The 72,089-nt window shown below is 41.3% G+C and overlaps 3 protein-coding genes and 1 long non-coding RNA gene across 5 annotated transcripts in view; all 4 read right to left on the bottom strand.

The window, feature by feature from the left end:
• The window catches only part of LOC118556947 (macrophage mannose receptor 1-like), a 21,105-nt gene extending 17,673 nt beyond the window's left edge, over positions 1-3,432 (bottom strand). Inside the window, exon 1 of the mRNA XM_036125887.1 lies at positions 3,277-3,432. Coding sequence (XP_035981780.1) covers positions 3,277-3,384 — 108 coding nt within the window. The 5' untranslated portion in view covers positions 3,385-3,432. The remainder of the gene's footprint in view (positions 1-3,276) is intronic.
• A 36,137-nt stretch (positions 3,433-39,569) lies between these two features.
• Positions 39,570-49,571, bottom strand: LOC118556748 (putative C-type lectin domain family 20 member A). Its single transcript, XM_036125191.1, has 5 exons — positions 49,499-49,571; positions 48,928-49,111; positions 48,755-48,828; positions 41,033-41,133; positions 39,570-40,214 (listed from the first exon to the last, which is right to left on the bottom strand). The coding sequence occupies exons 1-5, from the start codon at positions 49,569-49,571 to the stop codon at positions 40,101-40,103; spliced, it is 546 nt and encodes a 181-aa protein (XP_035981084.1). The 3' UTR covers positions 39,570-40,100.
• LOC118564524 lies at positions 42,859-48,294 on the bottom strand. 2 transcript variants are annotated; one of them, XM_036142884.1, is made up of 4 exons: positions 47,334-48,294; positions 46,544-47,126; positions 46,316-46,459; positions 42,859-43,717 (listed from the first exon to the last, which is right to left on the bottom strand). In XM_036142884.1, the coding sequence occupies exons 1-2, from the start codon at positions 48,048-48,050 to the stop codon at positions 46,698-46,700; spliced, it is 1,146 nt and encodes a 381-aa protein (XP_035998777.1). In that variant the 5' UTR covers positions 48,051-48,294; the 3' UTR covers positions 42,859-43,717; positions 46,316-46,459; positions 46,544-46,697. The 2 variants fall into 2 exon arrangements, with proteins under 2 accessions (XP_035998777.1, XP_035998781.1); XM_036142888.1 differs by lacking the exon at positions 42,859-43,717 and adding an exon at positions 45,190-45,687.
• Positions 49,572-49,656: 85 nt separating the features above from the next.
• On the bottom strand, positions 49,657-67,872 carry LOC118563469. Its single transcript, XR_004931241.1, has 4 exons — positions 67,717-67,872; positions 63,203-63,422; positions 62,783-63,121; positions 49,657-49,715 (listed from the first exon to the last, which is right to left on the bottom strand). It is a non-coding gene; the product is annotated as an uncharacterized LOC118563469 (long non-coding RNA).
• Positions 67,873-72,089: the final 4,217 nt, after the last annotated feature.

Genomic DNA, 72,089 nt, shown 5'->3' with positions numbered 1-72,089 from the left:
TTTTTCAGCAGTGGTTTGATAATTGCTGTTTTAAGGAACTCAGGGAAAACACCTGACAGAAGGGACGTGTTTATTATCTGAGTCAAATCAGACACTATGACAGGCAGAACTTTCTTAAAGAAAACTGTGGGGAGAACATCAAGGCAGCTGGAGGAGGAACTTAGCTGCTGAATCATTTCCTCTAAGCTTTTGTTGGTTATTTGAATGAATTGGAACATTTTGTCAAGATCAGTTCTAGTTGAATACAGTTTTGGTTCTGAACTTGATATGGATGTACAGACTCATCCTTTGATCTTATGGATTTTCTCTGTAAAGAAGTTAGCAAATTCATTGCAGGCCCTGGTGGAGTGGAGTTCAGAAGTAACAGACACAGGATGGTTTGTTAACCTGTTGACTGTGGCGAATAAGACACGAGTTTTATTAATGTTTTTGTTGATAAAGAAAGATTCCCTTGCATTTTTCAGTTGTAAGTTATATCTGTAAAGTCTGTCTTTATAGATGTAAAGGTGAACCTGGAGTATAGTCTTTCTCCATCTGCGTTCAGCTTTTTGACACTCCGTTTTGTTCACTTCTAACTGGAGAACTGCTCCACAGCATTTTTTTTTACTTACGAATAATCTACGTTGTTTTTACGTTCAACCAAGTTCAACTATGGACTCTTTGATCTCAGGGCATGATCTTTTAAAAGTCCCCAAGGAGCTTTTTCCTTTCGTGCCCCGTCTCAGTGGAACAATCTCCCTTTAGACATTTGGCAGCCATGTTCTGTGGAGGTTTCTAAAGCCAAACTAAAGACCTATTGATTCACTTTATCCTATACAGCCTAATTTAATGCCTAAACCATATCGTTTTAATATTGGTGTTTTTTGTTTTTATGTTATTACAGTTTTCATTGATTGCTTTGACCTGTTTGAAGAAACTGGCATCCTCTCAGTTTTCATCATCACCATCTCAGCAGAGCATTTTCATTGGTTTGAGACATTTTCCCCGCCCTTTTGCAAAACAGTTAACGCAGATGTCATTCAAGCAATCCAAACTCCATTGCTTTAGCTGTGGTAGCATAACAAAAACCATATGTTCCAAGCTTTTTAGAAACTTCTTCATCAGTATGAAATCACTGAAGCACCTGTTTGACACTTCTTCACACAACTTTTAAATTTGCAGTCAGTCTGCAGGCCTTAAAAGGGGCTATGTTGTGTGTTGTTCTTTGCAAGAATGGATGGTCTTGAGAGGCAGAGTAAGAGGTAGATGGGTCCATATGCTAGGTAGAGGTGGAGGTTTAGCTAGAAGGGCTCAAGTTACAGACAAAATTCAGGCAACTGTGATTGACCATGTAGTAAATCATGGCCTTTCACATAGAGAGGCTGGATAAAGAGTTTAACCTGTTCTCAACAGAAACACTGTTGCATCCACTGTCAGAGTTTTCCGACTGGAGAACAGGTAATGTTGCTATACAGTATTTCATGTAATTGTTTTCCACATTTCATATATTCTTTACAGAATTGAAAGGCTACCGGCTGGTGGTGGTAGACTCAAAATTTTCAGTGTTGAGCAGAAGGCAGCCATTGTGAACATGGTTCTGGCAAATAACGCCATTAGGCTGTGTGAAACCTGGGCAGCAGTGATTGCAGATCAGGGCGTATTTAAAAATGTAAATACTGTGAGTGTGACCACAATTAACCGTGTCCTCAGAAGGAACCATATGGCAATGAAACAGCTTTACAGAGTTCCATTCCAGAGGAACTCTGATGCTGTGAAGGAGACTAGATGCCAATATGTGGAGGTAAGGAAACATTACAGCACTATACTCTTATTCCTTGGCAAATCATACAGTTACTTTATTGTCAACTGGGGTTACTTTTATGTACGTAAATGTAATTTTAAAGATTTTCTTTTTTGTTCATTAGCGAATCATGGAGCTTGAAGCTGAGGAGGAACTTCATGTTTTCCTTTATGTTGATGAAGCCGGCTTCAACCTCTGTAAACGGTTGAACGGTTGAAGAAATGACGTGGCGACGTGGGAGGAACCTCATTGGCCATAGGCCACCGTTACAGTTCCAGGGCAGAGGGGCGCCAACATAACTATGTGTGCTGCTATTTCCAATGTTGGAGTCCTTTGTCATATTCCAGCGATGGGCCCCTACAATACTGAGCGCCTCATTGCATTTCTTAACACCCTGCATGACAGGCTCATCCCACCTCAGGAGAGAAGGGTGTCGAAGCCTGGCATGCCACTCTTTGTGATAATCTGGGACAATGTGAGAGGCATGTCATGGATGGATCAGGCATGCAAGAAGATTTTTCCCCAGGTGCATCGCAAGGGAAAATATTGAATGTGATGAAGATGAGGCCATGTGGCTTATTCGTCAGGAAAGAATGGACTAATAGAAACAAACAGCCCTAGTATTTTCTGTTGGAATCTTTCATTTTTTTGAATATTTCATTTGTTTATCTGTAAAAAAAGAATGAAAAATCAATAAAATTTGCATCACATCTTATCTGCCTCTGGATCAATTTTTTGCAAGGCAAATTAGACTACAAATGATACTGTAAGCTGCGTACAGTCTTTGGCTACAATGAACCAGCATTGCTGCACTTATTCACACTGAGTGTGGTATTTTGTATTTTGTTGCCCCTTGTGTAATGAATGATTAGAATGGCGCAAACATTTGTGTGCAGGTTGTGTTGTTTGAGGGCAAAATTTGGTTTTGGTTCATATTTTAAATGTTTTTGCAGAGTTGGAGCCTTTTGCAAACAAAATGTGTAATTTTGACCATTGTTGCTACTGTTTAGGCCTCTGCGTTAACTGTTTTGAAAAAAAATGTGGGTTTTGAGTTGACTGCTGCGTCAATCTATGAAAACTGTAAATTTTATTGTTTTACTTCTTGTTTTAGTATTTTTATCATCTACTGTTCAGCACTTTGAAGAAAAGCACTTAATAAATAAAGTTATTATTATTATTATTATTATTATTATTATTATTATTATTAATTATAATACTATTAACCTGTTTTTTATATTTTCATTTATCTCTTTGCATGGTTTTCTTCTTGTATATTGAGTTTTTCAAATAGTTTGGTCACCATTATTGTGGATATGGAAAGGGCAATATAAATAAATTATAAAATTTAAATAACTTCAGCTAAAAAAACAGTACTGTAAAGTCTTTAAATGCTAATTATAATCTGAGCAGTAATGTTTCCTTGATGGAATGAACGGAAACTACCCATTGTCTGAAAGTTCAGAAACTTTGAACAAAGAGAGAAAAAAGGAAATTACATAGCGATTTGCATCCTTGAAGATTTTGTTTAGAGTTTTCACATCTTCCATGTCATGTACAGTTGCCAGGTCTGCGTATTTTTCTCTGCAGTACATCTGAGCATCCATCCAGGTTTTACTTTCATTAATAAAATGGAACTGACGTGCAGTGATGATGTGCAGCACTGGAGTAACACAAAAACAGTCATCAGAACTGAGGCAAAAAGGTCACTGACTTCTGAAATCTGTCCAGTAACTATTTAAAACATACTGTGTAAGTGGAATAATAATAATAATAAACTTTTATAACAGTACTTGCCTGACGCAGCAGCGATTATGTACGGTAAAGCCATTCTTCTTAGTTCCCTGCTCTGATCTGTCAGTTTGAGTCTGTGGATAAGCAGAAAATTGAAAAGCTATTTGCATTCTTCATAATCTGTTTTTCCTGAAAAATTATTCAAAACTGTTTTATTTACATAGGCAAGGTCACAAGTAACACATGCTTACATCTGATTGTGGACTTAAAAGAAAAAGATAAAGATAAAGAAAAAAAATTTGAAAATCAGAAACATGGGAGACCTGAGTCCTGAGGTATGGCAACGTAGAGCTTAGTCTCCTGACTAAAAGCAAGAATGTTCACCCAAAAACCAAGAAAAAAACAAATTTTGATGTGGAGAATATCAAGAAAGGGTAAGTGATGGCTTGGAGACAGATGGGTAAAAAGTCAGTGAAGGACTGAAACACGAGGATACCAATGCTAGAAGATAAGATGGATAAGGAAGGGGAACCAGTGAGTCTGATGCGTATTCTCCAGGAACTAAGAGGATTTAGGCAGGACAACAACCAGAAAGCTTGAAGGTGTTCAAGACAAAATCACAGGAATCAACCCGAGACTAGATGAAGCAGAGGCAAGAATTGTGGCAACTGAGGAGAAGTTCCAAAACACTGAACAGGTGCTAGTGGAAACGTTAACAATACAAGAGCAACTCTGGGATAAACCTACGCATCAAGAAGACCGTTTAAGGAGAGAGAATCTGAGGAGGTTATACAGGATATACAGAATCAGAATCAGACTCAGACTTACTTTAATGATCCCAGGGGGAAATTATTTTTTGTTACATGCTCCAGAATACACACATTATATATCATTCCACACAAGGTAATACCATGTAACAATAATATCACTTCCCTTGGGAATCCAAGGGAAGTGATGGTGACTTGTGCAAAGAACAGTGCAGAGAATGCATAAATGACAGTTACAGAGGGGGGGGGGGGGGAGAATAACTGAGGGAGGTGTTGTAGAGATTGATGGCCACAGGCAGGAATGATTTCCTGTGGCGCTCTGTGGTGCATCTGGGTAAGAGGAGCCTTCTGCTAAAGGAGCTCCTCTGCTGGTCCAGTGTGTCATGGAGAGGGTGTGAGACATTGTCTAAGATGGACTGTAGCCTGGACAGCATCCTCCTCTCTACCACTGCCGTCAGAGTGTCCAGCTCCTCTCCCACAACATCCCCCACCCTCCTGATCACTTTGTTCAGTCTGTTGTTGTCAGCAGCCCACAACCCACTGCCCCAGCATGTGACAGCGAAGAAGAGCGTGCCGGCCACAACAGACTCATAAAACATCCTCAGCATCGTCCCACAGATGTTAAAGGACCTCAGCCTCCTCAGGAAGAAGAGTCGGCTTTGGCCCTTTTTGTAGACCGCCTCAGTGTTCCTGGTCCAGTCCAGTTTATTGTTAAAGTACACTCCCAGGTACTTATACTCCTCCACAGTGTCTACAGGGACCCCCTGGATGGAAACAGGGGTCACAGGTGTTTTTGTCCTCCTCAGATCCACTATTAGCTCTTTAGTCTTTGTCACGTTGAGCTGCAGATGGTTCACCTCACTCCAAGTGACAAAGTTGCCCACAAAAGTCCTGTATTCACTCTCATCACCCTTTTCAATGCAGCCAACTATTGCTGAGTCATCAGAAAACGTTTGAAGGTGACAGGACTCAGTGCAATAGTTGAAGTGTGAGGTGAAAAGGGTGAAGAGGAAGGGGGAGAGGACAGTCCCCTGAGGGGCCCCAGTGTTGCTGACCACCCTATCAGACACACAGTTCTGTAGGCGTACATACTGTGGTCTGCCCGTCAGGTAATCAACCATCCAGGACACCATGGGGGCCTCCACCTGCATCACCATCATCTTCTCGCCCAGTAGAGCTGGACGGATGGTGTTGAAGGTACTGGAGAAATCAAAGAACATGATTCTCACAGTGCTCGCCAACTTGTCCAGATGAGTGTAGACTCTGTTCAGCAGGAAGATGACGCTGTCCTCAACTCCCAGGCGGGGCTGGTAGGCGAACTGTAGTGGATCAGTGAAGGGTCTGACCATGGGCCTTAGCCGCTCCAGGACTAGCCTCTCTAAGGTCTTCATGATGTGGGACGTCAGTGTTACCGGTCTGTAGTCCTGAGGGCCGCTAGGACGCGGCGTCTTTGGCACAGGAACGCTGCAGGACAACTTCCACAGCACGGGGACTCTCTGGAGGTGCATGCTCAGGCTGAAGACAGAGCTAAGTACACCACACAGCTGATCGGCACAAGCTTTGAGCACCCTGGGGAATACACCATCGGGGCCTGCAGCTTTACCGGAATGCAGTCTGGTAAGCTGTCTTCTCACCATGTCAGGTGTGAACGACGTTACAGTGGCAGCAGCAGGGGGAGGGGTGAGGGCCTTCGATCGTGAGGTACGTAAGAAGGGGGGAGGGGTGGAGTCGGTGGATGTAGATATGTGTGGTGAGGAGCAGACAGGGTGTCTGTCAGGAGGAGGAGGAGTGGGGGGTAGATCAGGCCTTGTAGGCAGATCAGCAGCGGGGTGATGTGGGGGGTGGGCTGCAGTATCAAACCTATTAAAAAATAAGTTCAGTCGCTCATCTCAGGAGGCTGAGATGAGCGACTGAGATCTCGCGAGAGCTGTGAGCTGTGCGTAAGTAAAATGGCGGCATACATGTAGTTCAAAATTAAATCCACTCAGGTAAGTAATAACCAATAACTGAAAATTAAACAAAGTAAAGTTTAAATATTAACAATTATCTAATTTTTCACGAGGGAACAAACTGGAAGAAGAGACCTTGACAAGCCTGGAGAGCTACCTGGACGAGTGTTTTGATAACATCGTGATGGGGAAAAAAATAATCCCGCAGCCAAAAACACACCTTCACTCAAACGAACTCTGTCTAGCTCTACCGGTGCATCAACTTCCACTTTGTCTCCCGACAGGAGCTACAGCGACGTCCTGGAATCCATTGACAAGAAGCTTACCAGCCTGGACGCTCGCCTCGCCTTGGTAGAGGTGCTCCACAAAGAGTTTCAGGCTCTCAGAGAAGCGGTTGAATTTAGCCAAGCCCAGCTAGCTTCTATTGCCGTGGAGAACGAGGCGTTGAGGGGGGAAGTTACGGAGCTCACCGAGTGGTTGATGCAGCTCTCCGGCGAAAATAAGAGGATGAAAGAATCCATTCTAAACATACAGTCGCAAAGTATGAGAGACAATCTCGTCTTTGCAGACATCCCAGAGCAGCAGGAGGAGGACCCCGAGTTTGCAATACGTGAATTTCTCCAGCAGAAGCTGAAAATCCCGGCGGAACAGGTAAAAATCATCACCTTTCATCGCATTCACCGGCTCGGAGGTAAGAAACCCGATAAAATCTGTCCTTGTCCAATTGTAGCTAAATTTGAGCATTATAAACAAAAAGTGTTTGTTAAAAGCTATGGCCGCGAATTGAGAGGAACGGATTTCAGTGTTAATGATCAGTTTCCTAAGGAAATCCTAGACCGTAGCCGAGTGTTATTTCCAATCAGGAAAAAATACATTAATGATGGCGTCAGAGCTAACGTTGCAGTTGACAAACTTTATATCAATGGTCAGTTGTTCAGGGATCAGAAGATCACTCCTTGGCTTTATTAGATGCACAAAGGGTGGATTTGGAAAAAAGGAAAAAAAAATGTGTATAGTTCGGAACACGATGATAAAAGAAATAAATGCACAGCTCAAGAGCACGTTGGCACGGTATGGTTGTTAGTCACAGTTGGGTACATGAGGCATGGGCGGTGTTTTTTTCTCTTTCATCTTTTCTCACTCTTTGCACTCTCTCAATTCTCTGTCTTTCTTTATATTATTCATCTGCTCCTTTCCTGCTGACCAGGAAATCACAAGCACGTCAGATGATGCTACCTGGGTCTTTGTATAACTATTCTTCTGAGGACATGCACTTTTCAACTTCTCACTTTCACCTATGATGAATGTAAAGTTTGTGACATGGAATGTGCATGGAGCTGGCACCAGGGGAAAAAAGCTAAAGATATTTAGATAAATAGTGCAAAGCAATAACAATATATAACGTTGCTCAAACTCACTTTATCAAGTTATTCCGCAAATCCCTCGAATTCTTCTTCAGTGTCCGAATTAAACAGTTGGGCGAATACGGGATCCAACGTGCCCGGCTCCGTCCCGTCGGCGTCGTCACTAATCGAGGCAGTGTCGCTGCTGTTGTCTAGCAGTTCAGTGACAATTCCTGCCTTCCTGAAAGCTCGGACCACAGTTGAGACTGATATATCATCCCAGGCATTTACGATCCACTGGCAGATAGTGGCGTATGTCGTCCGGCGCTGTCTCCCTGCCTTGGTGAACGTGTGTTTGCCTTCTGTCATCCACTGTTCCCACGCAGTTCGCAGTCTAGCTTTGAATGCCCTGTTGACACCAATATCTAGCGGCTGGAGTTCTTTTGTCAATCCACCCGGAATGACGGCGAGTGTTGAATTAGTGTGCTTCACTTGTTTTTTGACACCATCTGTGATGTGGGAGCGCATGGAGTCGTAGATCAATAGGGACGGAGCTGTGTGAAAAAAGCCACCCGGCCTCTTCACGTAAATTTCTCTCAACGACTCGCTCATCTTTTCTTCATCCATCCATCCCTTTGAGTTAGCTTTGATGACGACGCCAGCTGGAAAGTTTTTTGGCAAGGTCTTCCTCTTGAAAATAACCATGGGTGGAAGTTTATTGCCATTAGCCTGGCAAGCGAGAACCACAGTGAAAGAGGACTTCTCATTCCCTGTGGTGCGAACATTTACCGTGCATGCTCTCGTTTTATCCACAGTGCGGTTCACAGGAATATCGAAGGTGAGTGGAACCTCGTCCATGTTGGTGATGTGCTCTGGCCGGATCTTTTTTCAGTAATGTTCTTTTTGCAATATGCGTGGAAAGTGGCCAGCTTTTCTTGGTAGTCTTTAGGCAGTTGCTGTGAAACAGTAGTCCGTGTGCAGATGGAGAGATTACGTCTTTTCATGAACCGAAAGCACCAAGTTCGCTTGCTAGCGCTGTTGCCTTCATTCAAATAGTGATTGTACTGACACTTCTACTTGCTGCTCTCTGTTCAACAACCCACTGTTCGAGTTTGTCCTCCAACGGTAGCCATCTCGCCTTGTTCCCTTGGAAACTCTGTTTAGTTTTCTTTACTTGGCGCAGGTCGTCTTCTTGCTTCCTCCACTTCCGCACCATTGATTCGTTAACGTTAAATTCTCTGGCTGCTGCTCTATTCCCGTGTTCTACTGCGTGACTGATCGCCTTGAGTTTGAACTCTGCGTCGTAGGCGTGTCTCTTAGTAGGAGCCATTTTGGGATCTGTACGTAACACACACGGAATGAAACGGCGACTCGCGCAGTCATATAACCCAGCATGCACCGCGCGCTTCTTCTTCTACAGGGGAAAATTAAGTCGGCGGCTGCTTACCATATTGGTCCATATATAAGGCGCACAGGATTATACGGCGCACTGTCAGCTATTGAGAAAATTTGAGGTTTTTAGGTGCGCCTTTTAGTGCAGAAAATACGGTAGATATAGAACAGGAAATATGCAATAATATCACAACGTCAGATTTGCCGTTTATTAGCTCAAATATAAAACGGCATACATGCTTTAAAAATATTAACATCAGCTCTACTCTGACAGCATGGTGGGAGTTTCTTAAAATGACGAAGTCATCACTTTTCCCATGCAGTCATACACCCATCTGGAATAACCCTGACATCCTACAAAATAATAATATGATAAACTTTACATACTGGATGAATAAAAGTATTGAATATCTGGAACATCTACTTGACAGAACCGAGTTCATCAACTTTGCCAAACTAAATATGCAATATGGCATTAGTAAAAATAAATTCTTAGAATATGAACAATAGTAATGGGTCGATGAGGCGTCATGAAACGTTTCGACACATTGGCAAACTGTGTTGAAACTGTGCCGATACTGTGTCACTGAATACTGACACTTGCTGGACCTTAAAAATCCCTACAGGCAACCTGGTTGACAGAGTTAACTGACACTGATTTGATGACCAAGTATACACAATACAATTTAAATCATTGTATGTTGCATTGTATTATTTTATATTTTCATCTGACTTAAACATATATTAGATTTTTTTTTAGATACAGTCAATAAATAATGTGAAGGAGGATGCTTGTGGACTGGCTTTTTTATTTTTTACAAACGGTCGATCGGGCGCTGTGTTTAGTTACCTGACTGATATCATCTGTTCTGAAATCGGAAATGCTGAGTATGACAAAGGGAGGAAGAACTACTCAGAGTAGCAGCTTTCTACTCAGTGTAGATCAGCCGTTTTTTCTGAAACGACGCTCAGAACAAAGACGCACAGCGCAACCCGCCCAACCATAAAAGGCGTCTGCCCAACCTATCCATCAGTGGTGCGCTCCGATCAGCACCTTGCGCTCACAGAGCGAGACTGTGGTACAACACCATCACACCAGAGTTGCAAAATGGTTAAAAATTAACCATTATTAACCGTTATTTTGTTTACAGTTCAGCTTGGATTTTCTTTACTGCGCAGCATAGCTTTGCTGTGCGCGCTGCTATGCGCGAATGCACACGCGTGCAGCTTAGAGGGAACAGAAACAGTTTGGCGCGTCAGTCAGTTCGAAACAGGTGCTGTATTGGTCACGTGACCGAAACAGTTCCTGTATCGGTTACGTGACTTTTCCGTAGCAATACACACATCAACACGGGTTTCGCTCTATGAGACCGACACATGCGCCGACGCATCGGTGTTGCCGGACCCATCACTAATGAACAACTTAAATCTATAATTAGAAATAAATTTAAGCATATTAAAGGTGGTTTACAAATCCCAACTAATATATTAGAGTTCCTAGATTTACCCCCCCCCCCCCAAACTACTGTCTAAATCATACAGGACACTGACTAAAATAGATGATTCAATATCTCTTCCTATTATGAAATGGGAAGAGGATTTATCAGACAGCTTTGAACAAAACTTCTGGGCTCAGATATGTCTAAGAACTTTCAAATTGACTAGAAACACCAACTTACAACTAATACAATACAAAATCCTTCACAGAGAACACTACACAGGACAAAGATTATTCAAGATGGGTTTGTCACAATCTAATATCTGTCCACACTGCATAGGCAATCATCCTGATAATTATATTCATGCGTTATGGTTATGCACACCAGTCCAGAGGTTCTGGACACAGATATGTAAGGACTTATCAAAGTGCCTGAGTTGTAAAATTTCACCTTCCCCATCAGTTTGCTTGCTCGGTAATTTTGAGGAAAGCCCCCTGGGAAAAAAAATAGTTTACAGGGTTTTCACTGCATTATGTATCGTAAAGAAAACTATCCTCATGAATTGTAAAAGTAAGGAAAATCTCAGTATCAATCAGTTTAGAGATCTTTTGTTGGATCATATTAATCTTGAGACAGCCTCTGCATCCACATCTGATCGATCTCTTTGGGCTCCTTTGATCAGCACCATCACTTAGTGGAATGGGGGGCGGTGGGTTGCTTCCTGCAGGGCGCAGTGGCTGGATGGAGGGGTTCCTGGGGCTCTGGGGGGCACTCGGAGTAGGGGTGCTTGGTGGGTCTGACTCCAGGGTCTGTTGCCCCCATCTGGGAGGGGCTTGGGAGGCCTACGGGTGGCCCACAGTAGCCGCTTGCGGCGCTCTTGGGGAGCTGCATGGTGACGGACGTGGGTTACTGACCTGGTAGCTGTGCTGTCGCTGGGTTGGTCCGGGGTGGGTCTGGGGTGCCTGGGGCGAGCCGCCCTCTGGTGGGGGCCCCGGCGGAGCCTCGGGGGTTCTGGTTCCGGGGGGGGGGGGTGCCGCTTGGGGTCTGGGCCGGTGCGCACCCGGGTGTCTCCCCCTGCACGGGGCCTCTGGTGCGCTGAGGGCCTCGGGGCCTGTTGAGCTGGTAGGGGGGCATGGTCATTAACATCTCAGGGCTGATGCTCTTCCCCTTCATTGGATAGGCACTCTGCTAATGGGGGGAGGGGAAGGAGGGGGAGTAGTGACTAACCCAGCCTGGATGTCTACTGTTGTTTGTATGTTGAGTTGTTTGAATATCAGTGTTGGGGAGGGATCAAATCTACAGGGGGTGGGGGGGGGGTGGACGTTCTGGTGGGCTTGTGTCCGGCCCCCTGTTCCGGTCCTGGTCCGTTTATTCTCCCGGTGTGGGTTTCGCCTGCGGGGTGGGGTTTGCGATGGCTCGTGCAGGCTGGCTGGCCAGGGTCCCCCCTCTTATTTATTTATTGGGGGGGGGGGTAAAGCCAGCAGGCTTGGTGGGTGGGCTGGGAGGGGGGGGGTGGGTGGAGGTGTTGGTCCTGGTGGGTGGTTGGCTCGCGGGCCCCTAGGCCTCTCCCTGGCCCCCGGGCTATGGTGGTGCCGCTGGCGGGGCCCCATTCTCCGGGTGGAGCTTTCGGGGAGCGGGGGTGCCTATTGGAGTCAGTAGGGAAGCTGGCTTCCTGGGACTGCTGTAGGCTCCCCAGTCCTTTTCTCCCCATCCCAGGACTGCTCCCGCTGCCTGCTCCATCACGCTGCCACACATGTAGGACCTTGGGGAGGGGGGCGTTACTGGAGGTTGCCACTTTCTGATGACGTCCCTCACCCCAATTTTATCATGCATTTTAGACACTTTCACTCCAAACATTTTTACAACGCACATTCATGTAGGCCAAGGTATGGGGGGGTGGGGGTGATGTCGTCTGGGGGGGGCTTATGTTGTGTGAGCCTCGCTTCGGAAGGCTCCCTTCACCCCCTCTCGCATTTAGACATTGAGGGTTCTGGGCAGTTGCTTGGAGGGGGGGCGCTGGCACCAGCTTTCTTCCGGAGGGGGGGTGGGCTGTGCCGTGCACCCTCTTCAGCGCTCCCAGTTTTAAACACACTTGAGAACAACATGCAACAACAGAACATCTGAGCGGGCGTAGGGAGGATCGGGGTCTTTTGCACACCCCCGATCCCCGATTATGGCACGGAGTCTGGGGCCTGGAGGATAAGCGGGCCACCGGTGTTACTCGATTGTATCTGTTGCTTTATGTCTGTTGGTTGTGCTGTTCCTTTTACATCTCTCTTTTCAGGAGATGGAGCCCACGGAGGACGTTTTATCATTCTCTCCCTTTTATCTCTTCTTTCTTTCACCTCTTCTCTTTCTTTTTTTTCTCTTCTTGTTCTTCCTTTACTCTCCTACTTTCCCATTGTAGTGTCCATATAATTTGAAAGTTTCCCTGCAGGAATCACAATAAAACTATTTACATGCATGCTGATGGGGTGGGGCTGGGCTGCATGCTCGGCTCTGCTACCCATTTTTTTTTTTTTACAAAATGCTTGCCTATTTTGAACAAAAACAAAACAGAAGTAATAATATTTGGACCAATAGAGGAGAGATCAAAAGTTAGGTCACAGCTTCAGTCGCTTCAGCTAAAAACCACTGATCAGGCCCGAAATCTGGGAGTAGTGATGGACTCAGACCTGAACCTCCAAAAGCATCTAAAGACAATTACAAGGTCAGCTTTCTACCACCTGAAGAACATTTCTAGGATTAAAGGACTGATGTCTCAGCAGGATCTGGAAAAACTAATCCATGCGTTTATTTTTAGTAGAATTGATTACTGCAACGGTGTTTTTACAGGTCTGCCTAAAAAGTGGATCAGACAGCTGCAGCTGATCCAGAACGCTGCTGCCCGCGTCCTCACTAAGACTAAGAAAGTAGAGCACATAACACCAGTTCTAAAGTCCTTACACTGGCTCCCTGTATCTCAGAGAATAGACTTTAAAATACTTCTGTTAGTCTATAAATCCCTGAATGGCTTAGCACCTAAATACATCACAGACTTGTTATCAGCGTATAAACCCTCCAGACCACTCAGGTCTTCTGGCTCCAGCCTACTCTGCATACCTAGAACCAGAACTAAACAAGGAGAAGCAGCATTTAGTTCCTATGCTCCACTTATCTGGAACAAACTTCCAGAAAACTGTAAAAGTGCAGAAAGCCTGAGTTCCTTTAAATCGAGATTAAAAACACATTTGTTTAGAATTGCCTTTGAATGTTCAAGTTAAAATGTTTTACTGTTTTCAAATGTTCTTTTTTGTTTCTACACTATCCCTACTTGCTTTTATTCTGTTTTATTTTCCAATATTTTAATCATGTAAAGCACTTTGCATTGTCTCTGTACTGAATTGTGCTATATAAATAAATTTGCCTTGCCTTGCCTTGCCTTGCCTATTTTCTGTGAGAAAATGAACTGAGCTGTTTTAATGTCAGCTTGAAGGGTGATATCAGAACAGATGAGAGAAGGAGGGAGGGACAGTTGATCAGGTAACAGAGATAAATATATAAAGTGTCCATGTAAACATTTTTTTACTACACTCTTACTTAAGGCTGTATTTATTGAATGTGTTGTCATTTTTCCCAACCAAATCACAGTGCACCATGTAAATAAATACACCTGGAAAATCGAATAATTTTGGTATGCCATCAAAATACAGTCTACAAATACAAAATGTTTAGCTACTGTTACTGCATCTGGGTGCTTTGCTGGAAACAGTTCTATCCATTTAGAAAAGGCATCTATTATCACTAGACAATACTTTTTCCCTTCACTCTGATTTAATTCAATGAAGTCCATGTGAATTATTTGAAATGGGTAGCTGGGATATGGAAACTTGCCTCAGTTCACAGTGTGAACTGTTGAAAACGTATACTGACTGTCTTTGTAAATAGTGGCTCATTTTCTTTCATTAACTGGCAAGCCTCTGTGAGGGCTACTAGTTCTGCATCTTGAGCAGAGTAGTCATTTCTTTATGAGCCATCTACGGAAAGAGTTTGTCCCTCGGTTAAGGGTTGATCTTTTAGATCTGGTCTGGATTTAGTCAACTGTTCAGCTACTTATTGACAGTCATGCTTGCTGCCGTCTTCCAGGAGCAGCATAAGTGTTGTAGTATCTATTCCTGATGTTTGAGTGCTCTGTCTTATCATCTGAGCTAAAGGCTCGATATAGAGGGCAAGCTTAGCAAAACACCTGATGTTTTTGATATAGAATAATCTGTCAGTTGTTTTCAAATGTGAAATGTTGACACCGTTATAAACAAGCTTAGTTGATGAGCTGAAAGGTTTCCCAAAATGCAAATACTCACCAGCTAAAAAACACCATCCATGAAGATAGTCATCATCCTTTTAAACCAATAAAGAAACATTTCTATGCTCCATCCACCATTTTTATGCAATCTGCCATTTTTTTGAGGATTCTTACATCATGCATGTCATCTGTTGTTGCCAGATCTGGATTTTGTTTCCAGCTGAATCTCTGAGTCTCCATTCAGTTTTTATACTCGTAAACAAAATGAAACCGATCCGTAGTTCTATGGAAACATTCAATCTTTATTTATATAGCACTATTACACATAACAGAAGGACCAAAGGGCTTCACAGTGAAATAACATTACAAAATGGTAAAAGCAATAAGCTATAAAACAAAATGTGACAGATAGAATAGATAAATCAATATAAGCAAAAACAATAAAATAATACCTTAACAGCCAAACACTGCCCCAAATCTTCCCGGAATTAAAAGCTATGGAAAACAATGAGTTTTAAAAAGTGATTTAAAATCCTCCAAGGCTCTGGCAGACTGGATTGTGTGAGAAACTGAATATGACGGAGAAGGCCTGGATGATCCCATTATAGATGGAGTTACAAAAGTCCAGTGGTAATAAAAGCATGTTGACCTTTTCAAGAGCCTTCTGAGGAAGACACAGAATAATTTTAATCTTCAACCTCAAAAGATCAAACTTAACAAATATAATAATGTCATTGTTATTTTTATTTAGACACTAAAAGTTCTGCTTCAGCCATGTTTCTATGTCTTTTAAGCATTTTTACACATTCTCAACAGACTACTGCTGGCCTTTAGAGGGAGATAAATCTGGATATCATCTGTGAAACAGTGAAATGAACATTTTGTATAAAAGATAATATTAATACCAACAGACACTAAAATTAAATAATTTATTGTGTTAAGTATTTATTAGAAAAGTGATGATTAACAGTTAATGACTATATCAGATAGAATTATTTTTACTATTTACAATTTTTATTATTTTCTATTTTACTATTTTACTATTATTTACTATGTTAGTAATGAAACTTATGTTCATTGCATTTCTCATGTATATACTCTTTACTACGAAGAAGTTTTAAGGTTTTGGTTATTCAGAAATTAAAGTGTATTTTATATGACTGATCTCTCACTACTTTAGTTTATTGTTCATTAGATTATTGTGTTAATCATATATTTGCTGGAATATATAGACCAGTGATTACCATTTTATATTACCACGTATGTGTATTGATTTACTCTCTCTCTCTTATCGTTGCAGAAGGCCTGCAGAAAGCAGAGAAATTTGTTGTCACGATAATAAGTGTTTTTCTAAATATGCCTGAAACTGTTATGAACTGTATTCAGCCATCTGGAATGCTTAAGTATACCTGTACTGTGTGGACTGCTTGGTATTATCTCGAAGGTCACAAAGTGTTTTGCTTATCCCTACCCCTTAGCTTGACAAATGTAACCAGGGTTCCCTAAATAAAAGAGAGGAGGCGACAGAGTGGCTTCAGATTGAATTTGGAGATCTGTATTAAGCATCTCTGTTCGCTCTCCTTGCAAGACTATTTGAAAACTAACCTCATTGTTGTCTCTCCTTCTTGTGTTGTTAATGAATGTTTTAGGTGTTTGAACCTGACAGTATAATTTATTAAACTTTTATTTAACCAGGAAAGTCACCTTTGAGATTAGCAATCTCTTTTTAAAGGGAGACCTGGCAAAATAAATAGAAAAAAATAAAACAGAAAACATTACATCTAAAATGCTGGTGAAGATTCTCAGTCATCCAGGTCACTGTCATTCAAAAAAAGTAAAAAACAAAACAAAAAAAATGGATTTTTTTCTGAATAGGAAGCGAAACATCTTCAAAAAGTCCAGTTTTTTTTTTTTTTTACTTTTTTGGAATTACATTTAAAACATCTTATGTAAAGACCATCCACAAATACCTTTTAAAACGTATTAAAACTGTAAAATGTTACGTCAAACAAAATTAGAAACACAATTTAAAAAAGTCCTCCCTGCGACTATCAATCTATCTTTAAAATCAAGATCAAGCTGTCAAGCTGCAAGACATTTTGCAGAGAGCTCCATGTTGTGGGTGTGCGGTAGGCAAAAGCCTTTTTCCCCCAAGGAATCCTTTCAGTAACAGTTAGCAAGAGGTTACATGATGAAGCATGATGATGATGCACAGAAAAAAATTTCCATCTTGGTATGTTTATGGCCCTGATCCGTCAGTTTGTGAAGGTGCATGTTTAGCTAATGCAAAACAAATAATTTGCATTTCTGACAAATGACTTCCTGCTTTCCTGGCAAGTCAAATGGATTCAAAACTGCTGGATTTACATAAGCAATGTCAGGTATTGTACAAGCCCAGGTCTGTTTTACCTAGAAGCATGACAAGATAAGAAAAATTGTACCAAATGATCAACACTTTCACTGCAAACACTTGAGTTGGACCTTTTATATCGTATTTAAAGGCCTGCTTGCTGTGCAGCAAAGGGGGAACAGGCTTTGCTGTCTCCCCCGCTTTGCAATGATTGTCCTCCAGGGTCAGATTAATTTGCTCTCCGTTGTTTTGTGTAATTTAACACTCAACATTTACAGTCAACGTTGAAACCCAGTTACATTGACTTGACTGATTTGACTTTGTTCTCTCAACTCTATTTTCCTTAAAACATGTTTGTAACTGAATAAAAATATCAGTTCTTTGTTCCTATAATTGTAAACAAAGAACAAGTTTCAAAATTGGACATTTGACAAACATATCAATCAAGAAAAACATATTTGAGACAAACTGTAGTGTATAAAAAAGTTTAACCTAAATGTTTTACTTTTAGAGACTCTAGGAACCACCAGCAGACCTGCAGTCTGAGAGCGAAGTGCTCTGTTAGGAACATACGGGGTAATCAGAGCTCTGATATATGATGGAGCTTGATTATTAAGGGCTTTATACCTTAGAAGAAGAATTTTAAATTATATTCTTGATTTAACAGGAAGCCAATAAAGGGAAGCTGAAATTGGAGAAATATGATCCCTCTTGTTGATTTTGATCAGAACTCTTGCTGCAGCTTTTTGGATCAGCTGAAGACTTCGAACTGCATTTTGTTGACTTCCTGATAGTAAAGAATTACAATAGTCCAGCCTTGAAGTAACAAATGCATGGACTAGTTTTTCAGCATCACTCCTGGACAGAATGTTTCTAATTTTGGCAATATTCCGGAGGTGAAAAAAGGAAACTCTGGAAACCTGTTTAATATGAGATTTAAATGACATGTCTTGGTCGAAAACAACACCAAGATTTTTCACTTTATTACCAGAGGTCAAGTTAATGCCATCCAGATTAAGTGATTAAGAAGTTTATTTTCTGAGGAACTCTGTTCCATGGAATAAAACTTCCGTCTTGTTAGAATTTAAAAGCAGGAGATTTAAAGTCATTGAGGTTTTGATGTCAACAAGACATGTGTAGTCAAAGTAATTGATTAGAGTTGTTGGGATTTATGGATAAATATAGCTGAGTATCACGAGCATAACAGTGGAAATTAATACTATGCTGTCAGAAATTTTTTATCTCAACAGATTTCCTGCTATCTGCCTTTATCAGGATATAGATTTGGAAGTTGAAAAAAATTTCCATCCTGGTAGGTTTATGCCCTGATCCATCAGTTTGTGAAGGTGCATGTTTAGCTGATGCAAAACAAATAATTTGCATTTCTGACATATGACATCCTCTTTTCCTGGCAAGTCAAATGGATTCAAAACAGTTAGATTTACATTGGTAATGTCAGGTATTGTACAAGCCCAGCTCTGTTTTACCTAGAAGCATACTAAGATAAGAAAAATTGTACCAAATGATTAACACTTTCACAGCAAATGTCTGGTAGTTAAGCTTCAAGACCACTACACTATTGTGGACAGGTGTGAAGACCCTGCTGGTTAAAAGTCTGAGCTGTTTTAGGAAGGCAAACTGATTAAGAACACCTGAGTTAGACCATCATGCTGTATATAAAGGCTTAGTTGCTGTGCAGCAAAGGGGGAATGGGCTTGTCTCCAGGGTCAGATTGATTTGCTCTTTGTTGCTTTTCTTAATTTAACACTCAACATTTACATTCAACGTTGTCACTCTGTCACTGGGTTTTGATGGATTAGACTTTCTTCACTCGACAGTTTTATTTTCTTTAAAGAAAATATTTGTAACTGTGTAAAAATATGAGTTCTTTGCCTTTTTGTCATAACCCATGGGATTGAGACAAAATGAGGGCTTTTCAGTTTAGAGTTTGTTTGTGATATTTTGCTGATTTGATATTTGAGTTTATTGTTTGAGACAATTATTTTGTCTATTTCAAATGTGGTCATTTAAATTCTTAGTAAACATGATAAACGTTTCTTCAGTGGCCTGTTTCTGTTAAACCTGTCGACCGAAGAGATGAAGTAAACTAAAGCTCAATGCCTGTTGCGATTCATGTGCAATTTGGAGTTTGTTGGAGCACCTCTGTGCCTTTTATGTAGAGAAATTTGTTCCTATAATTGCACACAAAGAACAAGTTTCAAAATAGGAACTTTGAAAAATTTCTCAATCATAAAGTTTTTGAGACAAATTTTAAAGTATATGCAAAAGTTGAACGTACATTTTTCTGGTTAGCTGTTGTTTTTAAGACCGAGTTTTACAAATTACATTATTTTCAAAGTGCTTCACATTCTCTGTTGTAACTGCAAAACATTATATTTATATGCTACTGTGAGGATGAGCTTTTTATGGAAAAGAGGCAAGGGCCCTTTAGTAAGCACCTCACTTACAGTTGGGTGACCGGGGCCTGGTGGAGTTGAAGCTGTCGCCCTTGGTTCCTGGGGGGCCTCTGCTCCAGACTCTGCTCTGCTGTCCACTGGATAGATGAATAACGTCCCTGTGAGTGGCTCCCTGGTCTCTTTGTTGTGTGGGGCTGCTGCTTTCCATGGTCTTTTCTAATCCCTGGTAAGGACTGGAGGTGACACCTTACCATCCATCACTTAGCACAATTCATGTAAAACCTACATGACATGTTTTGCATCTTTACACACACGCTTACTGTATGTTCTCAAATTAAAGCAGCTGTGTTATATTGTACTTTGCTCCATCAGTGTTAGGGCTGGATAATTCAATAACGATATTTATCGATCGATAGACGTATATCGATGATATTTTCTATCATCGATAGAAATAGAATAACAATTTTCCTTCCTTTTGCATTCTAACTAATCATGTCGGTCAGGGATTCCCAAAGTGTGGTGCACGCACCCTTGGGGGTGCGCCAGCTGCCACTAGGGGGTGGCAACTGGCGAGATGGAAAATGTGATGGCGGTCTGACTGTTTTTTTCCCCACTCCATAAAGATGTGTAAATAAATACTTCCTTTGTAAAGATTAAAATCAAAAACTGTAAATTTAATCAATAAATAAAAATGTATTGTAATGATCCGTATTAGACTTTATTGCTAAGTGCTGTTGCACACTTACTGTTTCTTTAAGTTAGATTGTTTCGGGTTTGTACCGGAAGAAATGTGTGGAGCTTTATTTTGAATTTCACAAAGAATGAGACTGAGGTACACAGGGGATTTATTATAGTTATTATTGAATTAGAAAAAATATTAAGATCTAAATGCGGCTTAGAAATAAAATGGTAAAATCATATTTGGGTTTGTGGTGATTTATTCAATGTAAATATTCGTTTTAGATTCACAGATCGATCGCATCAATAAGAAATCATAACAGACTTTGTGATATCGGCAAATATCGTATCGTCATCTGAACAAATCTATATAAAAACATATTGTGATAAAGCTGGTGATTTACACCCCTACCACACCAACTTTAGTTCTTTAAATTAAAATAATTTAAAGTGTTAGCTGCCAAACTCTAGTTGTGTTGACAACATTACCCTCCGACATCTAAAAGGTAAGAATCCAGATGAATAAGTTGCCAAATGAAAACACTGAACATTAGATTTTGGTAAACAAAAAACAAAAAAACATTAATATAAGCTAATTATCACTTACTTACTTCATGATTTGGAATGGGAGTGAAGAGGTGACAAGATTATCAGCCACAAAATTTAATTTATTAACATGAACATAGAAGTGACATAACACTGAACAAATCCACATTTCAATTGAATGTGCAAAAACAATCAAAATAAAGAAAAATAGTGGGAGATATTCCTGCTTCCTTTAAGAATCTCAATTATGCAGGAGTCAAATAATGTCTGAAAATACAAATAAATAAATCAAAACTCCATTTCTTGCTTTGTAGGTTGTTGCTGACTGTCAGTCCTGCTGCCTGATCTCTGTCCTGACACATGGCCTTCTCCTCGGGCTAACTCCTACAAGAATCAAGAAAAAATTCTCTTTGACCACTCCTGTTTACAGTAAACATAATCAGTCATAGTCATATAAACTGACAAACAGGCAATAAACCAGGGTTACATTTATTTTTAGCGTTCAGGAAAGTCACAGATAACAAATACTTATGTAATAAGGTGCTTATTAAACAATGATGATTTGTTCACAGCAATGTGCATTTAGATATTCTGACATGATAGTGTGCAGCAGGCAGTTACATTAAGGTAATTGTAACTTATGAGGGGCTAGTAACAGTGGGGTGATTTAGAAGTGTTGGACTACAGTCTCCCATCAGGGAGTGATCACCTGGGTGGGTGGGATGTTTGGAGATGCGCCTGGGCCTGTTTTGACCCATTCTGCATAAATTAAGAGTCTAGATCCTGCAGACGGCATCCCATAATCCCCAGCGCTGTTCTCACCACCCGTGCTACTTTCATTCTCTCCTGTACCGTGGAGCTCCCATGTCACACAGTTGTGCTGATCCATAAAATACTTTCTATGGTAGTAATGTAAAGTTCTTTAGCACCTTGTTGTGAAGTCCTTTTCAGTTTGCTGAGAAAGAAGAGCCATTTCTGCTTCTTCTTCACCACGTGGGACGTGTTCGCAGTCCAAGAGAGGTTAGAGATGTGAATGTCCAGGAACCTAATGCTGTCCACCTGCTCTACCACCTCCCCTTGTATTTAGAGAGGAGCCTGTTCAGTCCTCCTGGACCCACTGTAGTCTATTATTACTTCCTTGGTCTGACTGGTGTTCCTGGAGCTCCACTGTGTGAGATTGCTGACCTCATCAGTGTAGTGGGACTCATTCATTGGTGGAGATCAGACCCATTACAGTGGTGTCATCCACAAACTTCACCACTGTTTTTATGGGGTGGACAGCAGTACAGTCCTGGGTCAAGGGAAAATCGTACGAAACGACGCCTTCGGCCGTACAGCCGCAATGATTTTGAATACCGTACGTACGGATTTACACATACAATCTGTATGTATGTGTTCGTTACGAGGTAGTGTACGTACGCGCGCAATAAAAGCTCCAGCATTTCGCCCGCTTGGTCCAAGTCGGCGTTTCGTACGGGCGTGCCGCCTTCCGTGCACCATGTGATGGCGCTCTCTTCTAGATTTAGCGTATCGGGGGGTGTCGGAGGGGGGGGCGCGTACGAAAGGAAGGATAGCTGTACGTTACAATGGATTAGACCGCCCAGGATAGCGCCACCAACGTGTCGGAAAGTGCACTGCACGAACACAACTACGGAGGGGTGGGGAAGCTTCTGCTATTGGCCGAGACCGTGGCTTATTTAGTTAGGGGCGTTTTTTAGGGGCCAAGGTGTACATAAGGAGGGAGGCTGTCCGGAACTGGTTCCATTGCTTTACAATGGCTTATTGGCCCACCCAGCATAGCGCCACCAACGTGTCGGAAAGAGCACTGCACGAACCAACTACGGGCGGGAAGGGAAAAGTGGGGAAGCTTCTGCTATTGGCCGAGACCGTGGCTTATTTAATTATGCGTGTTTTTTAGGGGCCAAGGCGTACATAAGGAGGGAGGCTGTACAGAACTGGTTCCATTGCTTTACAATGGAAGGTGTACAGAAGGAGGGATGGTGTACAGGCCTGTCCAAATATCAATAGCACCAATGGTGGTGGGAAAAGGTACTGCAGCATATGGCCAAGAGTGGAAATCTGGGCCCGTTTTGTTTCTGGAGCTATGCCACCAGCCAAGCAATATTTGATTTTTGATAATTGAGGCCTTTGCAGCTCATGGATTTGGACCAAACTTATAAATGCTCATTTCCTGGAAGTGTTCTACAACATGCCACTAACCACATCTTCTTATCTCATTGCTAAAAGGAAGTAGCTATAGGAAGGGGATACAGGTATGAGCTCTTACCTGTTGGTAGATGCCTCAAAGGGGCTCCTGTATGCCGAGTTTGAGCTGGAACAGACAAACCGTGTGTGAGCTGTGTGCCATCAAAGGTTGCAAATTTTCACCTTTTGACCCCCACTGTGTCCACGTGGAACCACCCAGGGAGTTCAAAATCACAGGTTCTGCTCCTCATAGGGTCACCTACAAAATATGTTAAAATCAGCCTCCTGTGAAAAAAACAACAAAAGCTGTTTGCCCCAAAAAATTCAGCCAACTTCCTAAGGGTTCAAGACAGTATCTGAGTCTCAAAAGCTGAGGAAGAAAGGTTTATTTATGCGCAGTGATACCAAACTTTAGATATGAGTTCTAGCTCACCCCTCAACCGCCGTCTGTGATTTTTGTGCCTCTGGGTGCTTGCGTCTAAGAATGGCAAACGTTTGAAGTATGAAAAAGAGATGCACAAAACACAGAGAAGCAGTGTGTTTTGTGCCACTGTTCAGCATAGGAGCATCGTAGCCTCACAAACTTGGTACCAAACGAAAGAGTACATAGAGACGATCGAAACAAGCCCACTTGAGCCCATGTAGCATTTTCCTTTGTCTCCCAGCAGCTTGTTTTTTCACCTTGCTTAGGAGGCTCAATGGGGCCTCCTAGAAACCAGTGTTCTGGGCCACTGTTTAGCAAAGGAGCATCGTAGCCTCACAAACTTGGTACCAAACGAAAGAGTAAATAGAGACGATCGAAACAAGCCCACTTGAGCCCATGTAGCTTTTTCCTTTGTCTCCCAGCAGCTGGGTTTTTCACCTTGCTTAGGAGGCTCAATAGGGCCTCCTAGAAAGCAGTGTTATGTGCCACTGTTTAGCAAAGGAGCATCGTAGCCTCACAAACTTGGTACCAAACGAAAGAGTACATAGAGACGATCGAAACAAGCCCACTTGAGCCCATGTAGCTTTTTCCTTTGTCTCCCACCAGCTTGTTTTTTCACCTTGCTTAGGAGGCCTCAATGGGGCCTCCTAGAAACCAGTGTTATGTGCCACTGTTTAGCAAAGGAGCATCGTAGCCTCACAAACTTGGTACCAAACGAAACAGTACATAGAGACGATCGAAACAAGCCCACTGGAGCCCATCTAGCTCTATATTTTGTCTGCCAGCAGCTGGTTTTTGACCTTAATGAGGCCTTAATCAGGGCCTCCTAAAAAGAAGTGTACCAAACTTGGTACTGTCATGGTTTTCAGATGACGAGCCCACATGCAGATATGATCGGGAAGCAAAGCACAGTTTTAAAATGTTTATTTAGGAAACAGGCAGCTATAACGGACGGGACTATGGACAACTCGGCAGGGTCAGAACGTCACGGCTGGAGAGACTGCAAAGAGAAGAAGAGTAAGTGACTCTGAAAGGTGAACCAGGAGAACTACTAGAAGCTGCACTGCTTACCATAAAGCTGGGCAGAAGTGGGTGACAGATGGATTGACCAGAGTGAGGGAAGAACTAGCAGGATCCAGAAGCACCAAAAACTGTGACAAAAACAGGGAGATCCAAAATTAGTTCAAAGTTCAAAGATGAAAAAACTCACCAGCAGGTTTTCAGGAGTTGGGTCAGCGGCCACGTCGTACCACCACTGCTTAAGGCTCTGGCGTCTTCCATCTGTCAGCGCTCTGCTTAAGAAGCCAGAGGAAGCCGCCTGCAACGAGCTGCAGGTGTGGGCCACACCCCCTCAGCCAACTAGGCACACCTGAGGAGTAGAGTTAGAGCAGGACAACACAGAGGGCCAAGGTGTACAGAAGGAGGGAGGCTGTACAGGCAACATGGAAGTACAAAACGGTTCTCTGCCCCCTATATATAGGGGCTAAGGGGTGTAGCAGAGTGGATAACAACACTGCCCTCCACCCACAGGAGCAGGGCTCGAATCCCACCTCAGCCATCATATTCTCATTTACAACATTAAAGTAAATAAACAATTTAGACTTGAAATATTTTTCTAATTTTTTAATAGGGCTCTGGAAGGGAAATTTGGAAACAGATTTAATAATAATTTTAACATTATCTTTTAAAAAGTGGCGTTTTTTTTTTCGATCCTAGATGTACATAACACGGTAGCAGACGTACATATAAATTGTACATAACACGGTAGGTTACGGGCTGAAGGTGGGACTCATTGGAAATCAAGCTCCACTGTTGTGTCTGAAACTGCACTACACGACCACAACTACCGGGGGAGGGGAACAGCTTTTGCTATTGGCTGAGAGCGTGGCCTATGTAATTATGTGGGTTAAGGAGGGCCAAGGTGTACAGAAAGAGGGAGGCTGTACAGGCAACATGGAAGTACAAAACGGTTCTCTGCCCCCTATATATAGGGGCTAAGGGGTGTCGCAGAGTGGATAACAACATTGCCTTCCACCCAGAGGAGCAGGGTTTGAATCTCACCTCGGCCATCATATTTTCATTTACAAAATTAAAGCAAATAAACATCTTGTACTTTGAAATATTTTTCTAATTTCTTAATAGGACTCTGGAAGGGAAATTTGGAAACAGATTTAATAATAATTTGAACATTATCTTTTAAAAAGTGGCGTTTTTTTTTTCGGTTCTAGATGTACATAATGCGGTAGCTGACGTACATCTAAAGTGTACATAACGGCGTAGCTGCCGTACATATAAAGTGTACATATCGCAGTAGGTTATTTTTGATAAATATAAACTGTAACCTGCTCTACCAAACATTTAGAGATGTTGCCTGATGTATGTCAGAGCTCCAGCAGGGGGGGTCATCGTTCCAGCACTCTAGCCCAGAGAGAGGCACTCTTCCTGGGGAGAGGTGTGTGACTGAGACCCCCCCAAGCCTGGAGGTGGAATTTTTAAATATGTGTCAAAATGTCTGTGAGTAGTGGTAAGAGCTTAACTTAGCTTATCACTCATTTATTTCCTACAGTTTTCTCAAAACAGCGCAGGTTTTGTGGATGAGATGCTTCCAAAACCTGGCCCCGGGGCAAAGATCGGTCAGCATCTCACTGGAATGAGCTCCAGCAGGGGGGGTCATCGTTCCAGCACTCTAGCCCAGCGAGAGGCACTCTTCCTGGGGAGAGGTCTGTGACTGAGACCCCCCAAGCCTGGAGGTGGAATTTTTAAATATGTGTCAAAATGTCTGTGAGTAGTGGTAAGAGCTTAACTTAGCTTATCACTCATTTATTTCCTACAGTTTTCTCAAAACAGCGCAGGTTTTGTGGATGAGATGCTGCCAAAACCTGGCCCCGGGGCAAAGATCGGTCAGCATCTCACTGGAATGAGCTCCAGCAGGGGGGGTCATCGTTCCAGCACTCTAGCCCAGCGAGAGGCACTCTTCCTGGGGAGAGGTCTGTGACTGAGACCCCCCCAGCCTGGAAGTGGGAGATAATTTTTTTATTTTTTTTAAATTTCACATTAGGGGTCTGGAAGCTATATTTGCAAACGGGTTAAATAATAATTTTAACATTATATTAAAATAAGTGGCGTATTTTTTTTGAGTTCTGTCTCCAGCATGGCGTGGATAAGAATTTAACAGGAGTAGCTCAAATTATGCCTATGGTAAGGCAGACTTCCAGAAGGGGGGGTCCAGTCAAGCACTCTAGCCCAACGAGAGGCACTCTTCCTGGGGAGAGGTCTCTGACTGAGACCCCCCCAGCCTGGAAGTGGGAGATTAATTTTTTTTTTTTTTAAATTTCACATTAGGGGTCTGGAAGCTATATTTGCAAACGGGTTAAATAATAATTTTAACATTATATTAAAATAAGTGGCATATTTTTTTTGAGTTCTGTCTCCAGCATGGCGTGGATACGAATTTAACAGGAGTAGCTCAAATTATGCCTATGGTAAGGCAGACTTCCACAAGGGGGGGTCCAGTCAAGCACTCTAGCCCAACGAGAGGCACTCTTCCTGGGGAGAGGTCTCTGACTGAGACCCCCCCAGCCTGGAAGTGGGAGATTAATTATTTTTTTTTTAAATTTCACATTAGGGGTCTGGAAGCTATATTTGCAAACGGGTTAAATAATAATTTTAACATTATATTAAAAAAAGTGGCGTATTTTTTTTGAGTTCTGTCTCCAGCATGGCGTGGATACGAATTTAACAGGAGTAGCTCAAATTATGCCTATGGTAAGGCAGACTTCCAGAAGGGGGGGTCCAGTCAAGCACTCTAGCCCAACGAGAGGCACTCTTCTTGGGGAGAGGTCTCTGACTGAGACCCCCCCAGCCTGGAAGTGGGAGATTAATTTTTTTTTTTTTAAATTTCACATTAGGGGTCTGGAAGCTATATTTGCAAACGGGTTAAATAATAATTTTAACATTATATTAAAAAAAGTGGCGTATTTTTTTTGAGTTCTGTCTCCAGCATGGCGTGGATACGAATTTAACAGGAGTAGCTCAAATTATGCCTATGGTAAGGCAGACTTCCAGAAGGGGGGTCCAGTCAAGCACTCTAGCCCAGCGAGAGGCACTCTTCCTGGGGAGAGGTCTCTGACTGAGACCCCCCCAGCCTGGAAGTGTGAGATTAATTTTTTTTTTAAATTTCACATTAGGGGTCTGGAAGCTATATTTGCAAACAGATTTAATAATAATTTGAACATTATCTTTTAAAAAGTGGCGGTTTTTTTTAGGTCCTAAATGTACATAACGCGGTAGCGTACGTACATATAAAGTGTACATAACGCGGTAGCGTACGTACATATAAAGTGTACATAACGCGGTAGCGTACATACATATAAAGTGTACATAACGCGGTAGCGTACGTACATATAAAGTGTACATAACGCGGTAGCTGCCCTACATCTAAAATGTACATAACGCGGTAGCGTACGTACATCTAAAATGTACATAACGCGGTAGCGTACGTACATATAAAGTGTACATAACGCGGTAGCGTACGTACATATAAAGTGTACATAACGCGGTAGCGTACGTACATATAAATTGTACATAACGCGGTAGCGTACGTACATATAAAGTGTACATAACGCGGTAGCTGCCGTACATCTAAAGCGTACATAACGCGGTAGCGTACGTACATCTAAAGCGTACATAACGCGGTAGCTGGCGTAATATCTAAAGCGTACATAACGCGGTAGCGTACGTACATATAAAGTGTACATAACGCAGTAGTGTACGTACATATAAAGTGTACATAACGCGGTAGCGTACGTACATCTAAATTGTACATAACGCGGTAGCGTACGTACATATAAAGTGTACATAACGCGGTAGCGTACGTACATATAAAGTGTACATAACGCATTAGCGTACGTACATATAAAGTGTACATAACGCAGTAGCGTACGTACATATAAAGTGTACATAACGCGGTAGCGTACGTACATATAAAGTGTACATAACGCGGTAGCGTACGTACATATAAAGTGTACATGACGCGGTAGCGTACGTACATATAAAGTGTACATAACGCGGTAGCGTACGTACATCTAAAGTGTACATATCGCGGTAGGTTATTTTTAATAAATATAACATTGTCTTATGAAGTTCAGCATGTGGCTACCACTGTTACAAACTGTAACCTGTCCTACCAAACATTTAGAGATGTTGCCTTATGCATGTCAGAGCTCCAGCAGGGGGGTCATCGTTCCAGCACTCTTACCCAGCAAGAGGCCCTCTTCCTGGGGAGAGGTCTGTGACTAAGACCCCCCCAGCCTGGAAGTGGGAGATTAATTTTTTATTTCACATTAGGGGTCTGGAATCTATATTTGCAAACGGGTTAAATAATAATTTTAACATTATATTAAAATAAGTGGCGTATTTTTTTTTAGTTCTGGCCCGACGGCAGCGGCAAAGGGAATCTATGGGTCCTGTACGGCCGGTCCACATTTCGGACGCTTGGCCCTCCCAAAAATGTGCCACTTTGACGGACGTGCGGGCTCGGCCAATGCGTGAACCTTTCCCGTTTTTCCCTTCCCGCCCCCTGCCACGCTGGCGCCATCCCCGCTCCGACAGGTTGGTGGCGCCGAAGGCCCGACGCCAGCAGCAAAGGGAATCTGTGGGTCCTGTACGGCCTGTCCACATTTCGGCCGCCTGGCCCCTCCCAAAATCGCGCCACTTCGACGGACGCGCGGGCTCGGCCAATGCGGGGCTGTACGGCCCCCCCCCTCCGCCTGCGTACGGTTCGCGACCCTACCCCCGGGCGCCACACTGTGGATGGAGCCCGCGCTGCGAGCGGAGAAGGGCCTTCTTTGGGGGGCCGCCGTGCGCGGCGGCGGGACGGCGGCGGCGGCGTGGCGGGCGGGGATCCGCTCTGCACCTGCCCGGCCCGCCCGCCGATTTTTAAGGGGGCCGGCCCGGCCGCGGCGAGCTTCGGAACGCCGCCGCGCATACCTGGGCATTGGGGCTGTACGGGGCTGTACGGAAATGGAGGGTCTCGTTTCGCCCGCCCGCCCTGGAAATTTTGGTTTTGGCCCTAGGGGGGTGAAGAGAGTTGGGCTGAGGACACAGCCCTGTTGAGTTCCTGTGTTGAGGATCAGTGGAGCAGATGTTCCCTATCCTCACCACCTGGGGTCTGTTGGTTAGAAAGTCTCTGATCCAGGAGCAGAGACGTATGGACAGTCCATGTTGTGGAGCTTCAGAACCAGCATGTCTGGTAGCATGGTGTTGAATGCTGAGCTGAAGTTCGTGACCTAACATGGTGTTGGGCTGCTGGGGGTGAGTCAGAGCTGACCGCTAACGAGACATCATCCTCTTGGGAGCGATTCTCCCTGTAGGAGAACTGCAGGCTGTCCAGGCCAGCAGGGATGGCATCATTGATGTACTTTAGGAGGATCCTCTGGAAGGCCTTCATGATGACGGTGGTGAGAGTGAATGGATGATAGTCATTGAGGAAGATGAGGATTGGGACCGTGGAGAGCTCCAGGGAGAGGTTGAAGATGTCCAGAAAGACACCTGCTAGCTGGTCTGCATACAATTTATAAGATAAGATAAAATAAGATAGTCTTTATTGATCTCACAATGGAGAAATTCACTCGTCACATCGGCTCATACAAGAAGGTGCAGAGTAGGGAAGGTGCATTCAATTATATACAGTGAATCTTCATATATACAATGGATCAGAAAGAATACCAAAAAAATACAAAAAAAAAGGAAATAGGAATGGGCATATGATGTCTCATTTACATTCTTAGTGGTCTATATATATATATATATATATTAGGGCTGGGCAAGTTAACGCGTTAATTTCGCGTTAACTCATTAGACTATTAACGGCGATATTTTCTTTAACGCGCGTTAACGCATGTTGGTCACATGCTTTTATTTTGTGAAGGTCTGTTGCTGCGGTGTAGGGGTTTGAATCAGAACAGTAGGTGGCGATAATGCGCCAATAACCTCGCTGTCAGCCCAGCCTCAGATTCAAAGAGGAAGAAAGGTGCTGGCCGGAAAAAAACACAGCTGACATGCGGAAGGCGGTGTTTCCCGCAGGTACCGCGAGCGAGGCGAGGCGAGGCGGTGAGTTGGCGGCCAGAACAAGTTTTGTGCGGAGCGGAGCGGGGGGGGGGGTCTGCATCGACGCCGTCGGTGAAGTCGCTTCTCGTTTCAAAGTATCCATGTGTTGTTGCCTGTTTTTCCCTGCCATTCACTATATGCGCGCGAGAAAGCAACAACAAAAAACCGCGTGTCAACGTCAAATAAACGCAAGCATATCGAGTTAGCAAGCATTTCAGTTTAAAGTTCTTCCAGCATGGAATATGACAGAAACAAGTTAGTTGGAACCACTGCCAAGTTAAACTTTGGTATTGAACATAAAATGGTAATGCTGCTCCCTGCTGTTACCTCAGAAATTGCCTGTTTTTGGTAGATTTTTTCCCCATAAAGAGAATTCCCTGTCAGTGGCAATAAGCTTTAATTTATTATTATTGCTATTTTTTGTTTTACATGTTTAAGTTGAGCTTTACACTAAATATGTGTTACTGATAAGTGCTACAAATGTTACAACACTTTTGTTCATATGGCAGCAGAACATTAAAATAAAAGTGCTCTTTACACTACTTTTGAATTCATTCTTGGAGTTTGTAAATACAATGCGATTAATCGCGATTAATCAGTGCGATTAATCGCGATTAAATATTTTAATCGTTGCCCAGCCCTAATATATATACATACACACATATATATATATATATATATATATATATATATATATATAAACATATCCATATACTTAAATATATACATATATCTATGCGCCTACTTACATACGCACCTACGCGTATGTATGTGCATATACATTGTATACATTTGTACATACATACATACATACATACATACATACATGTGGGCTGACTTATGTTCAGGTGATGATAGCAGCAGAAGTCACTACATCAGGATTATTGCACGGGTTGTAGGACAGTGTATTAAATAGATTATTGCACCTTGGTTATTGCACATTAATTGTTACAGTTATGGTCACAGTTACAGTGCAGCATTGTAAAATCTTATAGCAGCAGGAATAAATGACCTGCGGTAGTGCTCCTTTTTACAGACAGGGTGTCTAAATCTGGCACTGAAGGAGCTGCTCAGCTCCTCTACAGTCTGGTGCAGCGGGTGGAAGGTGTTGTCCATGATGGATGTGAACTTGGACAACACCCTCCTCTCAGCTACTTCCTCCACAGAGTCCAGAGGGCAGCCCAGGACAGAAGTGGCCTTCCTCACCAGCTTGTTCAGTCTCTTTCTGTCCCGCTCTGCACTGCCAGGAGCCCAGCAGACAACAGCGTAGAGGAGGGCTGAGGCCACCACAGAGTCATAAAAAGTTTTTAGCAGAGGCCGGCTCACTCCAAAGGACCTCAGCCTCCTCAGGAGGTGGAGCCGGCTCTGGCCCTTCTTATACAGGGCGTCGGTGTTATGTGTCCAGTCCAGCTTATTGTTGACGTGAACACCCAGGTATTTGAAACTCTCCACAGTTTCTATGTCCTGCCCCTGGATGTTCACAGGTGAGTGAGGTGGGGGTCTTCTCCTGAAGTCGATCACCATCTCCTTGGTCTTACTGGTGTTTAAGCACAGATGGTTCTTCTCACACCAGTCCACAAAGTCCATGATTTAAGTGTCCAGGATGATACCATGTCTTGGCCTGCAGACTTGTTGGTGTTAACCTTCTTCAAGGACGAGATCACTTGGCAGAGCTGCAGGACGAAAGACTGAGGGTGCTCTTCTGGCTGGGAGAATGTTCAGGTTTCCTGCTCCCTGCAGAGTCAAAGCTAAGAATCTGTTTAAGGTGTCAGGGAGAGCCGGGTCATTGCTGAGCCACTGGTCACTGCGCTTGTTGTCCTTCCAGACAGCTATATTTTACACAGCAAGTCGTAGCTTCTCCTTACCTGTGCAGACTTAGCTCCATCATCCACTGCTTCTAGTTCCTGCCCTCCCTACTTCTGCTCTTTCAATTGTGACAATAAAAATTTAGTTAACAATGTGGAAACCCACAAAGAGTTCTTTTACACAGATTCTTTTACACAGATTTCTTTTACACAGAAATCAAAGAGGTTTGTGTTTATTCTTGCCATGAACCAACATATGTAACACAAAGGTGACAATTGGATTCACTTCAGCTTAACATGATATACTGCCATGTATTAATGAGTTGTGGAGGAGTGAGAATTACAACACAGGAGCTAGGTTTGATCACTTTGTGTCCTTGACTCCAATTCAACTGAGTACTGCTAAGCTGTGATAATAAGCACCAACAAAACACATATTTCTTAAATCAAAACATTCCATCATCTGGGTGTGAGTGGAGCAACCTAGTGGTCCGCTACATGCTCTTCAACCCCACCAACACTCGGTAGGGCCAATAATTAGTCCAGGGCACTGGATTTTAGCAAACAACCAGAACAGCTGAACTTCGATAATGTAGAACATGCCCAAAACATCCTGTGCCTTGGGCGAGGTAGAGAGCAAAAAGGAGGAGTGGAAAAGGGGTTGTGCTCCGATAGGTGAGGATCTCTGGTGGGAGGACAGAGGTCCATTAATACATATATGAATGGAGGTCTTCTTCTGGGAGGAGTCTGAGCCGTTATCACCTGATCATCCGCCAGGACATGCGCGCGTTTGAGCCTGTCAATACAGATTGTCTCTTTACAGGAGATCTGTGAAACCTTGTAATGGAGACAGAGAACCCACCACATCTATGTGAACATGGTCAAATCATTGACTTGGAATGGAAAACAGTTCCAAGGGTGCTTTAGTGTGCCTATAGACTTTGGTGTGCTGCAGCTCATTCCCTAACTGTTTTTGTAGTCCAGTCCAAACAAACTTAAAACTGACCAGTTTCACGGAAACTGTGATACCGGGTAGTGAAAGGCAATGTAAAGAGTCAAAAACCCAGTGATGCCACAAAACAGGAACCGAAGGGCGGGGACAGCCAGTAGAAACATCACAGAGTAGAAGGGGACCACCTTACTACACCTGTCTTTCCTCCAACTGGAGGCCCGTGGACCCAGACTGTAGCGCGAGAATGTCTGAATCACTACGCTAGTCCACAGCCATAGAAGAAAAATCATTGCCAACAAACTGGGGAGATCAGTGCACATGACAGACACTCTGCTACCAATTTGGACTTGTCATCTACATGTTGAATGTCAGTTGTAAATTCAGAAAGGGCAGCAAGTTGGTATTGTTGTCAGAGTCAGAAATCATGGACATTGCAAAGATAAGGGGCTTGTGTTCCTAATAAGCAGTAAATAAGTGGCCCAGCAAAAAGAATCTGAACTGGGATGTAGCCAGATACAGAGCATGCAACTCTCTATCAACAACACAGAATTTAGCTCATTGTCCTGCAATGTACTGCTGCAAAAGGCAAGCAGTTGCCAAACCCCGAAGACACACTTCTCTACCACTGCCCCCGCTGCTATGTGAGATACATCAGTTGTCAAATCAATTTGTGCTGATGGGGATTTTCCACCAAATGCCTGGAGGCAGAAGTTGTGATGCCCTAGGGAGGAAACAGGTTGTTAAAATTAACCATGTCCAAGAACTCCTGCAGGGACTTAACTGTGTGTGGCCACTAGTTGGGGGATGGGAGGAGCAGTGTGTGGTGTTATATCGTAGTGTGTGGTGTTGGAGTTGTTAGTGTTGGGTGGTTTTAATTTAATTTATCTTTCCTCCGTGGAGGGGGGGGGTGGATGGGGGATTTTTGGAGGGCTCCATGTCCAGCTCCTTGTCTCGGTCCTGGTTCATGGCGGCTCCCGATGCTGAGTCGATCTGGGGAACAGGGGTCTGCATTGTTCGAGCAGGCTGGGTGATGAGACTTTTTTACTCTTTGTCCCGGATGGTCTGGAGGGTGGGTGGGTGGTTTGGGGTGATGGTTTTGATCTTGGTTGGGTCTCGGACCTTACAGCCTAACTCTGGCCCAGTGGACTATGGTGGTGCAGCTAGTGGAGCCTCTCTCTCCGGGTAGGTTTTGGGAGAACTGAGTGCCTATTGGAGTCAGTGGGGGGAGCTGGCTTCCAGTGAGAGTATTTGGCTCCCCTGTCATTCCTCCCCATCCCTAGACACCTCCCCCTGTCTGCTCCATCATGCTGCCACACATGTAGGACTTTGGGGGGTAGGGGCGTCGCTGACGAGAGGGGAGGATTTTCCAGCCCCGCTGGAATGTCCAAGGATTGGACGTCCATGACTCAAATTTTATTATACAACTTAGACACTTTCATTTATAACATTCTCACAATACACATATATGTAGGGCATTAATTGGGGGAGGGGGTAATACATTTGGGGAGTTATTGTGTAGGTTTCATCGGAAGGGATCATCGGGGCTCCTCTTCCCTCTATAAGAGACATTACATCTCAGCGCTGCGTGTCCCGAGCCCGTAACATCATCAGGGACCCCTTACACCCCCACCATGGACTGTTCTCCCTGCTGCCGTTTGCACGAATACAATTTGCATAATCAATTCTGTACATACAAATGGTTTTAAAAATACTCACCTATACACTGGGACTTCTCCTACATTGTTTACATTTATATTGTTTACTTTTAAATCACTGCTGCACCTTATACTGTAATTTATTTCATTGTATGCAACAAAGTTTCGTTCTGTACGCACTCTGTGCATACAAAATGACAAATATAGTTGTCTAAGTCTAAGGTTTCACCCAGGGTGGCTTCCTCTACCTCCACTTGCATTTAGACAGTGAGGGTACTGGGTAGAGTCCTTGGGGGGGATGGGGGGCGTGGCGCGCTTGCACTTGCTACCTTCTAGAGGGGGAGTGGACTGTGCCAGGGAACCCCTTTTTGGTCCTCTCAGTTTTTAAAAAAAACTCTAGCACAACATGCAATAACATTACATTTGAGCAGGCAGGTAGGCGTGGGGTCTTTTTCACACCCCAGTTCTCTAACTGCCACCCCGAGTCCGGGCCTTGGAGGAGGAGTGGGCCACCTGGTTGGGTCTTGAATGGGGGTGGACGCTGGGTGCTGGGGAAAGGCTGGGGCTCCTGCTTTTGCTCTTACCTGGAATATGAGGGGGGGCTCAGGTATGTAGGGTAGGGTGTGGTGGAGGTAGAACCTCAGGGGTTGTGGGATGGATTCTGATTGATTTGCCTGGTCAGTTTATGTTGGCCCCATGTCAGGGTGAATGGGCCTGTGGGTCGTCTGGTGTGGTATCTGGGTGGGGCATTAGGACCCGAGTCAGGTTGTGGTGCCCCCCCCCCCCCCCCCCCCCCCCCCCCCCCCCCATCTTGATGTTGGGGATCACCTTTCAGGTCTGGGGGCTAGATTCCTCTCCGGGATGCCGCTGCCTGGTCGTGGGGATATAGGATGTGTGTGGTGAGTGTGAGTGTGTGTACTGCGGCCAGAGTCCGAAATTAACACTCACCAGACGCCAAATGCGAGGAAATTTTCCGTTTGGTAAGTGAATTTCAGAGGGCTAGCTGCCACATGGCGAGTAAATGGTTGCACCAAGTAAATTAAAAATTACATAAAAATAACAAAACCCATCTGGACTCACAGCTCTGTCCATCCAGAGCTCAGTCTAAACCTGCCTTCTGCGGAGCTGGTTCAGCTTCTTTCACACCTTGTTTCTGGGGAGAGCATCTCCCAGATTAAGCCTTCATTAAGAACCAGTCATGGCTGCACGCTGGATCAGAAAATAATTCTTCTAACCAGATGCAGTCTAAAATGTCAGTCTGTTTATAAGTTTTGTTTTTATTATTTTCTGCATTTTTTAACTACGTGTGCTGCGTTTCTGCTGCTCCTCCTTCCTCCCTTCCCTCGGACCCAGGTGCTTTTATCAGCGGCCAGCCTTCAAAACGTGAATCACTACGTTTAATGTCCTTCTACCCGTACAAAAATGTCCCAATTAAAATCATTAGGAGAGTAAGTAGCTGTGTTTCATGCTCTTTTGTTTTTAACAACACAGAACCAGTGGTGCTTCGGTGGGCGTGGTGCCTTGCGCTTTACTTCAGGTGTGCAAAATTACGTTACATGTAATTTAGGTGCACACTTTTAAGGGTCATTTTAAGGAACTTGTTGTCATGATGCAGCCTTCAGGCTGCATTCTGAAAATTTCTTGCTCCTTCCCCAGTGCAGCCCTGATTGGGAACACCTGTCAGGCTGCAATCAACCTTGGACTCATTCCACCTGCTCACACCACTATAAAGACTCACCTCAGTTTGTCCATGGTCACTGGTTCGTCTGCAGTCTCCTGAACAACATGCCTGTCCTGTTCCTGCTCATCTCCTTGTCCTGTTCCTATTTTGTCTGTTTTTCAGGTTGGGTTTGGACTGCCCCCTCTCAGATCTCCATTAAGTGTGGATCCTATCCCTCCTTTCCTGTTTCCCTCCTTTGGCTGGCTCCTTGGCCTGCTGGTGTGTTGGTGGTCCTTGGTGTCCAGGGCTGGATTACCATGCAGTGGCCGGCTCGCTTTGTCAGGCCTGGGCCCCTGTGGCTCTGTCGGGGGCCCCGCAAAAGGATGATGTGCCCCTGGGCCTCAGGATCCGCTACGGTGTACTTGGCAGACCGCAGGGCCCATAGGTTTGTCCCTGCGGCTCCCAGGGGCTTTGCTGTGGTGGCTTTTGGGGCCCATTTCTGCTCTTCCCTTAGATAAGGGAGAACACTTTCTCTGTGTTGGCCCCTCTTGGTTACCTTTGCTCTGAGGGTCCCTTCGGGCATCTGGGATAATCTGGGGGGCGGGTTTTTGGCTCCTCACAACCATTATTGAGCATTTTTCTTATGGAAAATCCTTACATGCACACCTGTGTTCTCACAAACACCTAAAGGTGCTTGGATTCGGGAGTGACTTCTATAGAGAAAATCCCTAATATTATTTTAAGCTGTCACTTTGTACGTTTCATATTAAATAATACTATATATTGTATATTCTTCATTGATGGTATCAAGGCGTTGGTTGTTTTTACCTGTAAAACTTTATCGGCTGGTTTTGCTGTTCTTTTTATATCTCTCTTTGCAGGCGCAGAAACAGACTCAGAGGATGTTATATTGCTCTCTCCCTTTTTCTCTCCTCTTTTTCTTTCACCTTTTCTCCCTTTTAGCATTTTGTCTCATCTGTTTGTCTTCTTTTTTTCCTCTTCTACCTTCCCATTTCAGTGTCCATTGAAGATGAAATAGTTCCTGCATAAAATCTAATAAAGCTTCTTGCATATATAAATCAAGCAGAGCACTATGGCGAAACAGTGTGGCTTCACTTGTGAAAGTAAAATCTTTTGGGCTGTTTTTGGCACATTTACAGACAGCACACAAAAAACTGACCTTGCTTCCCTCCTTTTTCTCCTCACAGGTACAGAACACAGTCCCTCTCAAAGCAACTTGAGATACACACAGAGAAAGAGATGTTCTGTATTTTTGTATTATAAATCCCTCTGGAATAAAAGTCATACCAAACTATAAATTGTGTTTATTTATACGTTTATTTCATACAATTCAAAATTAAAATCTGACATTTAATCTGAAATGTATTTACTTACACAGCTGCATCCACGACCAGCTGAATAACACAACATACCGGCAGGTTGAACGGAGTAAATTAGCATAACAAGCCACCAACTCATACCAGGAAAGTTCTCGTCAGCACATTTCAGCACAACGGCCCGTCAACCTGAAAGTTGCCAAAACTACGCTGCAATTAGACCATGAGTATAGCAGTAAAAGAGTGTATTTTTTAAATACAACATAAAATAAAAGAGGTCTGACAAGACCGAAGTTTTAATCTTTGGGCCAGAGTCCTCAAAAAATAAACTTCTTAACCAATCACTTAATCTGGGTGGCATTAACCTGGCCTCTGGTAATAAAGTAAAAAATCTTGGTGTTATTTTTGACCAAGACATGTCATTTAAATCCCATATTAAACAGGTTTCCAGAGTTTCCTTTTTTCACCTCCGGAATATCGCCAGAATTAGAAACATTCTGTCCAGGAGTGATGCTGAAAAACTGGTCCATGCATTTGTTACTTCAAGGCTAGACTATTGTAATTCTTTACTATCAGGAATTCCACAAAATGCAGTTCAAAGCCTTCAGCTGATCCAAAATGCTGCAGCAAGAGTTCTGATGAAAATCAACAAGAGGGATCATATTTCTCCAATTTTAGCTTCCCTTCATTGGCTTCCTGTTAAATCAAGAATAGAATTTAAAATTCTTCTTCTAACATATAAAGCCCTTCATAATCAAACTCCATCATATATCAGAGCTCTGATTACCCCGTATGTTCCTAACAGAGCACTTCGCTCTCAGACCGCAGGTCTGCTGGTGGTTCCTAGAGTCTCTAAAAGTAGAATGGGAGGCAGATCCTTTAGCTATCAGGCTCCTCTCCTGTGGAACCAACTCCCAGTTTTGGTCCGTGAGGCAGACACCCTGTCTACTTTTAAGACTAGGCTTAAAACTTTTCTTTTTGACAAAAATTATAACTAGTGACTCATGTTACTCTCAGCTACCTTTATAGTTTTACTGCTATAGGCTTAGGATACTGGAGTATATCAGGATCTAATTTTCTCACTACATTGAGTTCTACTGTTCTTCAATTATGCATTATGTGTTGTCATTTCTGCTTTAACTTTCTGTTCTCTCTCTTTTCTCTTCATAGTAGGTACACCTGGTCTGGCGTTCTGTTAACTGTGACATCATCCAGAGAAGACGGCTCACCCGCTACTACCATCTAATGTAGAACAGATTACTAGATCAATGTGTGCTTCTGTGCTTTTTTGTTTCTCTTGTTGTGTCTCTGTTCTGTCTTCTGTAACCCCAGTCGGTCGAGGCAGATGACCGTTCATACTGAGCCCGGTTCTGCCGGAGGTTTTTTTTCCCGTTAATGGGTGGTTTTTCTTCCCACTGTCGCTTCATGCTTGCTCAGTATGAGGGATTGCAGCAAAGCCATGTACAATGCAGATGACTCTTCCTGTGGCTCTAAGGTTCCCCAGGAGTGAATGCTGCTTGTCGGGACTTTGATGCAATCAACTGGTTTCCTTATATAGGACATTTTTGACCAATCTGTATAATCTGACCCAATCTGTATAATATGATTGAACTTGACTTTGTAAAGTGCCTTGAGATGACATGTTTCATGATTTGGCGCTATATAAATAAAATTGAATTGAATTGAATTGAATTTTACAATGATCAAATTTCAGGAAATAAAGTAAAATTTGTAAAAAAGAATATGACCATGTGAATATTGACACTATGCAAAGTAGATTAAAGAGAAGACAGGCCTCAAACGTTCTTTAGAATCACTCGGCAGCCAGCTGGGTGCTAAAAAAAGCTGTTAATTTGAATAACTGTGCATACCTCACGGCTTCACCTTCCCCCAGCAATGTGTGTTATGATTTCTGTGTGCATCCTAAACCTGTGTCTCTAACAATCCTATGGTGACAATAAAGATTCTTTATTCTTGAGAAAGAAATCAAACAACACCTGAAAATTGAGGTACAAAGCAAAACACACTAGATCCACTTTGAGTAATATTTTCACTTCTGCTTGCTGGGATGCAACAGAAAAACCTTTAACATGATTTTTTTTGTCCACAATGTGTTGTTGTAAGTCAAAGCGTGACTAAAGCTGCAATAAAAGAAAAACTATTTTTTACCCCTAAACCAAAAAATTTTGCTGTTTCCTTGACATTACATTTATCGTGTGTTTATATGACTTCAAAGAATCTAAAAATAACCGAAACAGCTTCTCATCAAAATGTCTTTGAGTCATTTTTGGTCCTCCTCCTTTTTCTCCTTGTAGAAGACGTTTCCATCCTGTTGTTTCTTCCAGCTCAGTTTGATTTCTGTATCCACGCCCTGCTCCTTCATCTTCTGTTTGAGCTGGAACACAAAATTTGCTGATGCTGAGTTTAAAGCGCAAACCACTGGTTCTACTGGATTTGTTTAAAACCAGCTAGATGTGCCAGAAGATCTATAGGGGTGTCCCGATACCAGTTTTTCCAGACCGAGTACAAGTACGAGTACTCCAGTTTAGATACTTCCCGATTCCAAGTACTGATACTTTACTTAATAAATTGGTACTTATAGATCGCAAAGGACTTAACAATATCATTGACCACCTAAAACGACTGAAAGGTCAGCAAAACAACCTTTTGGTGTATTAGTACCACTACCTGGTATAGAGTGGTGTCTAGCCTTTTAGTTGCAGCGTAGCCAAGCCCTGGAGAAAAACTGTTCAGAGTATCTAGTTGCTTTTACAAGTACGAGTACCTGATGTTAGTATCAGGCCCAATACCATTATCGGTATCGGGACACAGCTAATTTGAAGATTTCAACAAGCCACTTCTACATCTGCCCAGATTCAAAAGGCAAGACAAGGTAAGGAATATTTATTTGTATAGCACATTTCAGTACAAAGACAATGCAAAGTGCTTTACACAATTAAAACATAATATATATATACAAAGAATAAAAGCATGTTGGAATAAAATGTAGAAAAATTTAAACAAAATAAAATATGGGAAAATGGGAACTAAAAGCAAATATTAAAAACAGCTGGACTACAAACTACTACAAGATATTTCAGTTCAAATACTAAAAGTTTGAAATAATTAAGAAAACAGTCATCTAATCTACAAAGTCTAAACATTCTAGGTTTATTTAAATGAACATGGATGTGATTTCCTTATGTAATTTACCTCCTTCAGCAGGTTTTCCAGGACAGCAGGGTCATTCAGATCCAGATTTGAGTTTCCCACCAGCTTCACTTTCACCACTTGCTTTGTGGAAGGCACAGGGTCTTTAACACAAACATTCACAGCATTTTATTAGCCCTCTTTCCCCCGTATGGATATCAGTGTCACCTCCTGAAATGTTACTTTCTGACTAGACCTGCAGCGTATTAAGAAAATGTATAGTTATGTATTGTTTCAAAATATTTAGGCGTGCTTCTTAGCTCCTTCCATTACCCCAATATGCTGCTACCACAAACAACCCCAATAAGGAACTTTTATTCTAAAATGTAGGGGACAACTCACATTATTACATAATAACGGGCCCAAAATGCCTATAAAGACCACCTCTCCAATGCTCAGGTGCTCAGAAAAGACCATCCACCTTTAAACGTATTTTTCTATTTCTAGCATAGTTTCAATTGTGTGATGAGCCTAAACAAAGAAATCCTTACCTGTTTCTTGATTTAACTTGTCTGCATGCAATAAAATCTTTTAATATGTTCCAGTGTTCTATATTGTTCATTTGTAGACATAGACCACAGTAAATGTTCGTCCAACAGGACAGATAGATTTTTAGCATCCAAAATACACATGCAGAGCACTGTAATTATAATATATATTATCAAATATTGGATTTAAGCAGTCCTTTGTAATATTGTTTTTTAAATTGAGATCAGATTTTGATTGCAATTTGATATATTATGCAGCTGTATTTCGAACTAATAGTAGGAATACGTTTCATGATCACTGCTGCAGAAGCAGGTTATCAAGTAAAGGACATTTTATTTTACTAAGAAACGCTTATACACCGATATTTTCACAGCACATTCAAAATAATGAAAGGTTAGTGAAACTTTATCAGACTTTTAAAATTACGGTTATTTGGAAAAACTATATATTTATATTGGGGTGAAGAAGCTAAATTATACAAATATGTAGTTAAAACAAATAAATCATAAATAATTGAATACGTTCTAAATTAACTACCCCTGGACTCGCTTAGATTATGTTTTATTTCAGTAAAGAAATAGAAATAGACAAACATCTCTTAAAAAATTAAGAGAATGCAATCAATAGAAATATCTCCATTAGCATCACAGCATGACAACCCTTAAATACCATCCTGTGATGTTTTGGTTTCTGTTTTTATGTCTGTGTTTTGACTTTTTCCCTTGCTGTTTATTATCTGTAACAGTGGTACAGTAGTTGGGAGTTCTGTTTGATTCCCTGCTCTGACCATCTCAGTTGTTGTGTCCTTGGACAAGACACATCATCCTTTACTGTCTGCTGATGGTAGTCAGAGGGTCTGGTGACAGCCTCACTTCTGTCAGCCTGCCAATGTAGAGTATCACTATAAACGTGTGAGTGTGTCTGAATAAGTGAATGTAGGGTAAAGCACTTTGTGGCCGTCACACTTCATAAAACACTCTACAAGTTCAGGTCTTCTCCTCAAAGGTCTTGATTAGTTTCCCTCAGTTTTCCTGTTACCATTCTACCTTAGCTGCTTCATGTAATCCCCTGATTGACTTATATGTGTCCTACGTTATTCTCCACTTTTTAAGTACTTAGGCTCTCTTGTTGTCACTGTTCTTAGGTGGATATTCCTCCACACATTTTTTTAAACAGGTTTTATACAGGAATGAGTAGCTCTAATTTAATGCTTTTTAATGCCTTTTTAATGCTCTAAGAAATTATTTTAATGCCATCGCCAAGTAACCATGAATCTCATTAATATATATATATATATATATATATATATATATATATATATATATATATATATATATATATATATATATATATTAAAGTGCTTTAAGATTTTAAGACATAACACTACAAATGAAATGGAAATGAACTGGAAATATGTGAAAACATCAGATACAAAAACACCTGCTACAAAAATGACATTTATTTTCAAATGCTACACAACAAGGTACATCAATAACAAATATTCTGTTTTTTTTTTTTTTTTTAGAAAAGAGGATTAAGGCATTTCTCGCAGTTGCTTTGCTTTCAATTCAAGTTCTGACTCAACATTTTTCAGTTCAATGCATTTGTCCTTGTACCTCTTTCTTAGAGTATTAGATTTTGTTAGCATTTGAGCCATAAGTGTGCTAGATTTGTTTTCAGCCTGCTCAGCTAGTTGATCAGCATCCTTCTGAAGGCTGACACACACACCCGCCAACATTTCTTTCTTCTTTTTCAGTTCTTCAAGCTCACTTTCCAAAGCTTTTCTCTTTTGCCCACGGATTGCACCCTCTCTTTTCTGTCTTTCTTCATCAAGGTAGATCCTGTACCTGGTCCTGGCTGAGGCTACAGATGTCAGTAGTTGTTTTGTAAGAGGCACTTTGAGAACACCCCCACACGCTCTAACGTGGTCACAGACTAGTCTCTGGGCCTCAACAGTTTCTTCTTTTATGTTGCAAGCCTCTACTTCTCTATTAACAGAGAAGCCTCTCTCTACTGTAGCTTGCCCATGAGAGAGGAGCAGGAGGCGCTGAAGGAAACTCTGCAGCTCAGTAAAAGACTGTTTGAATGTTCCATGAAGAAAAGCATCAAGCCGTTGCTCCATAGGTTTAAAGGAGAGGAACTCATCACTTTTGCCATACAGAGAAAGAAAGCTGTCAAACTGTTGCACAACAGCATCACCTGCAATGGGTAAACAAAAACAAAAAAAACTGTAAATACATCTTCTCAGCTTAAATTTAATTTTTTTTATGGATGTTGCATTGTTAGAGAATAGTGATAATAATTTTTATTTAATTTTTTTCAAAAACCTAACCACTCAAAAAAAAAAAAAAAAATGAAAAAGGGGCTAATATCCTTCTCAGCCATTGTGTGGGTGTACAAAAGCTACAAACACCACCAGGGGTCCGTTCTTCGTACGTCGCTAACTCAGTTAGCTGGATTTCACTGTTGACGATTTGGCATGATCTTGGATCGTTTGGTTCTTCGAAACTCATCCCGGACTTGCTGTCATAGCAACATGTGCGCAAAGTTGAGCCTGCTCCCGAGCAGGTTTATTTCATGTAAACAGGATTAGATCGTAGCGGAGGAGAAAGAGAAGTCTGTCTAGCCAGCGCACTTGGACCACCTAGTGGCAGAGGAAGGGACAGAATTGTGGAACACCATTTTTTATGTTCAATAAAAGACGAAACAAATAATGCTTTGTTCCTGTCGTTTTATTTAAACAATTCTTTATAAAGAAAAGACAGCAAGTCATCGTTTGCCTGCAGTAAGAGATAGTTATGTAAAGTCAGTAATACTACTGGTGTATTAGAATTTACTCTGAAGGTCCTTTTGAAGCAACTCGATCTCTAGTGCAGTTTTTCTCTTTTTCACGTTGTAGAGTTCAATTTCTCATCTTAATTTGTATTTTTATTTTCAGGTCAAAATACTTTTTCTTTTGTTGAAGATGCCGTTAATATAGGGAACAGATGGCACCTTGAGTCATTTTGTGAAAAAAAAAAGAAAAAGGGTTAAACATGTAAAAGTAAAAAGAACCCGATTTTTTTCAGCCTTCTTATTGGTGGCTGTTAAAAACAGACAAACACATAATTTAACAGTGGCTTTTTTTTTTTTTAAAAAAAAGGAAGAAGTTGCTTTTTAAAATACAGTATAATAATTAAAGGCTATCATTTTGTAGAATATTCTTGTACTTCACTTTTTTCCCCCATGTTCTAGTGGCTCCCATGGAGGCTCTGACATAAAAGAACAAAGTACTTATTGAAATGCAAAAATACATACTGTAGAAAGTGATAGAAACATCTATCATGGACAGTATTTACAATTTAATTTGTCTGCTGCTGTTTGCCAGCCCTCTCTCCTGGCTTTAGCAGACTTTGAGGTGTTCCCTGTCGTTTTATTGACTCAAATTCGCATAACCTTCTTTTAAAAGCTCTTGTTCTGCTGGGAAAAAAAACTGTGGGCGTTCTTTGGCCATGCTGAACAGCCAATAGCAGCGTTGCTGATCATTGTTTCTACTATCGATACAGTTCCCCTTTTAAACAAACGCATGAACGCGCAGTTGTCTCAGATAACTTAATCCAGCCATACTAATCGTAAACAACAGGTGTGTTTGAAGAGCCCAATTAGACGGATCATGATTAGCCGGATGAAATCATCTTGGGATGTCTCATTTGATCTTGGATGTTTTAAGCAACGTACGAAGAACGGACCCCTGGGCTGCCTACAGTAAACAACATATGAGAGCTCTATGTGCTACTAATAATTTCCTAGAACATTAAAGGTAATATTGAAAGAAAGATCTTCTCTAATAGGCCTTTAAGATCAAAGTAGGTACACTTCAGACATAAAAAGCTGTGTAATAATTATAAGAAACTATCCCTAATAAAATCCCTACCAGCAGAAATCCCTCCTGACAACTGCCTGTCCTGCAGAAATCGTTGAACAAGTGACCTCATTTGTCCCTGGCACCATTCTGGATCTCTGCTCATAATGGAAGGGTCCAAGCATGCTAGCTGCCTGACAGTTGGGTATTTCAAGGGGCTCTTTTCTTGCACTTTCTTTACTATTCTGGAGAGGCACCTTATGCAGTCCCTTCTAAACTCAAGGGCAGTGAGATCGCCTACTTTGTTACTTGACTTGCTTTGAAGAGCCTAGCAAAGAGGGATAGGACATAAGTATCATAGGACATTATTTATGTGTATTTTATGTTTAAATATATATATATATATATATATATATATATATATATATATATATATATATATATATGGTGCAAAGCATTAGCCTCGTGAGACCATCCTGATCTCGCGAGCTTTCAAGGTTTCACTCGCAGATCAGTCTGGCTACTCTCCGTTAAAGAAAATTTGGAGCCGTTCACCAAACGAACGTCCAATCAGCGTTGGCTTTGAGGCGGGTTGAGGTGTGACGCAACGGGAAGCGCGTCAGTTCAGTCTAAACAACATGGCGGCTTCAGCCGATGAAACTAGCGTTAGGGTGGCTATCGAGCAAGTTTTATCGGAATTACAGAGTATTTCTTTGCTGAGCTAACGAGCCTTTACCTGCAGCAGCAAGAGTAGCTTGGCTTGTGGTTGTGTTTTCGTCGTCGCTCGTAACAGAGTGACGACGAATCTGATTGGTTCATTTGGCCCGTCTATCACCAACATAGGCCAATCAGCTAACCAGTATTTTCGCCCCTTCCCAAAATTACTTCAACGGAAGGTTTCCAGATGGATATGCGAAGCAAATCTATCTGGCGGAGTCAGGTTAGCAAAGCATTACCTTGAGTACAGACTCAGCACCCAAGCCAATGTCAGCTTTGCTTGCACTGATCCAGTTTTTCTGGTCATCAGGGTCAAGTTTGGTCAGTTGAAATGGAGTGATGTCTTGGAGCAGCTCCCTTTTGATGAATCGTCTCACCAGGTTCTATGAAATTAGAAAAACCTTTGTACAATTCCTATTTATTTTTTTTTTATTTTTTTAAAGAGAATTAAAGGAAGCCAATCTTACCATCATCAACTCAGTCAAGTCTCTGCACAGAAAGGGCAGGACTGGTTCATCAGTTTGATATTTCTTCAGGAATGGACTAAAGGTTCTGGAGATTGCTGCAAAAAAATGAAGCTTGGCCAAAATGAGTGGATCTTCATTTGCTACTTGAATGGTGTCAAAAGAGGAAGTTCCAGGGTTTGGTAGCTCTTTTTTTATGTACTGCCTTCACATACTCCTTAAGTTTTGGCCATACCTCAATGGCTCTCTCTGCAACCGGAAGATTTTCCACCCATCGGTGTCCACAGAATGGGAGTGGAAAGATGGATGAACCAGTATGTTTTGTATAATCTTCTCTTCGTGCAGGTACATTGTGAAAAACAAAGTGCATTGCTCTTAACAGTTTCTCAATATTCCATATAGAGAAGCCAGTTTTGAGTGAATTGTGCAGGGTGTGCAATCCACAGCTCCCAACATTAATTAACTGCCGACCTCCATGTACTTCCGCATGTTCTTGTTGGAAATCGTTGAGGAACTTTAAGTTCACATTTGGTCCATCCATACCAATGGAAAGAAGATTCTTCATGTCGAGTTGACGCACACAATTCTAAAAAATAAAATATTTAATAATTTTTTTTTAAAGAGAAAAGGGAAAGTAAAACAATTATCCAGCATGTTTTACCACAAATCTGCACTGAGAATATTGGTCCTTTTAAGAGCAGTATTTACAAGATACAAGTTAATTTACAAATTAACTTGTATCTTTAGTTCATTCAAATAAAATTAAATTAAGAATAGGTACAATTATACTCACTTTGAAATGGTGCAGTAGATCTTGTGCCTTTGAATGCCCCATGAACTGTGATCCAAAAAAACGCGACTGGACAAAACCAGCCTCCCAAAACCGAACATGCACGTCTAGTTGTTTATTTTTTGTTGATTGGTTGAAGCTTTCATCAAACATCAGCACAAATGGTCCTGCGTTGTTAACTGCTGAAATCAGTTCATTTTTGAAGTGTGGGGCGAGTCCAAACTTTAAAATGTAGCCAGTTTTGTCCTTTCCACAGGCGAAAGATTTAGCTATTTCCGAATCTGGAAACATTGCCTGAAACAATTCGGATACACCTTCATTAGAAGCGTATGAGTGGTGTTGCATGGCCGTGTTCAGACACCAGAGCACCTCCGCATTCAGCGTTGCATTGGATCCAAATGTTCGCAGAACGTCTGATTTCCCGGCGGTAGAGCTGGCTCCAGCTGCTGCTGTGCTGGTTCCGGTAGCTACTGCCGACGTTACTGTGTCGGTTACAGAAAAGTAGCTCGACATGGTTAGCTGTTGTCTGCACCGTGTAGCGGATCTGTGGCTCTCCCACTTCATGTGTGATCTTAAAGCGTTGACTCCCATTGTGCAAAGCCTAATTTTTTTTTTGCATACACGGTAAAAACCTTCATTGTCGTTACCATCGACAGGCTTCAGCCATGCCCCGAATTCCGCGTCTTCCAACCACTTCTGCTGAAATTTGCATTTGCCCATTTTGTAGCTTTTTCTCCGCCTCGAGTTTCTTGTCCGAACATATGGCTTTACGTTCAACCGGAAGAAGTTCAGCGTGTTTGGCGGAAGCACTTATATCTCATATAATATATCTGACAAAACTGTTTTAATAAACGTATTAAAAAATAAGACATTTAATGCCACCGATAATCACATTTAATGACTTTTAATGCTAATTAAGGCCTTAATTTTAAAGAAAATTATTTAATGACTTTTCATGACTTTTAATGACCCGCGGAAACCCTGTTAAATTAGATTCAAGTTAGTTGTCTGGCTAAGCATGTCCAGTACATTTAGAACACTTCCAGTCAGAGAAAATGCATTGTTTAAATGAAAAAATATTTTCACCCCCCTACTTTAAATTCCCTGATCAACAGCCACACTGGCTCTTGTGGGAGCCACCATGCATATCCAAGCTCCTATCAAGACCTTGATGTGCTTCCACCACAACCATGAATCACCAAAACACCACTAATGGGTTGTTACAAGCATACTGAAAACATAATGGTGAGGCTGCAGTACCTCACAGGATCACTTTTCCAAGACTCTGCAAAGATAATCTACCTTCTAACAGATTTTAAGAATATTCTACCTGAGCTTGATGCATCCAGACTCTTAGTTTTAATTGTTTTTTTTTCTGTTATGATTTACATTTGTTTGCAAAATTATACACAATAATAACTTACCATGATGGCAGATGAACGGTTTCCTTGAATCACATGGCCAGGCTCCCCAGTAACCATTGGAATAGTCAGTAGAACTATAGGGATTATCAAATACTGTAGCTGTGCATTTCGCCCCCACTTTATCAGGTTTGCCTGGTAACCAACGATTCCAAAAAAACATGGCTCCGTCTGACCACTTCCAGGTAACTTTGTAAAGGCCAATCCAGCCGGATACACCTGCAGGGATCAGTGCCCTTATCTTCTCGTTCTCAGACAGGTTTCTGGGAATGGCCAGGTCTGTAAGGTGCTCTCTGCAGTAACTCTGAGCCTCCTTCCAGGTCATTAAACTGTTGATATAGACGAATGAAACATGCTGTCCTGAAAACGATAAAAGAGAGATGGGACTATCCTTGGAAGTAAGTGTTTATGCTCTGTGCATCTCTTATTTTTGTGTTTACTTGCTTACTGAGACCAAAATTAGTTATTTGACAGACTTTTAGAAGATGGGCTGGATTTCACTGGTTTCATTTAGTTTATAATTGTTTCAAAATACCAGAATTACAATATCTGTGATTTATTGGTTTGACTTATAAAAAGCTTCTCTAGAGTGGATCTGTACCTCTCATATCAGATTGGTTAAACTGTTGTTAACAAAGTGCTGTTGAGTTCTATTGTTAAACATTTAATATGACTAAACAGAATAATGATAAGAGCAACTAAAAAGTAAATAGAAAGCAGAAAGACAGAAGTAAACCAAATACTTACCCGTAATATTGGAGCAGACCGGTTTATGGGAATAGCCACAATCGTACAGGAGCCACTTTCCAGAACTGGTCATCACAATACATCCTGGTATGTTCTCGTTAGTGCCTGGATGTCCAGAGTCCCAGTTCATGAAGTTTGACTCATCATATTGGTAAAAGTCTTTATCTACCAATGACCAGTTCCAGCTGACCTCAGTGAAGTACAAACCATTCCAGAACTGTTGAAAAGAGTTAACCGTTACTAGTGAACTAGTTTAATCATATTTAACCTCCTGCTGCTTTACATCATCACCTGCTCCCATAAAGACTTGTAAAGTCTGCATTTTAGTTTTTGTGGGACATATAACATAGCTGTCATCAAAACATGGCTGAATGTCACCTGGCAGTTTCACTGTGAGTTTGTACATCTCTGTGAAAACATTATAAGCATGCATATCTAATAGTATTTAGATATAAATGTCATTTCCAGACATTTAGAAAGCATTTAGGTTTATCAGATGTGTTTCTACATAACTGAGTGTTTGGTTGATTTTACCAGCTTTATGGTGGTTATGCTTTAAACCTTTTCTGGTTTAGGCAGAAACTTTACAAGCATCATTTAAAAAATCAGCGTTCTCTGAGTGGCTTGCCTGTTGCTGACTCAGTTTTGTCTGTTGTCTTTCTACGTCATTCATATTCTCCAGTCAGAGCACATTATCAAGTAAACAGTCTTCCCCCTCCCCTCCTGCATCAACTGATGCACAGGCTGTAAATTGCGCTAGCATGTCTGACTGCTCCACTTGAGAGGAGGAAGGCAGAGCCCCCTCCCTGCATCGGCTTGAAAGGGAGGCAGTCACACGAAGCTGGGGAGCATGAATATCCAATATTGAACCTCAAACTAACTTCACAACGGTTACTAAAAAGGGGAGCTGATATGTCCGAGGGTGGTCTAAAATGCATGAAATTTCCACTTACTCACTAAGGACGAGGGAATCACAGCAGAGTGGCTGCAGTGCATTTATGGGGACTTTACTGATACAGTTTCCTGTGCGGGAATTCATGTCTGGGCTTTCAAAACGATTAAGTAAACAAAACTACTGTACCAAGTTGGTACAGAAACTTACGTCCCAGGTTGCGACCACAACATATAAGTCGCATATATAAGTCACAGCGGACTATACGCATTTATTTAGACATTTATGTCACACAACCCAAGACTATAAACTGACATTTAATCTGGCATGATTTATTAAATTACACAGCTACAACAACAACTGGCTGAATAACATGAAGCACATGAGGATGAATGGGGTAAATTAGTAACTCCAACCAGCAAGGTTTAACCCAGCGCATTAACACATAACCGTGCTATGACACGGATGTTTGAGAGCAACATAAAGCTCACGAACATCAAAGAAGTTATAACCCGCCTGGACAACAGACCTTTAAGCTAGCGCTAGCTGTTATTAGCTTCACAGACAGCCCAGTAACAGGGCTGTCGCGTTCTGGAACCTTGAAGCTGCACCATGCAACGCTCCGCTGTGTGAATGCAGACTGAAACAACATACAAACATGTGTTCAGACTTTGTTGTCTATAAGTTAATGTTTCAATTATTTGGTGCAGGAGCAGGATAGTTTTCACAAGCCTAGCTAGCCCTCTCCACCGTTGTTCTCTATCTCATTGTTCAGTCAATGACATCACAACATGGTGGCTGGATTTTCCATAACTGGTGCTGCGGAGCTATTTTAAACATCTAATATGTGCCTGACAATGAGCCTTTTTGACTTCTAACCGCACAAAACCCCATAGTTTGACTTGCTGTATTATTGTGTTGTAAACTGCATGAAGTTAAATTGAGTCATAAACTCTTTAAAGCATTCTCTAAAAGTGATGCAATTGTGACGTCCCCACCCCGTGAACGGGCCCCTAAGCGATGTCACGGCACAACATCGAGCACATCCGACTTCTTGTAACTTGTTGCAAACTGCGTCCGCAACTTTTATTCAGAATGGGGAATGCAAAAGAATGCAAAAGAGCACTTGCAGGCAAGTGGACATTCACACAAGTGTGGGGAAGAAGAGCATTATTCAAATAAACAACCAAGAGGCCAGGGACAATTCTGGAGGAGCTGCAAAGATTGAAAAGGTGTAAGTGAAAAAGCAAACAATAAGAAATCCTAGTTTCAGTTTGCCCCAAGTCATCTGCATGGCACGGTTAACATGTAGAAGCAGAGCTGGGGTAAGATGAGACCAATATTTTTTTTTTTTTTGCTGAATGCAAAACACTACATGTGGATGAACACTAACATGCACATTATGTTAATTCACTTTCTCAAAAGTGAAACACAGTGTTGGCAGAATCATGCTGTTGAAATGCCTTTTTTTCAGCAGGGATGGGGACGTGGGTCAGAGTTGATGGGAACATGGATGGAACTAAATTTATGTCAATCCTGGAAGAAAACCCATTAGAGGCTGCAGAGGACCTCAGACTGGGGTGGAGTTAAACCCTCCAGCAGGAGAACCACGGCAAACACACCACCAGAGGTAAAATAAGAAATAAAATGCATTGCCAAGGTTTGTAGAACACCTTATTTTAATGTGTTTTTCTACCAATCACCATTTAAAGGTTTTAGCTTTACCCAGGCTTCATTTTGCACTTAGCATGGAGGGTGAATAAATTCCAATTAGTTGTTAGGAGTTGCCAGTACTGCAGAAATCTGCAGATATGGAGACCATAGAGTCATTAACATTGCAAATGTGATACAAATAATTTTGAATGGCTGAGAAAAATAGACAAATCTGATCCAAGGTAAGTAGGAATACACAATATCACATTGTAGAGGGGTTGATATATTTAGATTTTATGACTATGGAATTGCATCTACTCCTTTTTTACATTATAACTTCCCTGCAGTATCTGACAGTTATGTGTTGTTTTGCATTTTAGGCTGCACAAAGAAAGTTTAAATGGCGAAATTAAAAGCTACCGGTTGTTCAAGAGGGTTAAAAGGAAGCTAAAGCTACTTGACATCACCTGCCTAGCAGTTCACTGCTGCTACTTTCCTTCATGCTTCCTGTTATTTCTGCTCAGCCATCATCCCTCTGTCCGCTAAGGGTGGAGACTTAAAATGCATTGAGATTTTCAGATGTCTCTCTGATATAAATATATTGATATACATTATTAAGCTAAAAGATTTTCGGTGGTATAGTGTCTTGGTCTTGATTTGTTAAGCAAAATGCTGAGCAATAAAATAACACGTTTATGTAAAATAAATGTTGAAGTGTTCTGAATTATAGCAAAGAAATATGAAAAATATCAACAAGAAAGAAAGGAGGGTTAACCAATCCACAACATTTATAAGCATGATCTTATCTTCAAAGAAACAGAGAGAAACAGTGACTTTACAGGTGTTGAAGAGCTGATGTTTCTCTGAATAGCCATATTGTTGAGGATGATGCTGACATCTGGGTCAACGGTAACCAGGTCTGTGTAGTGTTCTCTGCAGTACCTCTGAGCTTCAGTCCAGTTTTTTGGGTCATGAATGAAATGGTATTGTCGTTCAGAGAGAGAGGAGACGGTGCACAGAACTGCACAAACAGAGATGAGAACATCATTTGAAATGTCATTCTGCAAAATTTTCCATTTCAGGAATAAAATCTATGAAACTATGTAAACCTGATTTAACATCATAAAGAAGAGAAAAACTGTACTTGTTCAATAATAGCTTTTTTGTCAAGCAAATGTTTAAATTTGAATTAAATCAAGAAATATGATATATTAAAAGATCTAAAATTAAAAACTAATGCACTTGCCTGATGCCGCAGTGATATACCAAAGAATGTTCTCCATTTCTTCACATTCACTGGTCTCTAATGACTGCAATAACCTGTGACTGCAGAAATCTGACTGCAGAAATCCAGCTTCTTGTTTTTAACCTCAAGATGCAAAACCTTAGACAAGGTATTTGCATTTTACACAGCAGGAAATTCTAAAAAGACATCCTAACTCTGCCACCTCCCAACTTTGTGACATGCATTTTCGATTTTAGTCTTTGGTTTTAAATTCTCATTGAACTTTAAAGTAATTCAATGTTGCAATATTTCAAAGCATTACAACTATTTTCATGTTATTTTTTCTTTCAAACCCTTATCAATGTGTTATGAACGTGAATCAGGCAAACCCAGTATTCAAACCAAATGGTATAAGGAAACACAGGATTTAATGAACATGCAGGGACAGGCAGGCTCAATGGTCAAAATGGCAGTCCAAAATCCGGTACACGGAAATCAGTCCAAAACAGGCAGAAGTACAGACCAGGATAAGGCAAACTCAGAAGATCTCAAGACAGGTCCAGGTCGGAAAAACAGGTAAGCAGTCATACAGGGCAGGAAAAATCAGGTTCAGGGATCAGGCTGGCTTAGAAGTCAAAAAGGAAATCAGGGTAAGATCTACAGGTCAGTCAAAAAGAGAATGCTGGACAAAACTCACTGAAGGCTTGTTAATGATCTGGCAGATTGGAGAGGTTTGTAGCAGGACTATATAGGGGAGTGGAGTGAGCAGGTGAACGGGAGTGAAGACTAATCACAAGTGACAGGTGGAAATAATCAAAGGAAAGGTGGTAACTGAAATGAACTGAACTGATTTTTTAGTGACTGGAGGTTGACAAGTGAGCAGATCTGATTGGCTGGTAACTGGTGTTCGGGGAGTGACAGATAAACAGATTGAGTGAGCTGGCAGATTGCTGGGAGGAGACAGAACTGAACTGGAAACATACATAAAATCAAACTACAATAAAATCTAACCTATTCCATAAAGCAAAACTAATACAGAACCTAAACCTAAGACTAAACAAAACCCAAATCCTGACACAATGTTGACGTTGTTACCATACCATATTATCCACGCATTTAAACTATTACTTAAAGAATAGATTTCAATTCTGCTCCATATGAACATCTGCTAATTGCCTTATGAATAACTCATGATCACTTTGTGGCCATTATCTGTTTGAAATTCTTACTCTTAAGTTATTTTGTTTTCTATAATTAAATGTTGCTATAATTAGAAATAATAGCACTATTTTCATATTTAACCTGTACATATAAAGGAATAGGATTTCCTTCAAGCTGTTATTGATGTTCCCACACCATGTAAATTAACAGTTTCAAATTCAGGCAAATGTTACTTTTTCCATAACATTTTATGTCCCCTGTTGTATCTCCTCCAGGTGATCACAAACATTGTTTCTTAATTAAGATAATACACAGTGTCAATGAGACACTGATAAATGTAGCTTTCCCAAGGAAAGAGATGAGATTTTTATTAGACTATTCAGTTTTATTACGAATCATGCAGGCTCTCTCTCTCTCTCTCTCTCTCTCTCTCTCTCTCTCTCTCTCTCACACACCCACACACACACACACACACACACACACATACACACACACACACCCACACACACACCCACACACACACACATGTATTCTTTACAAAATAGACTAAGGTTAATGGTATTTCTTTAATATCAGATGAATAGAACATTTGTTGAATCGTTGAAACAGAAGGACGATATTACAAATTGTGTAACTTCACGGTCCAGTAGAATAACATTCTCAGTGTTTATGATTTTCTGTGCTTAATTAGAAATAAAACACAATGATCATTTATTCTACAATGCTCTTTCAAAGAAATGGTTATGCGACACACTGATCTATTGAATCTATCTATCTATTTTACAACCTGTGCATTAGTTATAAACAGACCTCAACTTTTATGGAAAGTTAAGAGTGTGATCATGTTAATTTTCATGCCGAGTGCCTCAAGGGTCCATGCTTGGGCTCTTCCTCTTCTCTCTTTACCCTGTGCTTATGCAGTCAGTTATAGGAAACCAGTATATAACCTTGTTTTTAGACAAAAGAGTCAGACTTTTATGACACTAAAAAAGGAAAATAGTTGCTCAAAAACTAAACTTCTGAAAGGCTTTGCAGAAATCATGGATGTCACCAAAGTTTATGTTGTTTGGACCCATTGATGTCTCTAACATCAGTGTTGACCTAGGACCTTAAAGTCAGTATCTGACACTGACTGCTACAGACCTGAGTATAAAACTTGAGAATAATCTTAACTTTGATGCACAGTTAAAATCTGTGGTCCATTCCAGATTTTTCAAACTGAGACAGCTGACTAAAGATTTTAATCTATGCTTTAAATACAACTCACTTAGATCACTGCACTGCACTTTACTCTGGGCTTAACAAAACTCTTGTTGCTTGATTGTAGCTGGTCCAAAATGCTGCTGCTCTTCTTTTAACTGCTAGCAGAAAATGATACACATTTCTCCAGTTTTAGCAGCAATTCATTGGCTACTGCTTCACATTCGGATTGATTTTCAAATTATTTTATTTGTTTTGAAATATCTTCATAGCCTTGCCTTCCAGTACGTGTTAGACCTGGGTCATCTGCACGCTCCCTCCCATTGGTTCAGGTCTGCAGATCAGTTTTTATTAGTCATCCGAAAAACAAAGAGTGCAAAGAGGTAACCACACTTCCTCTGTCGTTGCACAAAACTTTGGATTCAAGTAGTTTTACATATCAGGCAGAACGTTTCACTTTCTGTGTTTAATGTTCTCTTAAAACAGATTTTTTTTCCCAGTTTGAGATGTTAGCTTTTGAAGTTTTTGTTGTTTGTTTTTGTAGATCTGAATTTCATTTTACATTTTGCTGGGTGTTATTGGATTATTATCCTAACGTCACTGTGACCTGATGCCACTTCGGAAATGTGTACACTGGAGACACGAGAACTGCACATCAGCTCTACTATCGGCTGATTGTCCAGGCCAATGCTTGTGTATTTTACTGCGCAGTATGATGCATGTCCAGGATATGACTGTCTTTGTTTTGTCTCATGGCAAGGCTGCTGTCAGGTATTACTAAGATATGTCCCATTATCATTTTTATGCGTGAGAAATGCCATGTGAGGCATGTGTGCGTGTGAAGTCAGGGAAATGCATGTGTCACACAGTCATTGCATGAGAGTTGAGACCTCTGGTTATACAACTGTTGGAATTAATGTTTATACTTCATTAACCGATTTGTCTTGTTATGATGTAGTAATGTAAGCTTCTGATATAATCATATTACTCACATGATAGCTTAATCATGTCTGTACGAAGAAACAGAAGACACTCTGTTTCTTCCCATTCTGAAACAAGAAGGCTCATCTACAAGTTTATGTGCTGACTGGACGTGATTGCTCAGCTGTGTATCTTTGTTGACAACTGAGGCTGTAACTATCTGTTCCCCCACCCTTCAGTACGGCCTCAGTACTGTAACTAGGGAAACGGCCCAAACTTAATAAAACCGAGGAGAACGCTGAGACCGGCAGAGTGGGTTGGAGATTGTAACTGTACGGTCTCTTCCTACTCTCCTCGCCAGCCAAACCAAACTAATTGACTTTTTGCCTTTCTTTCCCTGTGTTGTATGATGTTTTAGGTAATTAGACCTGACAACAACTTTATAAAAGTATGGAAAAAACATGAATCTCATGAGCGTAACAAATTCTAAATTCAACAGAAACTGTTTCTGGCTGTCTGAAACTCTTTTTTGAGAGGCGCCTGGTTGTAGACCTCCACTGTTAGGCCTGGAAGTTAGAATGTTTGTGCATGGTTTCTTGTGTTTTTCGTAAATATAGGTGGCGCTGTGAAGGTAGCGTTAAGTCATTAATGGCGCAAATTACAGAATGTTACATATTGATTAGTGTTGTCGTTTTAAAGATAAGCTAGGTGACTCCAAAGTTTACTTTGACCAATAGTTAGCATAAACACCTAATGATTCTTAACTTTTTAGTGAATAACATAAAGTAACTGGATTTGTTTATATGTAACAATATGAAATATTTTTGTAAAGTCTGCAGTCGTGCATTAGTTGGGCATAATCACAAAATTGTAGACATCTCTATGTCACATACATTTGCTGACTTCAGGTTTTCTATGTGTCAGGATGTATTTTCTTCATGTTTTAAATTTCTTAACCCATAAGAACACACAATGGCACCACCAAATGCACTTTAGATGTCCCAGACTCTTCCCTATAAAGCTAAGTGTCTGACATATGTAATGTAAATTCAAATAAAAGGGAATTTTTGTGTAACCCAGCAGTAAAAACTGTCAGGTTTACTTATTGTCAAATAAGGAATGTTTACCACTAATTCCTTTACATGGTGCAACATAAGTGTACTTGTAGTTTTTATGCATCAAATCATGGTTACAGATGTTATGAGTTTTACAGATTTAGCATGATGCCCTATTAATATTTCATACAACTGGCACCACAAAAAGCCCGTGGAAATGATGTCCATGAAAATACCCCATATTGATCATTTTAATAACTATTATCTTTATTGCAACTGTCCTTTAGAAAACTTTCCCAGTCACTAAATCCTGGCAAATGGATAGAGAAAACTGGATTACAAGTTCAGGTAAGAGTATAAAGTACGTCTAATACGTGTATTCATATTAATAGTTGAATACTTTAATACTTTAAAATAACTACATAACTAACATTTCTGATATCTAGAGTTTTCCAGCATAACCATACGGGACCTACTGTGGCATCTTCATGTTGATGGTAGTAGACATCATTTGTTATAGATTAATTATTTGTGTAATTCTGTGTGCATTAAAGATATCTGTATTAAAATGTATATGTTTATTCTTAGAGTACCCTTTACACCACACTGGATGCTCCCTATGACATATCTGTTGAAAGTTGATTCATGCAATCAAAATAAACTTATTACAACAACAAAACATTTATTATGACACAGTGTAAGTTTTATTTTGTGTGTGTGTTCATTTTCCAGATGGACATGCCACTTTTGCGACTGGGTTGGCGTATCACCCTTATGAAAAATTTGACCTTGGAAGGGGAGACAGCAAAGATTCTGTTATTTGACTTGAAGTTGTTACAATAAATAATTCTGTTTGCAGCTTGTGTTTTAGATATTACAGCTGATCATTTTGCTTATCTATATGTTCAGGAAGAGGTGCAGCAAGCAGAGTGGACACTTGTGTGGACACTCCAGTGGAAGATGTGAGCTTTTTCACAGTATCCGTCAGTGTGAAAACTTTGGTGCAGATATCTTTCTTCCTGTCTTTTCTATAGGACGCAGTTGAAGATTGCATTCCATATTTATCCTATATTGTTAATGGAGAATTATTCTGAAGACACTAGGCCTCACGAGACTCAGACATAGGAGGCTTGGAGACATGATGGCTGGGTATGAGATCCACTGTTTGCTGATTGAAAGGTCAATGCTTGTGTGTTAATATGCAGAATACTGATAGGATAGACTGGGTCTGTTTTGTCTAACAGTCTGTCTAACTGTTAACTGTTTTGTCTTTTGTAATTTCCCTCTGGGATTATTAAAGTATGTCTGATTCTGATTCTGATAACTGCAGGGCTGCTGTTGGGTTTTAGGGAGAGCCAAAAGTGAGGAGGGGCAGAGAGGGCAGACGCAGACTGCAGCGGGACTGTGGGGTGCGATTACTTTCCAGCTATGTGATCTCGGCTCTGTTTCTCAATAAAAGTGCTGGAACTTCATCACCGCCGTCTCCTTATTCAGTAACTCTGGGAAGTCCGTTATTATTGTCTAGAATTCCATCCACACATATTCTTGCTGCTTGTTTTTCCTCTTCCTCTGTCATGTTTGGAATCACGTTGTACATAATACCCTAACAGTAATAAAGTAAATCATCACGGGTTAGGTGTCGATGGAGCTTTTGTATGTATAAAGTAGGGCTTAACGATAATTAAAAAACAATGTATATTGATCGATAGACGTACATCGATCATAGAAAAAAAAGGTAAATAAAAAGTTCAATAGAACAACAGTTTTCCTTCCTGTTGCATTCTAGCCAATCATGTAGGTTAATATTACAGTCATTACATCCTCCCAACCAATCACAAGCGCAGACCCAGGAACACTCCATTACTAAGCTCCGTACCTTCAAGGAGTTCACCCAGCACATATTCTATTTTCTTTTATAAAAACTTTTAGATTTGGTTAAGAGTTGGTTGAATAAAGGGTTGAGTTTTAATTGTTTGTGTGTTCTGTACATAAAAATCAGTCGCTACGCAACAGGATAAAATGTCCAGGGCTGCACTTAAACTATGTTTTGAATTTGTTGATAATTATCGATATTAATCAGTATGATTTTTATTTCATCTATATGCTTTTTTTTCTATATCGTCTTTAGCCTTTTTTGGTGAAGCACATTTGTTTGGCATAACTACAGCAGGCAAAGCACCATTCTATCTGCCATTAAACCGGACATGACATGGAGGCAAAAGTATTGATTTATCTTTTTATTACCTAGTTGTTTAGAATTTCTCTCTGTACTCCATTTTGTGTTATTCTGAAGCACTTTTGATATACATTTACCAAGCAAATAAGTGTCCCATAACATTGCTGAGCCTCAGTCTTACCAAACTAAGCAACTGAATATTACAGTATTGGCTCAACTGAGATAAAAAGCAGGTGAACCCATAGGAAAAAATTAGGGTTATTTTTTTTACCAGAAAAGGTTACAAAATATGAATACTGAGCTCATAAAGGAGGTCTAAGAATCTAAATTTAACGCCAGCAAACACAGGGAACTTAACAAACCAATTGACTCCTCAAACAGAACAAAACCAACCCAATAAAGAAATGACAGCCAATAATATAAATATAGCCTGATTAGACCATTAAAACACAATAAAGGTAACAAAATCCAATAAACCACTAACTACAAGGAAACTACAGTTAAGTGTGTTAATGAACTAAACACCATGATTTAAAAACAAAAACGTACTTCAACTGAAGGAAAAACTACAAATCCCCCTCTCCAGCAGGAGCTGGTGGTCCAGTTACCACCTCAATCTATTTAGCTGCTCTACCCACCAAAACTTGCAGGGGAAGTAATAAACTAATAAAAGAAACAAGATTTGATCAGAATCTCAGTGAAAATTTTGTTTATGGAAATACATGAGTAAACTGAATATAGGTGCCTGCAAACTGAAGCCTCAGTGCCTCACTTATGTCTCAATGTGATTCTCTAGAGTCCCAAAGCCTTAAAAATGGGTTGCAACTATTTTGAGACGATATATTTCACATCTGTTTAACGGAACAATAAGTAATATATTTACTGCAAAATCAACCTAAATCATAATTGTTTATAAGGAAGTAACATCCCCTATAAACAATCGATCCTCTCCATCAACAATATCTTAGTCAAGTTTATCTCCTTTATAAATTAGAGGTACGGAAATAGAACAAAATAAAATATCATAGACATATTCTGTGGATTTAAAATTCAGTGGGGATTCACAGCAACGACACAATGTTGAGGAAACGGCTATTGTCCATGTCAGGCTGTGTGTATTTGTTCCAATTGGAAACATTAGGTGTCATATTTATTGCTCCTTTAAGCTTCATGGTTGTACATGTCTGGCAGGTGAGCAAACCCTTTTTCACATGGGACCAGGTTGGCTACAATAGCTTTTTTCGCTTAATAAATTGAACACTTCTTTTTATAATCACTCAGGTAATTTTTAAATTAACATTTATTTTATGATTTGAAACATTTATGGGACAAAAAAGCAAAAACTAAAGAAATCTAAGGGGGGTAAAATATTGTCTTTTACTGATCGACTTTGACATAATTTGTTCTAATAAAGTAATCCGACCATGTCTTACTGAAAGAAAAAAAAAACAACACAGACACTTCATGTGGTGGACAAAAAGGAGCTTTATTTGAGCAATAATGAAGGCCCTGAGCCTAAATGCTGGAATATTTTTTTTTATATAGACTAAATGTGATATTTCCATTTATATTACTTTGGGTTGGGTTTTTTGTTGGTCCCAACAGATTTGGATGGTAATATCTGCCTCTTGGAGCCTCCTGTCCCAACAGTACCCCATACAGTTGTCAGTAGCCTACTCCATACACCATCAATTATGAAAAATAGTATTATAAAGTTTACTTTATGAAATGCTCATCTTCACAGGATGATGGGGATGGAAAAAACGTTTCTGCTGCCACAGACAGGCCTACAGAGGTAATTTTAATATTACATTTATATGTGGAGTAGCCTATAGAATCCAAGTTTATATCTATAAATGGTCATTCTTATCTCTACCCCCCAGAGTGTGGAATAACAGCAGGAGGAAGGTCCATCAACTTCTGGTGCACAGATGGACACAGTTCAGTGATTTACAGTAAATGCCACAGTTTCATTCTGAATTTTAGACTACATTCATGATGTAACTCTAATCTAATGTATTTTCAGTTGCCAGTTAAGGAGTTATATAGACTTCTTCTTATTAAAAAGATAGAAAAAAACAGCAAAGAACTTGTATACTTGGACCGCCAGATCCAAAAGGCAGATCTGGAAATCGACATTCTGAAACTAAAGCTAGAGGTGAGTGTATGGTCACAGGTGAATTCTAGGAAGTATTGAAACTATTTTAAAATCTTTATTTTTTTTAGCAAATGAAGAACACCATATAAATTGCTGTGATAGGATAGGGATATGACAAAAAATCCACTCTGGGCCTCAAAATCCTTTCCCGACGTAAATGTAACTCCCTACGAAGTAATACAGCCTCTTCGTCAACAGGATCATCCATAAAAGGTCATGTCATTTCATTCCCTTTGATGCGCTCTGCTGAAATGTGAGCAATGAATATATCCCCAAAGAATCAATGAGGTGTTTAAACACCACTTCCTCTTTAAAAAAGGGGAGGAGACCAAAATAAACTGGGTTTTCTGAAGAAAACCTGCTCCCGACCAGGTTAGGTTCACAGAGTAAATTGCCATGGTAACTGACTCTGAGTATAAATTATCTCTCTTTCAGAAATGGGCTTGACTTACTCTGCTTTCTCAGGTTTAACTTACCTCCCTTTCTGAAACAGAAAACCCAGAGTTTCCCTCATTTCAGGGTTAACATACTCAGAGTTTTCACTTAACCTCCTTTCTGAAACAGGCCCCTGGAATCTAAAATACCTCAGATTGGAAATGTGGAGAGAGGACAGCAGAGGGCAGAAGGGAGAATCATCAGGACAGCGCTTCCCTCCATCCTTGACACTGGTGGCAGACGCTGCCTGACCAGTGCTCAGACAACCATAAAAGACTCCTTCAACCCCCAATATGGACTGTACACCTTGCAGACCCCCCATACATACCAAACTAGTCACTTTACATGGACACTGTGAACCCTATATGGTGCGCTGGCAACAAAATTATTATTTGAGTAAAGGCTTACCACTAAAGCAAACAAATGTTGTCTTCCGGGCACAGTTCCAGTCTGCCCATTTCCCTGAGGAGCCAGGGCCAAAGTATGCTACTGCACAAATTTCTGTTGCAACATCAGGTTCAGAGTCTGCCCAGTATCTCAGTGAGGGTTTCAGGCCATCCACCCACATCCAGGGACTTCTGAAAAGACCAATCCAGGCAAACTGTCCCCCAGGAATCATATCTCTGATCCTGGTGTTTTCCAAATCATTTCTAACACTGGCCAGGTCTGTGTGGTGTTCTCTGCAGTAGCTCTGAGCTGCGGTCCAATTCATGTTAATGTTGATGTAAACAAAAGTCACATTCTGACCTGAAAACAGACGACAGTTAATTGGAAACAAAATTGCGAAACTGTAGGGCTTGGTGGTTTTGTTTGATTTACAGACCTTACCTTCCACATCAGAGCAGATTACGTTATAGGATGTTTTACAGTCCTTGTCATTCCACTTTCCATTTGAATCTGTTGTCACACAATAGTCAAAATATCCATATTCATTTGGTTGAGTAGACAACCAGCTTCTAAACTCAGTTTCGCCATCTTTGTAGAAACTGCTGTCAGATATTGACCATTTCCAGTTATTCCTGTCATCATACAATCCAATCCACACTGGCTGCAAATAACAATAATAATAATAATAATAATGATAATAATAACTAAACTATAGAATGTTAAAGCTCCATATTTAATCCCATTTCTATCCTTCCTGTTAGTCCTAATTCTCTGTTTTTCATAGTCACACTAAGAAGACAGACACCCCAACCATTTGTATGGTTCAGTGAATAAAACATGAGGGGTTATTCATGAATTGCTTACTTTTTGCTCACAGCACCTGCTTTATTTATATTCTCTGCAGAAAATAATTTCCCAAACTGCTCCACTGTTTCCTGTTTTCCTGTGTGTTACCACAACTATAAATGGGCCTTATGTGGGTCTAAATCAGAAGAAAAAATGTCTGTTTTGTCCTGTCATGTCTATGACATCTGTTTTTACTCACATTGGCTTTTTACCTGATTTATTACAGTCCAACTGCTCTTTTTAAAATTACCGCAGCATTTCTTATTGCTACACAGCAAGAAAGGGTACTTTAAAAGAGAAGGTCTTTAACTGTTGAAACAGCATTTACAATAATCTTTCTCATTAAGGGAGGTCTGAGATGGGCCTGTAGTTCTCCAGTAGTAGTTTGTCTAAATTGTTCTTTTTCAGCAGTGGTTTGATAATTGCTGTTTTAAGGAACTCAGGGAAAACACCTGACAGAAGGGACGTGTTTATTATCTGAGTCAAATCAGACACTATGACAGGCAGAACTTTCTTAAAGAAAACTGTGGGGAGAACATCAAGGCAGCAGGAGGAGGAACTTAGCTGCTGAATCATTTCCTCTAAGCTTTTGTTGGTTATTTGAATGAATTGGAACATTTTGTCAAGATCAGTTCTAGTTGTGTCTGTCTTCTGTAACCCCAGTCGGTCGAGGCAGATGACCGTTCATACTGAGCCCGGTTCTGCCGGAGGTTTTTTTCCCCGTTAATGGGTGGTTTTTCTTCCCACTGTCGCTTCATGCTTGCTCAGTATGAGGGATTGCAGCAAAGCCATGTACAATGCAGATGACTCTTCCTGTGGCTCTACGGTTCCCCAGGAGTGAATGCTGCTTGTCGGGACTTTGATGCAATCAACTGGTTTCCTTATATAGGACATTTTTGACCAATCTGTATAATCTGACCCAATCTGTATAATATGATTGAACTTGACTTTGTAAAGTGCCTTGAGATGACATGTTTCATGATTTGGCGCTATATAAATAAAATTGAATTGAATTGAATTGAATTGAATAGTTGAATACAGTTTTGGTTCTGAACTTGATATGGATGTACAGACTCATCCTTTGATCTTATGGATTTTCTCTGTAAAGAAGTTAGCAAATTCATTGCAGGCCCTGGTGGAGTGGAGTTCAGAAGTAACAGACACAGGATGGTTTGTTAACCTGTTGACTGTGGCGAATAAGACACGAGTTTTATTAATGTTTTTGTTGATAAAGAAAGATTCCCTTGCATTTTTCAGTTGTAAGTTATATCTGTAAAGTCTGTCTTTATAGATGTAAAGGTGAACCTGGAGTATAGTCTTTCTCCATCTGCGTTCAGCTTTTTGACACTCCGTTTTGTTCACTTCTAACTGCTGGAGAACTGCTCCACAGCATTTTTTTTTACTTACGAATAATCTACGTTGTTTTTACGTTCAACCAAGTTCAACTATGGACTCTTTGATCTCAGGGCATGATCTTTTAAAAGTCCCCAAGGAGCTTTTTCCTTTCGTGCCCCATCTCAGTGGAACAATCTCCCTTTAGACATTTGGCAGCCATGTTCTGTGGAGGTTTCTAAAGCCAAGCTAAAGACCTATTGATTCACTTTATCTTATACAGCCTAATTTAATGCCTAAACCATATCGTTTTAATATTGGTGTTTTTTGTTTTTATGTTATTACAGTTTTCATTGATTGCTTTGACCTGTTTGAAGAAACTGGCATCCTCTCAGTTTTCATCATCACCATCTCAGCAGAGCATTTTCATTGGTTTGAGACATTTTCCCTGCCCTTTTGCAAAACAGTTAACGCAGATGTCATTCAAGCAATCCAAACTCCATTGCTTTAGCTGTGGTAGCATAACAAAAACCATATGTTCCAAGCTTTTTAGAAACTTCTTCATCAGTATGAAATCACTGAAGCACCTGTTTGACACTTCTTCACACAACTTTTAAATTTGCAGTCAGTCTGCAGGCCTTAAAAGGGGCTATGTTGTGTGTTGTTCTTTGCAAGAATGGATGGTCTTGAGAGGCAGAGTAAGAGGTAGATGGGTCCATATGCTAGGTAGAGGTGGAGGTTTAGCTAGAAGGGCTCAAGTTACAGACAAAATTCGGGCAACTGTGATTGACCATGTAGTAAATCATGGCCTTTCACATAGAGAGGCTGGATAAAGAGTTTAACCTGTTCTCAACAGAAACACTGTTGCATCCACTGTCAGAGTTTTCCGACTGGAGAACAGGTAATGTTGCTATACAGTATATACATTTATCTGTAGTGATATACAGTATTTCATGTAATTGTTTTCCACATTTCATATATTCTTTACAGAATTGAAAGGCTACCGGCTGGTGGTGGTAGACTCAAAATTTTCAGTGTTGAGCAGAAGGCAGCCATTGTGAACATGGTTCTGGCAAATAACGCCATTAGGCTGTGTGAAACCTGGGCAGCAGTGATTGCAGATCAGGGCGTATTTAAAAATGTAAATACTGTGAGTGTGACCACAATTAACCGTGTCCTCAGAAGGAACCATATGGCAATGAAACAGCTTTACAGAGTTCCATTCCAGAGGAACTCTGATGCTGTGAAGGAGACTAGATGCCAATATGTGGAGGTAAGGAAACATTACAGCACTATACTCTTATTCCTTGGCAAATCATGCAGTTACTTTATTGTCAACTGGGGTTACTTTTATGTACGTTAATGTAATTTTGATGATTTTCTTTTTTGTTCATTAGCGAATCATGGAGCTTAAAGCTGAGGAGGAACTTCATGTTTTCATTTATGTTGATGAAGCCGGCTTCAACCTCTGTAAACGGTTGAACGGTTGAAGAAATTACGTTGCGACGTGGGAGGAACCTCATTGGCCATAGGCCACCGTTACAGTTCCAGGGCAGAGGGGCGCCAACATAACTATGTGTGCTGCTATTTCCAATGTTGGAGTGCTTTGTCATATTCCAGCGATTGGCCCCTACAATACTGAGCGCCTCATTGCATTTCTTAACACCCTGCATGACAGGCTCATCCCACCTCAGGAGAGAAGGGTGTCGAAGCCTGGCATGCCACTCTTTGTGATAATCTGGGACAATGTGAGAGGCATGTCATGGATGGATCAGGCATGCAAGAAGATTTTTCCCCAGGTGCATCGCAAGGGAAAATATTGAATGTGATGAAGATGAGGCCATGTGGCTTATTCGTCAGGAAAGAATGGACTAATAGAAACAAACAGCCCTAGTATTTTCTGTTGGAATCTTTCATTTTTTTGAATATTTCATTTGTTTATCTGTAAAAAAAGAATGAAAAATCAATAAAATTTGCATCACATCTTATCTGCCTCTGGATCAATTTTTTGCAAGGCAAATTAGACTACAAATGATACTGTAAGCTGCGTACAGTCTTTGGCTATAATGAACAGCAATGCTGCACTTATTCACACTGAGTGTGGTATTTTGTATTTTGTTGCCCCTTGTGTAATGAATGATTAGAATGGCGCAAACATTTGTGTGCAGGTTGTGTTGTTTGAGGGCAAAATTTGGTTTTGGTTCATATTTTAAATGTTTTTGCAGAGTTGGAGCCTTTTGCAAACAAAATGTGTAATTTTGACCATTGTTGCTACTGTTTAGGCCTCTGCGTTAACTGTTTTGAAAAAAAATGTGGGTTTTGAGTTGACTGCTGCGTCAATCTATGAAAACTGTAAATTTTATTGTTTTACTTCTTGTTTTAGTATTTTTATCATCTACTGTTCAGCACTTTGAAGAAAAGCACTTAATAAATAAAGTTATTATTATTATTATTATTATTATTATTATTATTATTATTATTATTATTAATTATAATACTATTAACCTGTTTTTTATATTTTCATTTATCTCTTTGCATGGTTTTCTTCTTGTATATTGAGTTTTTCAAGTAGTTTGGTCACCATTATTGTGGATATGGAAAGGGCAATATAAATAAATTATAAAATTTAAATAACTTCAGCTAAAAAAACAGTACTGTAAAGTCTTTAAATGCTAATTATAATCTGAGCAGTAATGTTTCCTTGATGGAATGAACGGAAACTACCCATTGTCTGAAAGTTCAGAAACTTTGAACAAAGAGAGAAAAAAGGAAATTACATAGCGATTTGCATCCTTGAAGATTTTGTTTAGAGTTTTCACATCTTCCATGTCATGTACAGTTGCCAGGTCTGCGTATTTTTCTCTGCAGTACATCTGAGCATCCATCCAGGTTTTACTTTCATTAATAAAATGGAACTGACGTGCAGTGATGATGTGCAGCACTGGAGTAACACAAAAACAGTCATCAGAACTGAGGCAAAAGGGTCACTGACTTCTGAAATCTGTCCAGTAACTATTTAAAACATACTGTGTAAGTGGAATAATAATAATAATAAACTTTTATAACAGTACTTGCCTGACGCAGCAGCGATTATGTACGGTAAAGCCATTCTTCTTAGTTCCCTGCTCTGATCTGTCAGTTTGAGTCTGTGGATAAGCAGAAAATTGAAAAGCTATTTGCATTCTTCATAATCTGTTTTTCCTGAAAAATTATTCAAAACTGTTTTATTTACATAGGCAAGGTCACAAGTAACACATGCTTACATCTGATTGTGGACTTAAAAGAAAAAGATAAAGATAAAGAAAAAAAAATTGAAAATCAGAAACATGGGAGACCTGAGTCCTGAGGTATGGCAATGTAGAGCTTAGTCTCCTGACTAAAAGCAAGAATGTTCACCCAAAAACCAAGAAAAAAACTAATTTTGATGTGGAGAATATCAAGAAAGGGTAAGTGATGGCTTGGAGACAGATGGGTAAAAAGTCAGTGAAGGACTGAAACACGAGGATACCAATGCTAGAAGATAAGATGGATAAGGAGGGGGAACCAGTGAGTCTGATGCGTATTCTCCAGGAACTAAGAGGATTTAGGCAGGACAACAACCAAAAGCTTGAAGGTGTTCAAGACAAAATCACAGGAATCAACCCGAGACTAGATGAAGCAGAGGCAAGAATTGTGGCAACTGAGGAGAAGTTCCAAAACACTGAACAGGTGCTAGTGGAAACGTTAACAATACAAGAGCAACTCTGGGATAAACCTACGCATCAAGAAGACCGTGTAAGGAGAGAGAATCTGAGGAGGTTATACAGGATATACAGAATCAGAATCAGACTCAGACTTACTTTAATGATCCCAGGGGGAAATTATTTTTTGTTACATGCTCCAGAATACAGACATTATATATCATTCCACACAAGGTAATACCATGTAACAATAATATCACTTCCCTTGGGAATCCAAGTGAAGTGATGGTGACTTGTGCAAAGAACAGTGCAGATAATGCATAAATGACAGTTACAGAGGGGGGGGGGAGGGGGGGTAGAATAACTGAGGGAGGCGTTGTAGAGATTGATGGCCACAGGCAGGAATGATTTCCTGTGGCGCTCTGTGGTGCATCTGGGTGAGAGGAGCCTTCTGCTAAAGGAGCTCCTCTGCTGGTCCAGTGTGTCATGGAGAGGGTGTGAGACATTGTCTAAGATGGACTGTAGCCTGGACAGCTTCCTCCTCTCTACCACTGCCGTCAGAGTGTCCAGCTCCTCTCCCACAACATCCCCCACCCTCCTGATCACTTTGTTCAGTCTGTTGTTGTCAGCAGCCCACAGCCCACTGCCCCAGCATGTGACAGCGAAGAAGAGCGTGCCGGCAACAACAGACTCATAAAACATCCTCAGCATCGTCCCACAGATGTTAAAGGACCTCAGCCTCCTCAGGAAGAAGAGTCGGCTTTGGCCCTTTTTGTAGACCGCCTCGGTGTTCCTGGTCCAGTCCAGCTTATTGTTAAACTACACTCCCAGGTACTTCTACTCCTCCACAGTGTCTACAGGGACCCCCTGGATGGAAACAGGGGTCACAGGTGTTTTTGTCCTCCTCAGATCCACTATTAGCTCTTTAGTCTTTGTCACGTTGAGCTGCAGATGGTTCACCTCACTCCAAGTGACAAAGTTGCCCACAAAAGTCCTGTATTCACTCTCATCACCCTTTTCAATGCAGCCAACTATTGCTGAGTCATCAGAAAACGTCTGAAGGTGACAGGACTCAGTGCAATAGTTGAAGTCTGAGGTGAAAAGGGTGAAGAGGAAGGGGGAGAGGACAGTCCCCTGAGGGGCCCCAGTGTTGCTGACCACCCTATCAGACACACAGTTCTGCAGGCGTACATACTGTGGTCTGCCCGTCAGGTAATCAACCATCCAGGACACCATGGGGGCCTCCACCTGCATCACCATCATCTTCTCGCCCAGTAGAGCTGGACGGATGGTGTTGAAGGTACTGGAGAAATCAAAGAACATGATTCTCACAGTGCTCGCCAACTTGTCCAGATGAGTGTAGACTCTGTTCAGCAGGAAGATGACGCTGTCCTCAACTCCCAGGCGGGGCTGGTAGGCGAACTGTAGTGGATCAGTGAAGGGTCTGACCATGGGCCTTAGCCGCTCCAGGACTAGCCTCTCTAAGGTCTTCATGATGTGGGACGTCAGTGTTACCGGTCTGTAGTCCTGGGGCCGCTAGGACGCGGCGTCTTTGGCACAGGAACGCTGCAGGACGACTTCCACAGCACGGGGACTCTCTGGAGGTGCATGCTCAGGCTGAAGACAGAGCTAAGTACACCACACAGCTGATCGGCACAAGCTTTGAGCACCCTGGGGAATACACCATTGGGGCCTGCAGCTTTACCGGAATGCGGTCTGGTAAGCTGTCTTCTCACCATGTCAGGTGTGAACGACGTTACAGTGGCAGCAGCAGGGGGAGGGGTGAGGGCCTTCGATCGTGAGGTACGTAAGAAGGGGGGAGGGGTGGAGTCGGTGGATGTAGATTGGTGTGGTGAGGAGCAGACAGGGTGTCTGTCAGGAGGAGGAGGAGTGGGGGGTAGATCAGGCCTTGTAGGCAGATCAGCAGCGGGGTGATGTGGGGGGTGGGCTGCAGTATCAAACCTATTAAAAAATAAGTTCAGTCGCTCATCTCAGGAGGCTGAGATGAGCGACTGAGATCTCGCGAGAGCTGTGAGCTGTGCGTAAGTAAAATGGCGGCATACATGTAGTTCAAAATTAAATCCACTCAGGTAAGTAATAACCAATAACTGAAAATGAAACAAAGTAAAGTTTAAATATTACAGTTTTTATTGGTTGCTTTGACCTGTTTGAAGAAACTGGCAACCTCTCAGTTTTCAGCATCACTATCTCTGCAGAGCAAAAGACACCTCTTGCAAATGAGTTAACCCATTTTCATTGGTTTGACTCATTTTCCCCACCCTTTTGCAAAACAGTTAACGCACATGTCATTCATGCAGTCCAAACTCCATTGCTTTAGCTGTGGTAGCAAAACAGAAACCATATGTTCCAAGCTCTTAGAAACTTCTTGATCAGAATGAAATCACTGAAGCACCTGATTGACACCTCTTTACGCAATTTTTCAATTTGCAGTCAGTTTGCAGGCTTTATGTAAAAGGTGCCATGTTGTGTGTTGTTCTTTGCAAGCATGGATGGTCTAAGGCAGATGAGAGTCAGAGTAAGAGGTAGATGGGTCAGGGGAAGAAGGTTATTAGGTAGAGGAATCCATGTGTGAGGTGGCATTGTAGCTGGAAGGGCTGAAGTTACAGATGAAATTTGGGCAACTGTGATTGATCATGTGGTAAATCATGGCCTTTCACTTAGAGGTGCAGGACAAAGAGTCCAAACTTTTCTCAACAGAAACAAGGTTGGATCCATTGTAAGAGTTTTTCAATGGGAGAGCAGGTATTGCTGCTATACAGTATTTACATCTATATCTATTCTTATAGAGGAATTCTTCAGTGCATGGAGATGGAAGGTATATGATCACTGCCCCTATGAGCAGATGCCCTCGCTCAATGCAATGACTGCTGCTGCACAAGATGTAGATGCAGAGGCATGTCAAGGATGGATCAGGCATGCAAGAAGATTTTTACCTAGGTGCAAGGGAAAATATTGAATTTGACGTAGATGAGGCCATGTGGCCTACTCATCAGGACAGAATGGACTAGAAGGAACAAACAGCCCTAGTATTTTCTGTTGGAATCTTTCATTTTTTGGAATATTTCATTTGTTTATTTGGAAAAAAAAGAATGAAGAATCAATAAAATTTGCATCACAACATATTTGCTTCTGGATCCATTTTTTGCAAAAAGGCAAATTTGACTACAAATGACACTGCCATGTAAGCTGCGTACAGTCTTTGGCTGCAATGAACCAGCAATGCTGCACTGATTCACATTGAGTGTGGTGTTTTGTATTTTGTTGCCCCTTGTGTAACGAATGATTGGAAGGGCTCAAACATTTGTGTGTAAGTTGTGTTGTTTGAGGGCAAAATGTGCTTTTGGATCATATGTTAAATGTTTTGGCAGAGTTGGAGCCTTTTGCAGACAAAATGTTTAATTTTGACCATTGGTGCCACTGTTTAGGCCTCTGCGTTAAAGGTTTTGAAA

The sequence above is a fragment of the Fundulus heteroclitus genome, chromosome 1, assembly GCF_011125445.2.
Source record: "Fundulus heteroclitus isolate FHET01 chromosome 1, MU-UCD_Fhet_4.1, whole genome shotgun sequence".
Classification (NCBI taxonomy): Eukaryota; Metazoa; Chordata; class Actinopteri; order Cyprinodontiformes; family Fundulidae; genus Fundulus; species Fundulus heteroclitus.
The sequence above is the reverse complement of the archived record's forward strand: the minus strand, read 5'-3'. Positions and strand labels throughout refer to the sequence as shown.

Bases quoted from the DNA above. Each gene is read 5' to 3' on its own strand.
- LOC118564524 (XM_036142884.1), bottom strand. From the start codon at position 48,050: ATGGGCAAATGCAAATTTCAGCAGAAGTGGTTGGAAGACGCGGAATTC. The intron at 47,127-47,333 runs GTGAGTATAATT...TTTATTTTTTAG, and splicing joins ATCTACTGCACCATTTCAAA to AATTGTGTGCGTCAACTCGA.
- LOC118556748 (XM_036125191.1), bottom strand. From the start codon at position 49,571: ATGACCAGTTCTGGAAAGTGGCTCCTGTACGATTGTGGCTATTCCCAT. The intron at 48,829-48,927 runs GTCAGACGGAGC...TAATCCCTATAG, and splicing joins TACAAAGTTACCTGGAAGTG to TTCTACTGACTATTCCAATG. The intron at 41,134-48,754 runs GTAAGTTATTAT...TTTGTGTTAAAG, and splicing joins ACCGTTCATCTGCCATCATG to ACCCTGTGCCTTCCACAAAG.